This window comes from Haliotis cracherodii, unplaced genomic scaffold (assembly GCF_022045235.1).
Source record: "Haliotis cracherodii isolate W230 unplaced genomic scaffold, xgHalCrac1.p SCAF_8, whole genome shotgun sequence".
Taxonomy (NCBI): Eukaryota; Metazoa; Mollusca; class Gastropoda; order Lepetellida; family Haliotidae; genus Haliotis; species Haliotis cracherodii.
In genome coordinates this window covers 17,767,173-17,826,006 of record NW_027266341.1, presented here as the reverse complement: position 1 = coordinate 17,826,006, position 58,834 = coordinate 17,767,173, and the positions used below count along the sequence as shown (strand labels likewise).

Genomic DNA, 58,834 nt, shown 5'->3' with positions numbered 1-58,834 from the left:
CTAATAAGTGGAGACTTAATGAGCACTTGCAGCTGAACGACCAACTATATCAATGTCTATCTAATTTAGGGGGTAAATCCAGGAAGTAAAAGAATATTTTTATTTACCAAATAAACATACTCTTTGGAAATCCTTTCAACAAAAACGCTACACCACGGATGTAGTGCTTTACTACCAGAAGAAACCACATTGCCACAGGCATGCTGCTGACAGTCCAAGGTTGATAATGGTGTGGGATTCCAACCCGCAATCTGCGGATCCTGGTACATTTAAGGGAAGAAAATCTGCATAGCAAATTGCGGCGCCTGAGGCAACTTATCCTAAACGTACGTAAAGATGCAAAGTATTTTAAATTAAACAATGGATGTGAGTTACATGTTTAATTTCTGCCGTTATTCGACAGCATTTTCTTAGTTATCTATGAAATACACCGACAATTTCTGGTTCATGAACGTTTGTGTTTGCCTCGTGTGTCGAGTTGCTCGATATAAATCGGTTTCTCCAGCCAAATAAGTTTCATTTGAGGGATTTCTTAGCCCAGACTGCAGGTGAAAATGCGTTTGATTTGAGGTCAGTCACAAAGAGTCAGTGAAATCTGAATCACAATGTCCTGTCATTTCTTCGATGATTGCGAAAGGCGTGCACATGATCGACGGCTTTTGTATTGTCTAAATGTATGTATTGTTAATGTATAATTTGTTCTAGTCACTTTATGGCTGAAATATTGCCCAGGTGACTATAAATATACTCACTCACAATATACGCCCGTGCATAAACGGACCTGCCCCACTTCGGGCCGTCCGCCATAAGGAAGGCTATACAGACTGAAGTTGTGTTCAAAGCGGCGAGAAACCCTACAAACCCACACATCTTTCAGAGTAGGCTTATTCGTTAACCAGTGAAAAATTGGCACTGCCGTAGCTTAGACAAAAATATATGTTGACTCGCTTATTTTGTGGCTAAGAATGTGTGTCACATCGCGCAATTATTTGGATGCCTTGTTTTAGTCCCACAACATATATATAATTGTTTCTCATTTATCATCGTGTGTATGACTATGTGACACTAGTCGATAGGAAAGTATAATTCACAAACATCGACGTTTTTCGACTCAAATGTTATTTGGCTTAATTGTCATTGGGTTTGCGGCAAATTATTTGTACAATTATTGAAAAGCCAAACAAGTACATTCACGTTCATAAGAACAACTGTTTGTTGTTTACTTCAGTGCGCACCTGTTAATTTGCATATGTCCCAGAGTTCCGGGCAGAATCAAAGATGGCGCGGGTATTTTGAATCATTGTAAACAATCTTGCATCTGTAGACGATGGCTTTATGACATCTTCCCGATTATTTGAACAAATATATCCAGAAATGCTATAATTGAAATCAGATGCATTTTTTATGTGATGATGTGGTTATGGACCATAATATCCTGGACACATCAACAATCTCAGGATTTTCCGGTTTCGCAGCACAGCAGTCATGATACTGTGTGACCGAGTAGTCATAATACATGTCATTTTGACATGACATTGTCATTAATGGAATTAGGGCTTAATGCAATCCTCTTTCCCGAAGATATTGGAAAATGTGGTATGTTGCACCACGTGAATGGGAAATCCAGGATATTTACAACAGTCACAGAGTGATGGGCGATTTTCCGGTTGGGCCTACATATGTGTGGCGTTTTTGTTGCAACACATAACCTTTTGTCTATAAAAAACATTGTGTGCGAAAATCTTAAGACAGGGTTTGTGTTGTCAAATGCTTATGTTCTGGTTCTCCAGTCTCCACTGGCTCTTCTGTTGCCCAGTCAAGTTGTGATGTGCAGAGTTGCATCCCTTGGACATGACAGGATCATACGATGTGAGACCTCCATGACCATGATGACATTGGGCACCCCCTCCCACATGTGCTGAGGATATAACTGAAATACTGTTTATAGCAGTGTTAATGGGAGACTAGATAGGATTGTAGGAAATATGTTTTAAGTTAAAAGCACTTTGTGTATCTGATAGCTCAAACAAAAGGACAAACAAAACAGATTTTATGATGAACATCAATCAAGCAGTTGCTGAATATCTCCGTTACACAGAGACAATGTCTTGAACTTGACTGGAACCATAGTCCCTCTTTAACCTCACTCACACATTAAGAAAGGGCCACTGTAGGGTTGGTAGGTCAGTATAGGTCCCCAGTGCTATTTTTCTTTTAACAGATTCAATAAACCTTAAACATGTTAAATAAAACAAAAAGACTGAAAATATATTTTGTCTGACTGTTCTATTTTTCAAACAAAGTAAATATTGACCATATAAGTGATTCTTATATATTGTAATTAGCCACTGACTACTGCAAACACCTTATCAAGAAATTAAGCCTTCACAGTTCTCACAGAAGTGAATACATATATGTAGGTGCTCATTCTAGAATGAAGTATCGTGGCATATTTTTGTTATAACCAAAGAATTTTCACCCATGACAGGTAGTGTGTGTGTGTGTGTGGGAGCGCTTGGTTTCAAGTAATTGACGTCAATGAAGTAGTTACTTTTACAAGCTTCAAATTCATAAGCTTTAGATTTGTTGATAGCAGAATCTGAAACAGATGGATTAACCTGTCACTTAGAAGTGTTACTGTTGATTTTAATTAATAGGACATGGGCAATACTCTATTCCATTCACAGAAAATTAACAGGGTGGCAAGGCATTTTTTTCTTAAACAAACTTTTGGTGCTAAACCGACTAACCCAAACAACTTTAAAGAAAAAAACCAATTGAGCTGCTAAAAGATTATGTTAGTTTATTAACCTTCCCAAGTTACCGGGGTTAGGTGTTATTCCATGACTATGCAGGCTCTTCTATGGATTTGAGATAAGATATGAAATGTATTGCCCGGGCATATTGTTTTGAACTGAATTAGCTGCATCTTTAATTATTCTACTAGCAACATATGATTCTACATATCTTCACTTAACATATTTAATCACAAATGGAGCGAGGATCCACATACCTAGTCCCCATTTCTATGTTGTCTATTCCATGTTTGTATGTTGTCTATTCCATGCAGTCTATGAAGATTTGTCTTTTTTCCAGTGTTAGAGCTATTCAAGACAGAAGATGGCAGAAGGCATGTGTACACCGTCAAAGGGCAGGAATCAAGATGTGGAGCTACTCTTCCAAAAGATGGGAGAAAAACTGGGCTGGTTCCAGCACAAAGATATTGATACTGCCCTGAAGAGTGTAAGGACAATAATCAATAACAGCAACAGTATCATTCTCTCTCACAGCGACAGGTGCTTGTTCACTGCAGTCCATTGTGTTTCTGGTACAGACTTGGTCTGTCAGGTTTCTGTATTAACTGTTGCTTGTCATGAAAGGATTATAACAGAACTGAGTACTGTGTGTATTTACGACACACATCTCAGCTTTTTGTTTGTTTGTTTGTTTTTTAACGCCGCACTCAGCAATATTCTAGCTATATGACAGTGGCCTGTAAATAATGGAGTCTGGACCAGACAATCCAGTCATTGCAATCATGAGCATCAATCAATGCAATTGGGATATGATGACATGCATCAACCAAGTCACCAACTCGATCACCCGAGTAGGTCACCTCTTACGACAAGCATAGTCAGCTTTTATGGCAAGCATTGTCACCTTTTATGGCAAGCATTGGTTGCTGAAGCCCTATTCTACCCCGGAGATTCACGGTTCGCATACGTCAGCTGGCTTGCAAGTGACCTGCAATGTGTAAAGGCCAGTAAAGCAGACCAGCATTGTGTAGAATGGGTACTGATCAGTGATACGGACAGCAAAGACATGATTAGAAGTAAGTGAGTGTGTATTCCAGCTATATCATGGTTGGGGACACTAGAAATGTGCTTCACACATTGTACCCATGTAGGGACTCACACCCTGGGTCACCGCCTCTGGTCTAGTGGCCTATTGGTTTGATCCCGGCAGTGTCATACCAAAAGATGTTTAAAGATACCCTGTCTGGCGCTCAGCATTAACTTAAGGGGCTAAAACAAGAACTGGTCGTTTTGGAGTCAGTATATAGTGTCTGAGTGGGGTATTCATGTTAAACTGCGGCATGGTATCTCAGTTGGCGAGCACTATAAATCGGCATCAATCCTGACAAGTACAAGCAGCCAAACATGTGCATGCATGCCACTAATATAAGTGCAATAATCTTAGACGCAATGTTAAACCCCGTTTCACCTCACTTCACCTCACAACCCTGGGTGTTTAGGATGACAAGTGAACACTTCAACCACTACCCCACTGCCCAGACACAATTTTGCTATCAGTTAGTGGTCAATGCTCAGGGAAATACAGTGCCCCGTCATATATTTAGGATGAGATTGCTACATTTTGTGATCTGTCTGATTGTTCCCGCCATATATTTAGGATGAGATGGCTACATTTTGTGATCTACCTGATTGTACCCCACCATATATTTAGGATGAGATGGCTACATTTTGTGATCTACCCGATTGTGCTCCGCCATATATCTAGGATGAGATGGCTACATTTTGTGATCTACCTGATTGTGCCCCGCCATATATTTCGGATGAGATGGCTACATTTTGTGATCTACCTGATTGTGCCCTGCCATATATTTCGGATGGCATGGCTACATTTTGTGATCTACCTGATTGTGCCCCGCCATATATTTAGGATGGGATGGCTACATTTTGTGATCTACCTGATTGTGCCCCGCCATATATTTCGGATGAGATGGCTACATTTTGTGATCTACCTGATTGTGCCCCGCCATATATTTAGGATGGGATGGCTACATTTTGTGATCTACCTGATTGTGCCCCGCCATATATTTCGGATGAGATGGCTACATTTTGTGATCTGCCTGATTGTGCCCCGCCATATATTTAGGATGAGATGGCTACATTTTGTGATCTACCTGATTGTGCCCCGCCATATATTTAGGATGAGATGGCTACATTTTGTGATCTACCTGATTGTGCCCCGCCATATATTTAGGATGAGATGGCTACATTTTGTGATCTACCTGATTGTGCCCCGCCATATATTTAGGATGAGATGGCTACATTTTGTGATCTCACTCACTCACTCACTCACTCACTCACTCACTCACTCACTCACTCACTCACTCACTCACTCACTCACTCACTCACTCACTCACTCACTCACTCACTCACTCACTCACTCACTCACTCACTCACTCACTCACTCACTCACTCACTCACTCACTCACTCACTCACTCACTCACTCACTCACTCACTCACTCACTCACTCACTCACTCACTCACTCACTCACTCACTCACTCACTCACTCACTCACTCACTCACTCACTCACTCACTCACTCACTCACTCACTCACTCACTCACTCACTCACTCACTCACTCACTCACTCACTCACTCACTCACTCACTCACTCACTCACTCACTCACTCACTCACTCACTCACTCACTCACTCACTCACTCACTCACTCACTCACTCACTCACTCACTCACTCACTCACTCACTCACTCAAAGAGAGACTCAAGTGGACAAGCTTCATGATCAACAAAAGCAACTTGCCATCAGATTCCTATCCAACTTCATCATGCCACAGTCACTGAAAGAACTCACACCAGAAAAACTTGTGAACGTTGTGGTGTCAGACCCAGCTAATCACTTGCCAATAAAGGATGTATTTATTGGAAGTCGGACAAAAAGGGTTTTGTCAAGGTATGGCCATGATAAGTTTGCATCCCAATTCATGGATAATGTCAAAGAAGCCTATGTGAATTGTAGCATCTCTCTCCTGTCCCAGATGCCTATCAATAATTCCCTTTTGAAGCCTATGTGAATTGTAGCATCTCTCTCCTGTCCCAGATGCCTATCAATAGTTCCCTTTTGAAGCCTATGTGAATTGTATCATCTCTCTCCTGTCCCAGATGCCTATCAATAATTCCCTTTTGAAGGCAATGTCAGCCCCGGGTTCCAGTTGTGAGGCCAAATGCTACAACCGAGCGCTACCTCAATCAACTCCCATCTCTAGCTACAAATGTTCTCAGGGAAGAGCTTACACAGTTGATGACCACTTGCCTGGTGCTCTGGCATGTCGTGATGAGAAACTTGATCTGTGGTGGGCAAAAGTTGGCAAGTCGGGAAGGTACCGTCTTCTGTCAACTTTTGTTTAGAGTGTCATCACATGCCTTCATAGTCCCATTGTTGAAAGCAGTTTTAGTATCAAAGGGGACATACTTGATGACAATTCATCCAACATGAAGATTGAAACGTACAGTGCCATACAGACAGTCAAGCATGAGCTTATGGCTAGAAGTCAAACATCAGTAGAAGTATATTTTCACCAGGACCCAAAACACGCAATAATTGACCAACATTACTGCCAGAACTAAGCAATGTTTTATAGACATTATCAAGGAGGCCAGACAGCAAGGAGGCCAGACAGCAGGAAAGGAAGGAACGGCAGAAATCTTTTGGAGTGGTTCCATCACCAAGAGGAAACACAGAGAAAAATTATCCTATGAAGCAGAGTCAGATATGTTGTTCCATGACAGATGCCTCATGAAAAAACACAAAGTTGTAGTTGTGCCTCACAGATATGAATAGACAATGAATAACAGTATTCATATTAAGTGATGTGTGACATAATGAAGTACATAATATGTGTTGTTCTGTGATATGTTTCATAATAAACTAGGAAGTGAAATATTTCAGTACATATTTACTAAACAAATTTGATTGGTTAATGAATATTGAAATATTCCACATGCTAAACAAATTTGATTAGACAATGAATGACAGTATTCATATTAAATGACGTGTGACATAATGTGAATGTCTTAAAATAGTTCTGTGATATGTTTCAGCATAAGCTAGGAAGTTGAATATTTCAATATTTAATAAAAAGTTTTATGACCTTTTTGTTATTGATTCGTTGGTTATCATACTGCTAAAATGCTAGGTAATTATTGAACATTGTGATTGTGTGAATGTTGTCCAAACTGCACGAAACTGCCTAAAATGCAATCAAATGTTCACAATATTTCCGGGGAGGCATGCCTCCCGACCCCCCCTAGAGTTTTCCCCTTTTGTTTTTTCCAATCTGCTCAGATCCCTGAATCTTGCAACCTCTAAAGTTTAACACAATACTACTGTTATGGGATGTGTGACTGATATCAAAATACTTTTAATAGCATAGTCCGGAGTGGAAGTCGCCAGTTTAAACAAGTCCCGTAAAGCTCAAGAAAGCTGCTTTCTTAGTGGCTAATGTTGTCTTCCTTTTAGTCATTTCATTGGTCGGTCAAAGTTTGCAAAAGGTCTTTCTGATGTGACCTGTAATGGGATGTCCTCAGCGGTAGCAAGAACTTGTGTTCGATTTTAATGAGATTGAGGTAATCTAAGCATTTGATTAATCCTGTTTTGTTTATTTGAAGCATGAATTGTTTATCGTCTTGGATTAATGAAACTTGACTGTATGTCATAGGGTATTGTGACATATTTTGTGGTACTGTATTGTAAATGTCGGCCGATGGTTTCAGATAACCAAGAGCAGCAAGAAGAAGGGCAGCAGGAGCAGGGTGAGGTCGGGGGACGGAGGCGACAAGGAGAACCGGGGGGAAAAGGGGGTCGCAAACAAACATGGAGATGCCAAAAATGGTATGTTGGAGATACTTTTGTATTTTCCTTCTATTTGTTGCTGATTTTATTCACATCTTTTCAATCTTCCTTTCTGGATTTTTGTACAGAAAATATGAGATGTTTTACTCCCATATGCTCTCTCTATTATTCATATGATCTGAGGACACCTCCTACCCGGGGTAGAATAGGTCTTCAGCAACCCATGCTTGTTGTAAAAGGCTACTATCGGTATGCTTGTTGTATTATAATATTACTATTATATTGCTGAATGTGTCGTCAGATATGCTCGTTTGAATGATTCTCTCATTTGTACAGAGAAGTTAGAAGTCCTGATGTTCATCTTTCTGTGATTCAGCCTCTTATGGAGGATCCTGAATCATGTCCGTAACTAATAAATCCTGACTGTTTTTTTCAATATTTGGGAACAACTCGTGCCACAATTAACCTGCATTTTCTTTGTTGTTAGTTAGTGACATGGTTGCACAAAAAGACATATGCCCTTCAATCGATGCTCGTTATGGCCTGTCATGTTTGTTACTCAAAGTTCCAAGGATTGCCAGAATTCACAGAATGTATCCTGCACAGCTATGCCAACTGTCAAGAGGAGCATGTATTTATTGACTGGTCGTATGATGACATCACAGTATTTAATCTCGTCAAATTGCCATAATATATTCAGGGTATATTGAGAATTGTAGTGTATACACTCTTCAGCTTGCCAGTAATTATTATTTTTCGGTTTGAATTGTTCACAGAATCTACCAAGGAAAGAACAAAGAGGACTAAAAAGAAGGCATGTAAAACTGGTACTGAGAACAGTGCTTCACAGGAGAGTTGTGAGGGATATCCTCTCAAGGCATCCAAGGCCAGGACTGACCTCACAAAAGAAATCAAGAAGAAGAAAAAATGTTCAAAAGCCTCACAAAGTCCACCGGAATGTAGTGAATCTAAGAATGAAAGCAACCCAAGACTCTCAGGTGGCAATTCTGAGAATTCAGATGTGTTTCCAGAGATGCCGTCATTGTTAGAGGATATTGGTGCACCACTTGTGGAATCAACTCGAATTCACAGCCGTGAGAGTCTCTGTCTGTATAAACTTCAGGACAGTTTTATGTCCGGTGAGAGCTGTGATTCTAGTGCTGTTCATGACCAAAGCTCATTCAATAAGCTGGAAGGAGGGCCTTCTGATGGAGCAAGGTATTTCAGGACTGACAAAACACTGATCCGAATTCGCAACAGTCTCACTGCAAATGAGCTGAAAAAGAAGCAGCTGGATTCCTCCTCGGAGAACTATTACTCTGTTATTGGGGAAAGCATTGCTGAGGAAGACAAGGACGAGTACTTTAGTGTCCTGGAAGAGAGCCCTGTAGGCAGTGAATCTGTTAAATGTAAATCTGAACATGGGGACAAGGCTGGTCCGATAAAGGAGTCTGAAGATGAAGAGGAGTCGAAAGGTTTACTCCAGACACAGAAGAGGATGGAGCTTGAAGATGAAGAGGAGTCGAGAGGCTTACTCCAGACACAGAAGAGGTTGGAGCTTGAAGATGAAGAGGAGTCGAGAGGCTTACTCCAGACACAGAAGAGGTTGGGGCTATGTCTGGAACCTGTAAAGGGAGACATGGGCGTGGAACCTCTACATGGGGACACAGGCATGGAGCCTGTACCTGGAGATGCAGGTATGGAACCTGTCCTGCAACGTTGCCATGGCAACTCAGGAATGAGGTGTAGGGAAGTGTGTGAGCCTGGTGTAGGGAGTGATGAGAGTGATGGGTCGTATTATGAAGTTGAGGATGCCTGTGCCCAGACCGACCTTGATGATAGACAGCTGGATGCTGTGGGGCATGGTGTCAAGGTCATTGCTTCGGGGAGTTCAGATGAAGGTGGCAATAGTGAAAGTGATTTTGAAGATGGTGATGCTGCTACTGTTATAGAGAACAAACTTGGAGTCACAGATCTGTGTGACAGACTCAAGGGGCTCCAGCATGAATCGAATGATGATGATGATGATGATGATGATGATGATGATGATGATGATGATGATGATGATGGTGGTGGGGGAGGCAGTAGCATTGAGAAGGTATCAGAAGAAGGGTCGGAGAAGGAAGAGGATATAACAGGTGAATCATCACCTTGTGATTCAGAGGGAAAGGTGCTAACCAGAAAACATGTGAGACACATACAAGACAGTCCTGGAGAATCTGAAGGGTCGTTTTATGAAGTTGTTGACCAGTGTGTTCAGACTGATGTTAACGTGTCTCAGACTGAAGATGAAGCTGATGTTGTTACACCGTGTACACAGAAAGGGGCAGGGGCTGATGGAGCATGTACGAGCCCATACTTCCCTCCAAGTAACCAAGTGAAGAGTCAGCCAAGTTTGTTAAAGAATTCCAACAGTGGAACTCCAACTCTGGCTGAGCTGAAGTCCGCAACTTATGAAAAGTTACGAATGTCTGTGAAACGGTTCAATAATACACCTCAAGGCTCGTCAGGACGATTGATGGACAATGTATTGAAGAAAATTAACCTTTTTGGATCCAACACAAGTCATAGTTTCAAAGTCTCCAGCGGGAAGGATGGAAGAAAGGTTGAGGGTGGGGAAAATGTCAAGCCATCAACTGATAAACTAGATGAGAAAATGTCAGAAAGTGACAGAACAGAAGTGAAAAAAGCTGATGATGATAGCAGAGATGCTAAGACTGCAGAGGGTGTTGTTCAGGCGAGGAAGAGTTGCACTGACAGGCATTTCTCCGATATTATTATGAGTGGACAGGAAGACAGTACATCATCAGGGAGGGATGTCAGAAAATCCAGCAGCAGTGAGTCCTTCCATGAAACCCACCAAGTATCGGATGCTGAGAACAAGGCTGTAAAACCTGCCCACAAAGACAGGAAAGCTGTAGAAAATATTGTAGAAAATTTACAAAAAATGTCCTTTGGGAGTAAGGTTGGTTGTAAGGAAGATAACAGCGTGAGAGGCATGCCGATTGAAACACCGAGCAGAAGGCTGAAGCTGTCGTTGAGGAAGAACAGACCTGTGAAGAAGGTGTCGTCTGCTTCATCAGGCAGCACGGATGAACATCCCGGAAGGAAGGAGCTGTACAAGACAGGCTATTCATCACCTGACTACAGTGCAGAGTCTCCCAAAGGATTAGACGATCATACAGGATTGACGTCTAAGTGTGGCACGTCGAAGGAAAAATGTAAACCAACTTTTACTGTTCCAGATTCACCACCCCAAGGGAGTGCACTGAGTGAACAGGCTAATGAGGATGAGTTAGTGTCTGATGGGGAGACCGGTGTGCCTGACTCTCAACCCCCATTGAATGAAAATAGACTAGTTCTCCAGGCAAATGAAGAGAATCTATTTTCAGATGAAGGGGAGGCAGCTGTGCCAGATTCTCCAACCCCAGAAAAGAAGGACAGACCAACCCATGAAAAGATTCCTCATTCAGATGAAAGGGTGGCAGGCGTGTCGGATAGTTCTTCTGATGAATTCCATAGCATTCATGTACCTGAAACATCCAAAATACCTACGTCGAGCAGATCTGGTACGGATAGGAAGACTCACCCCAAAGAAAAATATATGGTTTCGGACAGTTCCTCTGAGGACTACGAGAATATGGTGAAGAAGGCTGAGGCGAAGAAAGGGAAGAGAGTGATGGAGAAGAAGTCAGTGAGCAGGAGTCGGAACGACTCACTGCCAGACCGCGATGCCAGTCCTGACCTGGATGATAGGTACTGTGTCACTGTGGGGAATGCAACAACATGGAGGTAAGGTCCTATTCTCAATCACCTTTACTGACCAGGAGCGTCGGAGAGCCTAGTGGTTAAAGCGTTCGCTCGTCACGCCGAAGACCCAGGTTGATTCCAGGCATGGGTACAATGTGTGAAGCCCATTTCTGGTGTCCCCCGCTGTGATATTGCTGGAATATAGCTAAAACCTCACTCACTCACTCCTTTAATGACAAAGACATCATTATTCCAGGTCTAACATTGGCAATATTAGACTAAAATTTTCTAAATATGCTAAAGCATATTAAAGTTGCTCTGATTATTTGACTGGCCCTTAACTCTTACAAATTTCATTTATGTGGTCAAAAGAATAAAAAGATAATATTAGCATGAACAAGTTTCCCTGCACAAAACACAAAGGGAAGTAACTCTATCAGCAAAACACAGACTCATTTACCTTGGTGGCAGAATCAGACTGTTGTATTCTTGGAGTAAGTTTACTGAGGGACAATTATTTGATATTTTGGGTGGTGTGGTGGGGTTATCAAAAAATATATCTTATCCCCGAAAATCTTGAAAAAAATAATTATGCTTGTATTGCAACAAAAAAGAAAATGCCTGCCACAAAACTTATTTTGTTGCAAGGTGTTTTCTTTAAAAATATAAATGGCTCACAGATGTAAATGAAAAAATATCTGGTTTTGTAGCTCTAGATGAAATAATCTTGATACAAAATCCCATCATGATAACAAGTTGGTAATATTTATCATTTTTATAACTATTAGAAAATCTGTATACATGATATTACATGACACACTCAGCATGTGGCATCATTCTGTCCACAGAGACAGCACAGCTGCTGGGGACTCTAGTGATGAGGAAGATGTCGAGGCCTGTGAGTTGTCAGATACCAGGGTTTCCTGTATTTGGGAAAACTGGGGTCCGTTCCACAAAGCAATCGTAGCACTAAGGTGATTGTATCTCCAGAGTCCCATACTTTAACATAGACATATGCTACCATCACTTTGTGGAACAGACCCCAGGAGCAGTTCTGTGTTTTGTTTTAACTTGGAAAATACAACCTGGCACACAGAAACTGTCTACATAACCTTACACCAACACATGAGACCCATGAAGATTATGGGGTAGAATAGGTCTTCAGCAACCCATGCTTGCCGTAAAAGGTGACTATGCTTGTCGTAAAAGGCGACTAACGGGATTGGGTGGTCAGGCTCGCTGACTTGGGTGATGCATGTCATTGATCCCAATTGCGTGGATCAATGCTCATGATATTAATCACTGGATTGTCTGGTCCAGACTCGACTATTCACAGACTGCCGTCATATAGCTGGAATATTGCTGAGTGCGGCGTTAAACAACCAACCAACCAACCAACACCCATACATGAAGAAGTTACCTTTAAATTAGACACAATCGGAAAGTGGGGTCTTTTTGTATGAAAATGTTATGATTGAAATTATAACTTTTTCGGGATTGGGTATTTGTGCTTTTAAAATTTGTACTTTTAGATTCAAGATGTATTTAAATGAGGCATATTTTCCTTTGTGATTTATAATAATTTAAGAATGATTCCATTTCTGGCGAAAAATGATGAGAATACAGGCAAATGTTAAATGTAAGGAAGTATTGTTTTATGACTATGGAACAAGTACACAAGTATTTCTAAAATGAAAACAATGGAAGATTTGAGAAAGTCTTCTGATAAAGTTTTCACCATATGTTTTTACTTGCTCACTGACCTACAATACTCAGACAATCAGTTTGGGTAGAACACCTCATGTTCAAATATTAGAAAAAAAATCTTCTTCAAAACCTTAACAATTCTTAAATCAGCATTTTTGACGCATTTTAATGACATATTTGGTACCATGACATGCAAGTGGGGAAGAAAATATATCTGATTACTGTTAAAACGATTTCTAAATGTTTTGTTCATTACAAGTTACAGATTTTGTGGGACAGAAATGGTGCTTATCATACCTTGTTCTACGTACGTGAATCAAGGATAGAACTGTTGAAGGCAAATGGGTTTTAAAACAACTCATGTCATGTAAGAAATAACAGGCATATTCTGATTACAGTTTTCAAGAAAATGAAAAGCCAAAAGAAGACCCAAAAACCAAAGTTGTCCTCCGAATCCTCAGATTCAGACAGGTAAGAAATGGTTCTTTCCATGCATGGCGCCACTCACTCGCTGAGATTGATTTGCAGGAATGTTTTTTCAACTACAACCGCAGTTGTGTAGTCAATAAAGTGTGTGCCCAGAAAGCGGAAGGTTGTCGGAGTGAAACGATACATTGGTATCGTGAGTTTTCATGTGACGATACAATACTAGTTCACTACTGAAAATGACCATTACGAACATGTGTCTACAGCCAGCTTTGCCTTTTGAACCTGCTCTGAAATATTTGTTGTCAAGAAGTTTCGATGTGATTTGACGTAAATATGCGTTTTGCGATATGTATCGTATCGTGACCTATGTATTGTGATACATATCGTATCGTGACCTTTGTGTATTGTTTCAACCCTATCGATAGAGCATGTGCCCAGAAACCGGAAGGTTTGTGGTTTGATCTGTTGTAAAGTGGGTATTTGGATCAGTGGCAAATGACATTGTCATGTACAATCATGTACAATTATGTACACCAACATGCATATTCTGATGAAAACGAATAAGGGAACAATGAACAATATAAGGAAATAATCTCTACTGGCAGTACTTTTGAAATAGCTCGCATACAAATTCAACACATGTCAGAATCAAATGTTGAGATGTGTTTGTGTGCGTTGTTTCCAAGGTGTATTTGGTAGACAAGGCTGGGAACCTATGGTAGCATATCATTTTACTGTGTCTCAAGCTTGGTGTTCTTTAATTCATTTTCATCAGTATATTTTCTTTCATGGTAAGGTTTAATATGTTTAAGCAAAATACATTCATTCTCAACACATGGACAGTCATATGTAGTCAACCCGTGAAGATTTGGGTTAGAATAGGTCTTCAGCAACCGATACTTGAGTAAAACTCGACTGTGCTTGTCATAAGAGGCGACTAATGGGATCGGGTTGTCAGGCTTGCTGACTTGGTTGATGCATGTCATCAAATTCCAATTGCGTCAATTCATCCTCATGATATCAATCACTGGATTGTCTAATCCAGACTTGATTATTTACAGACCGTTCTCATATAGCTGGAATACTGCTGAATGCGGCGTTAAACAACAGACAAACAATATCAGACATTGATCAGTGATGTTAGTTATCTTGATAATGTGATTGAAGCACCCCACAAATCATTACTGCGCCATCTACAAGTAAGTATAAGATATACTGTATGGATGAACTTCTTTACTACAGTTAGGAGAGATGTTTCGGTGTATGTTCTAACAACGTTATCAAGCAAGTGAGGTACAAAGTATTGTTGACAAGTATTTATCATCCCAAACTGGCTCCTACAGGAGATATCGCTTGTAGATATCGCTGCAATGAAATTACATCACAGTGCTTTACCATGACGTCACAATCAAATGACATCACTAATGGCTCTACTACTGAAGCTGTTAGCAGTACTTTTTACACTGAAGACACTGCTAATTACTGTCTACAAATTGAAAAAGTTGGAAGAATGATGTTGGATGATAAATAAAATCTCACCCTGGTGTCTTTTGATATCAAATATATCAACACTCGTTGATATAAGTGGAAAAAATCCTCAGCAAGCCTCGGAATTTTTCCACTTTTATCAACTGGTGTTGATATATTTCATATCAAAAGACACTCGGGTGAGATTCTCTATATATACAGGCAGGAGACAGTGCTTATACAGTTGAGTAGGTTTGGATGTAGTTACAATGGAGTTAGGAAGCCTGTTATGTGCACAAAAGGGGTGGTATAAGGTACACATCTGAACAGTTGGAGCCAGTAGTAAAAACAAAAGGATCATGACTGATTGGGGTCTTGGATGAGTTGATGGTATGCCGGGGGTATGTAATATCCTTGATTATGGTTGATTGGGGTCTTGGATGAGTTGATGGTATGCCGGGGGTATGTAATATCCTTGATTATGGTTGATTGGGGTCTTGGATGAGTTGATGGTATGCCGGGGGTATGTAATATCCTTGATTATGGTTGATTGGGGTCTTGGATGAGTTGATGGTATGCCGGGGGTATGTAATATCCTTGATTATGGCTGATTGGGGTCTTGGATGAGTTGATGGTATGCCGGGGGTATGTAATATCCTTGATTATGGCTGATTGGGGTCTTGGATGAGTTGATGGCGTCTTGTAGTTTTCTGAATTAGAAGTCTTTGAGGTTGGTGGTAAGGGGCTTTAAATTGGTCCCATTGGATGCTGTGGCTTGGGTTGTTACGGATGTGGTCTGATAGAGCTGATTTCGAGTCAACTTTGGAGGCGGCTGAGCTTTGATGTTCTTTCATTTGGGTTTTGAGGGGCAGCCTGTAATGGATTGAAACCGGACAAGACAATCCACTGATTGCTATTATTAGTCACCGAGCCTGACAGCCCGTTCCATTAAGTCGCCTTTTTAACCAGCATTGTTGCTGGGGACGAGTTCTAACCTGGAGTCCCCACAGGGTTCATTTACATGACTGTGAATGTAAAATATAGTGATCTGAGATGTTCTCTTTTTCCTTGTGCATGTTGTAGAGTCTCCTCATGTAATTCTATGTGAAACCATGTACACTGCTACTGTTGTTCCAGACTGCCTCCGTGTTGTCGTGGTAGAGTGTCCACCCAGAGAGTGGAAGGTCCGGGGCTTGATCCCCGGGCGCGTCATACCACAAGACGTTAAAAGATGGTACTTGTTGTTACATTCAGGGGCTAAATGGCGGCTCAGAGTCAGTACAGTTGTGCCTTGTTTATACTGACACTTGCGTCACTTCACAATTCGTCCGTATAAACGAATTTCCGTATAACTGAAACCAGCTTCTTACTGGAAGTCTGTCATGGAAGTTTGAACTTTACCACATTTTGAGGTTTGAATTTTAAACAATAAATCCAAATTGTCCAGATCGCCTGTGTTCTCGTAATAGGTAATCAAGGTCTCTATACAAGCCACGAACTTGTGCTTGGGGATTACATGTACAATAAACAAGCTCGTCTCAAACGTAACTCAGTGTCACTTGGTTAATTGACTTCTCACGAGTCAAAGGATTACCATCAGCGGAAGGATTACCACCAGCGGAAGTGTATTGTCCGGATAAGTGAGACAATTTTGTGTGCATTTCAGTGTTTTGTGTATGAAAATGACCGTCCGGTTCCGGAAACTGAATTTCTGTATATACGGGTAAATTTATATAGTCATTATTTCGTTTTGAATCAAAATCGTCCAGGAACCGAGGTTTCCGGATATCTGAGGTCCGTATAAGCGGGGCACGACTGTATACTGTGTAGTGGGGTATTCATGTTAAACTGTGGCATGGTATCTCAGAGTGCTAGCACTATTAATCGGCATTTGTCCGGACTAGTAAAAGCAGCCACACACGCTATAAAAGTGCAATAATCTTGGACGTGACATTAAACCCACCTCACCTTCTGTTGTTCCAGTATGAAGGAGTTTATAGATGATGACTCCATTGTGAGCAGTGACTCGGAGGATGACGTCTTCTACCTGAAGGTGGACAACAGTAAGAAGGATAAGCAGCCACCAAGGTAAGCTGCGGGGCCTGCAGGAAGGTTAGCACCCTGCGTAAATTCTCTTGTGTGTTCTTGTTCAGGTGCCGGTTCTCCTCGATTATGTTTCTAGGTTTGTCAGCACCATACCCGTGCTCGTGGGTTTCACCGAAGTGGTAAACGTCTAAGACCTGCATCACTTTGGGTTTTCCTCCCACATTAAGCTGACACGCAGCGATATAACTGGAATATTGTTAAAAGCGGCGTTAAACCCAACTCACTCACTCACTCACTGCTTCGCTTTTAGTGTCCCAAACAATGTTAAACCAAACTCACTGACTCTTCCAATTAGGAGGCCAGTGGTCCTTTCTTCCCAGCTGTCAGAACTGTTGTATTCCATAGCTGTGCTGGGATCTTATGTTCCTATGAACTTAGGGGTTTATATCCAACATTTTGGAATGTGAGTTTGTAACATGATTCCTTCCTTTTGATGTTAATGACATATGGTATATGAGTCAAAGTGACCATAATTAACGTGTTATCATTATTTCTTTGTGTAATGCCATTATATTGTCATTGTTTCCTTTCTTGGGTCATGTTGAATATTCACTGTTCCCAGAAATGAATTATTCCAAGCTTATTAACACAAGACACAAGACTAAAAATATATGTCAGTTTCTAAGTGCCTTTGCCAGGCAATGTTTTTGAAAAAAATCATTATATTGCTCAACTTTGTCATTGAAATATATGGCACTTCTACAAAGCTATACCATAATTTGTTACCATATAACATGAATTGGTATTTCTGTTAGGGAAATTTAACTGATTTTGGGCTGAATATCGACCTCAACTTTGTCATTGAAATATATGGCACTTCTACAAAGCTATACCATAATTTGTTACCATATAACATGAATTGGTATTTCTGTTTGGGAAATTTAACCGATTTTGGGCTGAATATCAACCTCTGAGCAGGTCCAGATAAATCTCTCAGATGTATCTATTAGTCAAGCCATCTAGGACTGCAATACAACTGGCAGCAATGTTTCCCCCTTGTAGGATCCCTGAATATCTGACCAGTGATGAGGAGAATGACGAGACCGATGATGATAGTGACAGGACTTATGATGAAAGCAGTGAGGAAGAGGAATATCAACCAAAGACGTCACGGAAACATATGACTAAGGAAACAACAAGTATGTACAAACAAGTTAGAGATTTTCAAGAATTGTAAAATGTTACAACTGCTTTGAGGCCAGAATACCAAAATGTCCTATTTTATTGGAAAATTGACCCCCAGAGCATAGTTCCCCTTTAATGTGCTGTTTTGTCATCCTATTTCTACGACAGCTTGTTATTTCTCCAGAGACACCTCTACCAAAGATAGTCCACAGGAAGTACGAGACACCCAAAGCTCAGATTGTGTCCTCATCTCGGCTACCCAGCTCGGCCAAGTCCAGTGTTCCCAGCTCAGCCAGCCGTGTGAAAATATGTAGCTTCCTGCAGTCCCTGACTGCCGACCTGCCCGACCACAGGAGACATCCTGACGCCTCCACGTGAGTTGTGTCTGAAGAATATGTTGGACATGTTTGTCTCTCTGTCAGAGACTGAGCGAGCAGGGTTAAGTTGCCTACAGCAATATTCACATAGCGTGTGGGTATATGTGTAAAAAGTCCCAATGTGAAGTTTACCATTCCTCAGTCTTGCTTATGATGATTCCTAGGTTGACTTGTTTTACAGTGTGGGGTAGCCTAGTGGGTAAAGTGTTTGCCTGTCATGCCAAATGCTTCGTTTGGTTCCTAAGAAGCCCATTTCAAGAAGTCCCTATCTTGATGTTGCTGGAATATTGTTATGAGTGGCCTGATATAGGCCTAAAAGTGGAGTCACCCAGCTCGCTCACTGATACTTTATGGTGAATTTTCATTCATAGGAATCTCAAGGGTAAATTTAGAATTTAGTTGACCATAACTACTGATGAAATTTCCTCATTGTAATAGACAAAACCATCTTCATGGTGTAGTGGATTGAGCCCAGATAGAGGAAGGTTGGGGGTTGAATCTCCTGGCCCAATCAAACCAACTTCTTACGCCGAAACTGCATTATCAGTGTTTCTAGAAGGGAGCTAACTCTGCTTGCTTTCTCAAAAATTGGGGAAATCTTGAGCATGAATATTGTTCTCTGTCTAGGAATTTAACTCATGATCACCAGATTGGAGTAAAAGATGCAGTCTTATTCTCTTTTCTTTGAAATTGGAAATAATCCATCTTCTTCGATGAGGACAGTTAGATTTGTTTGCTTCTCAGTTCTGAAGGTGTTCAAACAGGTTTTTCTCCTGGCCAAATTTAAAAATTCATGATTGAGAAATTAAACAACCAAGAATTATTACATCCTTTGAAACACTGAATCATTCACCATGATAAATGTGTAGCAAAAGAAGTTATATTTCCATATGACTGTAGTTAAACTGTCATGGCTGGTGAACATTGCATTTGCAACATACAGCCTTCCAATTGTGGGCGTTATTTATATCAGGCTTGTAGGATGATCCTACATGTGCATCTGCCCCTTTTCATTTATAATTTATAGTTCAGGTTACACTGAGAATTTTGTGAAACACTACGGAAGATGATACCTGCCACATGGCCTTGTTTATTAGTTAACACACTTGTACTTCAGATATGTGAAGCAGTTCAAGAAATACAAGATGGAGCTGACTCAGCGTCTGTACAAGTTGTACAACCAGACCGTGTTTGATCAGAAGGTTTGTGCAAGGTTCATTACCTCACCTCATGCCCAGGAGGAGAGGGGTCCAGTGGTATCAGGTGCTGCCATTCATCGTGAAGAGGGGGCACAGGTGGCCCAGTCGTCTAAGGCGCCGCAATTCGCTGTGCAGAGTTGCGTCCCTTGGGCACGCCAGAAACCTATGATTGTGGGTTCGTATTCCGGTTCACCCCGATGATGTTTCTAGGTTTGTCAGCACCATACCCGTGCTCGTGGCTTTCACCGAAGTGGTAAACATCTGAGACCTGCATCACTTCGGGCTTTCCTCCCATGTTAAGGTGACACGCCGTGATATAACTGGAATACTGTTAAAAGCGGCGTTAAACCCAACTCACTCACTCACTCATCTTGAAGAGTTAGCTTTGCCAGAAACTTGCATCATTGAGATGGGCATGTTATTTTCAATACATTCATGAACCATGGACTTTAAGTATATTAAAATGCATGTCTTCATGTTTTAAGCATTTATTCTAAAGTAGGTCCTATACTGTTTTTTACCATGGTGTCTTTGATGGGTAACCCATGAAGATCCTGGCTAGAATAGTCTTCAGGAACGTTTGCTGTAAAAGGTGACTGTGCTTGTTGTTAAAGGTGACTAACGGGATAGGGTGGTCAGACTCGTTGACTTGGTTGATGCATGTCATTGTATCCCAATTGCGTGGATCAATGCTCATGTTGTCAATCACTGGATTGTCTGTTCCAGGCTTGATTATTTACAGATCGATGTCATACAGCTGGAATATTGCTGAGTGCGATGTTAAACAAAAAACAAACAAACATCACTGACATGTATCTATCTATCACAAGGGTGCCTAGTTGGCCCATTTTTCTAAGACACTACAATTCACTGTGCAGAAAGCTATGGTTGTGGGTTCAAATCCCGGGTTCACCCTGATTATGTTTCCAGGTTTGTCAGCACCATACATTTGCTTGTGGGTTTCACCAAAGTGGTTAATGTCCAAAACATGCATCACTGTGGGCTGTCATCCCACAATAACCTGACATACAGTGTTATAACTGAAATACTCAAAGCAGAGTAAAACCCAACTCACTCACACAGAGTATTTAACCTTTTGAAGTTAATGTTGATTATACAGATTATTTAATCTAAGGAAAGGAAAAGGTTTACTATTTCTTTCACTAAACATCACAATTTCATAAATAAAAAAAATTGTGCACATTTCTCTAAAATTTTAACAACTGGCATTAAACCCAGCTCTGACTTGTGAAGATCCGGGGTAGAATAGGTCTTCAGCAACCCATGCTTGCCGTAAAAGGCTACTATGCTTGTAAGAGGCGACTAAGGGGATAGGGTGGTCAGGCTCGCTGATTTTGTTGATGCATGTCATCGTCATGTATCGATGCTTATGAGGTCAATCACTGGATTTTCTGGTCCAGACTCGATTATTTACAGACCGCGGTGGTATAGCTGGAATAGTGCGGAGTGTGGCGTTAAACAACCCTTTAAGCATATCACATCATGATTTGTTGCTGCAGCTTCCGTCTTCCCTGGAGATCGGGTGGAACAATCGTCTGCTGAAGACGGCTGGGTACTGCAAGTACATGAGGGGACACACTGCCAAGGTGGAGCTGTCTGACAAAGTCTGTGATTCTGCCGGTAAAACATTCCTCCATCATGTTTGAGATGATTCCTACATCAATAATGGACGTCACACAGAAGTATGTGTAGTAACTGTTCATGAACAAGCAGTGAGATATGCTGGGTTAACTTATTGTTGTTTTACAGTGTGGGGTAGCCTAGTGGGTAAAGTGTTTGCCTGTCATGCCAAAGGCTTTGTTGGATTCCTAAGAAGCCCATTTCAGGAAGTCCCTATCTTGATGTTCTGGAATGTTGTTATGAGTGGCCTGATATAGGCCTAAAAGTGGAGTCCCCCAGCTCGCTCACTGATACACGGGAAAAATAACATTCTCACGTTATAATTTCTTTGGCAAGCACCATTTTAAAATTTCTGCATCTTAGGATGGAAAGATAAATATGTAGTGTATTCAAAGATTTAATTAAGAATACACAGACTTCAGTTAGTCATTTACCATGCTTAAATGTACCTGAAATTTCTCTCCAAGATCTTATGTATAACAATTAACATGTGAACCAGGCTGTTTGATTTAGAAGGCACTTGTTGTGTTGTCAGAGCGAGTGAGGGACACCCTCATCCATGAGTTGTGCCATGCAGCATCCTGGACTCTCAACCACAAGAACGACGGACACGGGCCGTACTGGAAATACTGGTAGGTGTCACGCCAAAGTATTCATACTGGAAATACTGGTAGGTGTCACGCCAAAGTATTCATACTGGAAATACTGGCAGGTGTCACGCCAAAGTATTCATACTGGAAATACTGGTAGGTGTCACGCCAAAGTATTCATACTGGAAATACTGGTAGGTGTCACTCCAAAGTATTCATACTTGAAATACTGGTAGGTGTCACGCCAAAGTATTCATACTGGAAATACTGGTAGGTGTCACGCCAAAGTATTCATACTGGAAATACTGGTAGGTGTCACGCCAAAGTATACTGGTGTGCCCTGTAAGAGCACTGAGGTTTTGTCAGCTGGAAACTGAGAGTTTTCGTTGTGGCAGGAGGAGGGTGTATTTTTCATGTCTCACGAATTCAGACAGAGATATCACTAAAGCAGTGTTAGCTTCACAGGGTGAGTGTTAGCCAAACAACCCTCTACTGATGATGGTTTGTGGGACAGTATAGTCCGGCAGAGAAATGAATATTTTCCCACAACCCAGAATTAGGAGATAAAGTTTTTTTTATTGCTGGATTTGTTTAATGATGTACTCTAGATTATGAAACTGACTGATGACACTCTGTCATCTTTGGGCATTTTGAAATATTCAAGATGGCCGACAAGATGGCCGCCAAAACATGAAAATATCGCTTCCTTGCTAACAGTATGGAATATGATACCACTTTTGGAGCAAATCACTAATATTTTGATTTCAACTAATTAGAATATGGTATTCTAAATGAACTGGTATCATTTAAAACATAATTTGATTCTTAAATAAGCAAGATAACTGGCAAAATGCCTGTCGAAACATTATAAAGTCAACAAGCACGGCATTCTTTTTAAGGATAATTCTGAACTTTCAAAAATGAATATTGGCTCAAGGTTTTCTTCACATACATACAATCATCATCAACAACACGGTTAGTGAGTTGGTTGAAGCAGACACTGGAGCTACAATGTAATAGGAGAAGGCCTCGTAAGTGTGTCACTTGTGCCTAATCCATTTGGTTTTCCGAAATTAAATATGTTTAAATCAATACCGCAGCTGGTAGTTTAATTTGTGAAAAATAGCAGGACATTCAGCTGTCGGGGCTATGGGTCAGTGGGTGATTGACGATTTGCGATGGCGCCAGCTGGGGTAGGAGACGACACACTTTCCAAATTATTTCTCAACCTGATGCTAATTCAACAAGAAACACAGAGACACATAGTTTTTGATAGAGGCTACTTGTTATACTATATTGTTGATTAAAATATGTAAAACTATGTATCTCTGGCTGTCTTGTCATCCCTTCATTCAGTAAAGTGGACTGTTCCAACTACCCACATTACCTAATTATAAATCTCATCCAGGCATGGCATACCCACATCACCTAATTGTATTTTGGTACCTTGTGGGGAGAAATTAGGCGATCTGGGAGGACACCGTTATATCATCTAACATGGCCAACTCTGCTCTTAAGTAAACAAGAACCTAATCAGTGAGGGGTCCTTTATCATCCATATTTGACTGCTTATAAAAATCTTATATCTCTCCTCACAGCTGGTTATCATATATTTTTGCTGCTGAATATTCGAAACAGAGTGATTGAGTTGGTACAACACATGTATACGGTTCCATTTTAAATGACTGCAGCGCTCCATTATGAAAACAAGTTGTTTTAACGCCGCTCTCAGCAGCATTCCAGTGATATATGACGGCGGCCTGTTGTATATGAAATAAATGCAAATTGAATCTTGAATCTTGAAAGTTGCAGCTTTTCCGCAAATCAGTATGACATGCAGTATACAGTATATCAACTGCAATTTACTGTATACAACATGCAGTATACAGTGTGTCGCGAGCTCCGCGCTGGGCTGGAGCACACATTTCCTGCCCCTCTCCCTTCGGCAAACACCTCATGGGGGGTGTAATGAGGTCACAGGTCAGGCGTGCACTCGTCAGTTGTCTGATACGGTCAAGAGTAAGATCTTCCGGACTATCACAGCACTAGAGGAATGTGGATTGTTGATGAGGTACAACGTGTTTGAAACTGGGAGTTGAACACAAACACTTATAGAGAAGAGCTCACCATAAAACGTTATGGACTCGCGGACGGACTTGTGTTTTCAGTTCAAGACGTACATGTATCAAGTTGAACTTCTACGACAGCTATAACTTGGTTACCGCTTCCTAACTGTAACATTAACTGAACATTACGCCTTTTATACATATTTGTGATGGGGCGACAATGCGACAGCGAGACATATTTTGACATTGAAAAATGTCGCGTTACGGCATTGTCGCCCTTTTGTAAAATATAGAAAAAGATTATTCAAAGAGCGACAATGCGACAACGCGACAATGCGACAAATTGCCAAAATATCGCGTTGTCGAATTGTCGTGCTTTGGTTAATTTCGACACATTTTGCTTGTTTTTGTAAAGGCGTCAATGCGGCAATACGACAACGCGACAATGTCCCTTCCAAGATTCCATAGTGATCCGTGCAAATAAAACTGAGTTATGAAATAGAAGTTTAACATGCCAGTTAAAAGATAAAGTGTAAAAATGCGCTGATGAGTTCATCTGCATGCCGAGTCTATACGCTGTGATGAACAATAATGCTCTGAGCCAATACATTTTGTCAAATGTATGACATGTATTACCTGTAGGAACATATTGCTTATACTCGTCCATGTTTTTGACGGACAATATAATTTACATGCTCGGTAATAGTGAGGACGGGCATCATTGTGTGTTTCCGTGCTCACCTTTCGCGAACACCCGTTGGATGGCCTGAACCACTTCGGATTTTTATCCCACATCAGTCTGATACACCGTGATATAACTAAAATACTGTTCAAAGTGGTGTTTAATGCGATCACCGTAGTGTGTTACTGCAACTGTCCAAATTTTGTGTAGTGATGTTATGTAAAATAAAGCATATTCAATTATCCAATTGATTTGATTAGAATATACTTGCGTCAGTGTATTTTATTAACGCCTAAAACCTTATTTGTTAAACACATATAATAACAGATCATATACACGCATTGTGCCTTGACTTACTATTAGCTTTAATAGGCCATTCCGGAATAAAATAGTTCCCCCCAAAGCGAGGAACATCTGTTTTAGTTTGTTTACAAGAAATGTATTCCAAAAAATACCCTCATTAGATGAGAAGGTCCATTAAGAACTACCTCAGTAAGTCAATCACAATGACAGAGCGTTGTAATACATTTACATCAAGTACAAAATGGCCGACACGATAAACGTGACGGGAGATATTTCCGAAGTTGTTAATTAACCTGTGACGATTTCAAGCCTTTGTCATCACTGATCAATTGGCCGATCATTGAAAGGTGATTGTAAAGATGTGTCAAATAGATACTAAGGTAAATTCATAGATTGCTGTAGATTGTCACTACGATAGTTTGGATTTTTGGGGTTTTTTTTTTCTCTAGGATGGGTATCCTTGAACGGGCATGCAACCAAACTCTATGACTTATCCCAGAGTATGCTAAGACGCTACGTTCAAAATTAAATTGTCTAAATGATGAAAAACAACGCTTCTGTATGAATTCTTACTTGGGAATTCCCAGGGTTTTCCCCAGGAATGTGGAAGTAGTCAGTGTTTACGTAATTTCAAGAATACATTCACCTGATAAACGTCATGTGACCCACCTCTCGTCCTATGGAAAAGCCGTATATCGTGTAAACTTCACATTACAAAATTAGTTACTGTTATAACCAAATGAAACACAACCCATTATCCGATAGAGGTAACTGTTCATAGCGGAGGGATATGTTATCTCAATAAACTTGGTAGCATGGTTTGGTTTGACTTCTTGGCACGTGTCTGAATTCCATTAACATGTTACATATCCTAAAACTGACTTATCAGCAAATCTCGCTGCACTGCGCGCGACAGATACTAGAGCAAGGCATGCCAGAAATACGAAACCTAATGCTTCCGAAAAGAAGCCTTGGGTATCACGTGCGTCGGTGTACCAGCGCCATCTGATTGGCCGTTAACAGTTTTACAAGGCGGAGCAAAAAGCATCGTTTTTCCGTCCATTTTACGCATGAAAAACTCGACGCTTTTTCGGACTTTCTAGACGCTAACCAAATAATCAGTTTTAATGAATTTTTAGTCGTTTTTCCGTCCAATGACCATATATGGAAAAAAACGTCGTTTTCGTGTTTGCAGTGCATGCTGAGATGTCAAGTTCAAGCTTTGAGGCAGCCATTGAAAGGGACCAGTCATTAATTGTTCCATTCTTTTTTTCCAAAAAAGTTGGCCCAATCTTTTTTGGCCCAGTTTGTTTTGGCATGAATTTCTTAAAAGTATTTAACACAATTTAACATAACCATGTGTATAACAGACATAATAGGTTTTGCTTTATTTGCACCTCTTTTGAGGTTACTATTATTTTTATTTATCTTTATTGTTTTTTATAATTTCATTTAAAAATGCAGTGGGAATTTATCTTATTTTGTAACTATAGAACATTAACAATCGTTAGAAAATCCACAAGCATCCCAGTTGACACTGAATAATATAATAACAAATGTATATATAATGATATATACTGATTTGGGGGTTTTCATAGACAATATTGCCTATTATTTTGATTAATTACATTTCCAAATGAAACTATTTCATTAAGAATAACATATTCTAATATGTTGATGGCAAAACAATAGTGATATGCACCAAAAGTAGTCCCATATTCCATACAATTAGCACGGAAGAGATATTTTCATGTTTTAGCGGCCATCTTGGCGGCCATCTTGAATATTTTAAAATGCCCAAAGATGACAGAGTGTCATCAGTCAATTTCATAACCTAGAATGTGTACTTAAACAAATCCAGCAATAAAAAAAACTTTATCCCCCAATTCTTGGATTTTGTCCTCTCTGCCGGACTAGTATGGTTGTAGGTATTAGGAAGTAAGGATCCATTCCAGTGGATTATGGTGATCTTGGCTTTGTTGGCTTTCCTGGTCGTATTTACTGGGTTCCTAATAATAATGGTGTTTCTTCCCATGAACAGAACTTGAGGTCAAGGAATCAGGGTTGGCAGCGTTAGAAATTGGCACTGGTTCTGTAGTCCTTGCCATACTGCCCAAATGTTACCGCTGATCAGGAGTATAAACTACATCAAGGATGGTCGCAGTTCTTGTTCATTGTAATCCTGCAAGGTGATGTCATGCGAGGTGATGTCATGCAAGGTGATTCATGCGAGGTGATGTCATGCAAGGTGATGTCATGCAAAGTGATATCATGCAAGGTGATGTCATACAAAGTGATGTCATGCGAGGTGATGTCATGTAAAGTGATGTCATGCAAGGTGCATGACTCATTGGGTTAAAGTGTTTTCTGTTCATTCATGTTGATTGTGACTATGGATGTCTTCTGGAGTGGAACAGAGCAGAATTTTCCTAATCCATCATCAATACTTATAACATAACAATGCCTATGATTGAATTATTACAGCTATGGTGTTTGGAAATACTGCTCACAGAATTCCAAACCATTCTTAAATATAGCCACCATTTTTTGTTTTACAAGGCCTTCTAAGCTTTATTGTAGGCAGTTTTGCAAGAATAATGGTGTTTTTCTGATCTCTCTTCCTTTATTTAATGTGGTTCTATGTGAAGTTTTGGTTTTGAAATTGATCTTGTTTCCTTTTGAAAGATCTTGGTGAATTAATTCCAATTCTAATTCTATATTCAGTACTTGTATAGGCCTACGGCCCATGGTACAATTGTGGATAGACAGACAACAGTATGACCAAACGGCGATTCATTGTGTGATGTACAAACATCTGCATTTAGAACATTTTGCCGAATTTCTATTCATTTCAACTAAACTATAGAAAAAAGGAAAAACATATTGTTTTAAAAGGCAATAATATATTTGTTTTATCCTTGTCAGCATGTAAATTAAGATAAAATACATATTTGTCCTTGTGCTGTAAAGGCATCAAAGTTACAAGTTGGTGTAGTTATCTCCCTTTATCAATGCATCACTGTTTGTTGATTCAGTTTGATTACAATGAAATAAATATTTGGTTTGTGCAGGGCACGTAAAGCCAATCAGACCTACCCTGACATCCCCGTCATCAGCCGATGCCACGACTACGCCATTGCCACCAAGTACACCTACCAGTGTGTTAAGTGTGGATACAGGTGTGTAGCACAGTACCCAAGAAGTTGGTTGGTTGGTTGTTTAACGCCGCACTCAGCAATATTCCAGCTATATGACGGTGGTCTGTAAATAATGGAGGCTGGACCAGACCTATTTAACCCGAATCTTCCTTGGTCTCCATCAAGTAAAGAACACAGTGTTAATCCTGACAGTAACATTTATTCTCTGGGACACATTAACAGATTTTCAGATCAAGGAAGTAGCAGTAGTAATCAGATTAAGGGGGCTGTACTACACACTCTAATGGGGGAGGAGGTGTAGCCTTGTGGTTAAAGCATTTGCTCGTCACGCCCAGGCCCAGGTTCAATTTCCCACATGGGTACAATGTGTGAAGCCCATTTCTGGTGTCCCACCTGCTGTGATATAGCTGGAATATTGCTAATAGTGGTGTAAAATCATACTCACTCACTCACTCACACTGTATTATGCCACGTTTCTGAAAGTTGATTGTTTGCACTGAGGCAAATAACACTTTGTGCAATTACTATTTTCTGTTTGCTTTGATCTTTTTTTTAACTTAGTTTAAGAATATGTGAAACAACTAAAACATTTCTACTGTCACTGCACAGAAGCACAACACAATACATGGCTGTCATAAGGTTGGGAGAGTGCAGAAATTCTGTTGTTTATTATGTGCTGGTTGAATCTTATTGTAGCGACATCATTTTGCAGATCTTTCCAAATTTTGTAAATTCTGAATTGTCAGACAACATTTTCTCAAGACAAGAGTGTCCAACTATACTTTAGGACTTAACTGTATATTCGATGCTAAATCAATACTGGTTATTTGGAACTGACAGGTTTTCTTTCGGTAGTGATATTTCGTGTTTGGTTAAACTGTTGCTCATGCTGTCAACCACGGGTTTGCCTGTCCGACACTGGATAAGGTGGCCCAACGGTGTAAGGTGCTGTCATTCTCTATGCAGTTTTGTGTGTCATTGTGGTGCAAGGATGATGATCAAATGATGGGTTCAAATCCCATATTGTCCCTGATTGTGACCCTTTGTTTGTCAGCACCGTACATGTGCTTGTTGATGGAACCAAAGCTGATTCATCTGCAGCTTGTGTCAGTGAGACGTTCCTCCCTGGGAAGCCATCATGTAACTGATATAATGCTCACAACCAACTCACCAACACTAGAGGGCATGGTTGGCCCAGTCGTCAATGGCTCTCAAATTCTTGTTGCATCACTTGGGCACACCAGACACCAATGATTGTGGGTCAAATCCCGGCTTGTCCTGATAGGGGCGGTTGGGAAGCCTAGTGGTTAAAGCGTTCAGTCGTCATGCCGAAGACCCAGGTTTGATTCCCGACATGGGTACAATGCGTGATGCTCATTTCTGGTGTCCCCCTGCTGTGATATTGCTGGAATATTGCTAAAAGCGGCGTAAACCCATACTCACTCCGCCCTGATAATTTTTGTAGGTTTGTCTGCACTATACCCATGCTTGTGGGTTTCACTTAAGTGGTAAGCTTCTGAGACCTGCATCACTTAATACTTTCCTCTCACATTAAGCTGACATGTTGTAATATACTGTAAATCCGATCACACCGATCACACCGATCACACCTGCAATGCAGACAGACACTACCCAACACGGTGTCTTTGCTCTTTGCGACTGCATCAAAGGCCGACCCGAGCCAGCGTGCATGTATTGTTTTAGCTGAGGTACTCTACTCAGTGCTAATAAGGGGTGCTATTTGGTGTGTGATTGGATTAATGTAAGGTTTGATTAAGGTGAGGATTCTCCTGTAAACCTGACAGAGGACATTTTGTTTAGATATAAAACCACTGATGCTTGAGATGAGAGGGTGTCGCATTCATATTGAGTCGCATTTTTGGCTAGGGGCCAGCGGTCGCATTCTTTTGGAGACCCATTAATTTCACGTTTTACAGTAACTGGAATACTGTTCAAGGCGCCATCACTCACTCACCCTGACAAAGTTATGTATGGATCAGCGTGATTTTGCCGGATTATTGCTGACTGCAGTTAAATGTGTAATTCATGGGTAGCCCAGTCATCTTGTTTACTATGCAGAGTTGTGTCCCCTAGGCAGGCCAGGGACCTATGATTGTGGGTTTGAATCCCGGTTTGCCCTGATTACTGTATACCGGTGGGTATAAGGCGAGTTTTTTATACCTAGAATGAGGGGGTTAAGAAGGGGTATGTTTCTGATTATGGTAAATAACTAAAGTGGTCAAGCTGACATGCTGTGATGTAAACCAAACTCATGGTCTCTTTTCTGTTCCCAGCATTGGACGACACTCCAAATCTCTGGATACTGACAGGAAGGTGTGTGGGAAGTGCCATGGAAGGTTTGAGGTTCGTCTCTCCAAAAACTCAGCGACCTCATCGATATCCAGCACACCCAAGACACCTCGAACACCCAATAAGTTTGCCCTATTTGTGAAAGAGAAGTACGGCACTTACAAAAAGAACAAAGATTTGAAGCATAAAGACATCATGCAGCTCTTAAGCCAGGAATTTGCAGCAAAAAACAAACTGACGGCTTGATAAATTTAACTTTTTGATAAGAAATGATGTATAACCTTTTTAAGAAGTTGCAAATTTTGCAGTGAATTTTATGAAGATTTTGTATGTAGATTTTGTCAATCTCATTAAAACCAGATCTTAGTTCTCGCTACTGCTAAATAAAGATCTGAGGACATCCTATTACAGGTCACGTCAGACCGACCTTTTGCGAACTTTGAATTGAATGACAATAGCCAATCAGAAGGCAGCTTTATCAAGCTTTACGGCAAAAGATTAATAACTGAACTAAAGAACATTCTGGAATGGCTAACAGATCGCCTAGATTGATTGTATGAATACAGACATAAAGCCAATTACTGTCGTTCAGAATACCATGTGTTTCGAGGTTGCACGGTCAAAAATTGATTGGTCAGATGAAAGGTCATTCTGACATGACCCACAGTGGTATGTCCTCAGATCTTTGTTTAGCAGCAACAAGAACTAAGATATGATTTTCACGAGATTGAAATTTTGTGAATCGGCCACAAACTGATAGGTTGAAAACCACTAAGTTATGTATTCTGGACTAATTATGGGTAAATGAATACTTTCTTTGCCAAGGATAATTGTTCCTCGACTCTAAACATGCACAAGTATGATATATGGCAGACTGATCTGGATACTGGAGTGGTTCATGGGTGTGGATACTGTATTAAGATTTGATAAGTATTTTACAGTTACGCCTTCGCTGAACCAGGTGGTTTGTTGGTTGGGCCAGCACATGACCCCATCACAACCACTGGTCGATGATATCTGCATTCCCTGGGGGACGTCATTTCTAGCTGTTTGCGTATCTATACACATGAAAGTGCTGCTGAAAATTAACCAGTAACAGTAACCATGGTTGCCCAGGTGATGCAGTCCACCATGGAGAATGGAATTAAAATCCACTGGTCATTGTTCAAGCCTATTTACTTGTGTTCTAGGTATGTCAGCACCATACCCATGCTGGTGGGTTTCACCAAAGTGGTAAAAGTCTAAGACCTGCATCAATTCAGGCTTTCCTCTCCCCTCCTACTGATACACTGATATATCTGGAACACTGCTCAAGGCAGTGTTAACCTCCATTCACTCACTATAATAATCTGTAGTTGATAGTGTGAGGGGGCTAAAGATAGCTTTTTATTTCACAACATTCAAAACAGGGAAACAAAGAATGCATCAATTCAGCCTGACATACACAGTGACGGGTCAACTGCCGTCAATAGCTCGAATATTGCTGAGTGTGGTGTCAAACAAACAGTGACGGGTCAACCAACACATAACTTTCCTCCAACAGCTGCCACTGTAATCTATTATCCAAAACTGGCTCTGACAGGAGATATCGCTTGGGTGAGATCAAGCGACATCTGCACTATAGTTTTCACTGCAATGAAATTGCATCACAATGCTTTGCAGACCATTGTGACGTCATTGTTACCATGACGTCACAATCAAATGACATCACTAATGGCTCTGCTACTGAAGGTGTTACCAGTACTTTTTACACTTAAGACACTGCTTATTACTGTCTACAAACTGAAAAAGTTGGACAAATGATGTTGGATGATAAATTGAATCTAACGCTTGTGTCTTTTGATATCAAATATATCAACACTCGTTGATTAAAGTGGAAAAAATCCTCGGCAAGCCTCAGAGTTTTCCCACTTTAATCAACTCGTGTTGATATATTTGATATCAGAAGACACTCGGGCGAGATTCTCTATATAAAACACCCCAGATTTTCACGATTGTGTGATCATTGATTTGTCAGCACAATACCCGTAGGTTTTCATCAAAGTAATAATGTCCATGATATGCATCAATCTGTGATTGCTCTGTAAATGATGTCAGTTTTCTGTCATTCATCCGACAGAACCAAATGCAGAATATTAGTCTGAGTTTCAAGGCAGTACCATTTTGCTGTAAGTATTAAATCATTATCAATCATGCCTTTCATAGTTCCTTTTCATCAATCATGGTTCATTTGTCAGTGGTATTATGACTTAATGATGCAAATAAACTACCTCCTACACAGCACCTGATTCTCCTGCTTGTAACTTAGTGGAGTAAGGCCATGGGCCCATTCCACAAACCTAAGACCAGGTGGTGTCTCCCATACTTTATAAAGTTTGACATACCTTTCACATATGGTCACTTTGTGGAAGGGGCCCTGAATGGGTTGAGGGAATTGTTTTGGAGGCTTCAGTCAACAGAGTCTGGACAATACAAACCAGTGGTTGATAGTATGACCAATTTCGGTTGCTGTCAGGATACGATAAAACTCAATCAACCAGAGCCTGAACACTTAGTCGCCTCTCAAGCCAAGTCATCTCCAGTGCTGGGGATCTACCATAACAGGGTCCACGAGCAGAAGATTCAATACTGTTCCAAGATATGTGAAACATCAATAAAAACCTACATTCATTAGGGGCTCAGATGTCCCAGGGGGCACGGGTGGCTCAGTCGTCTAAGGCGCCGCAATTCGCTGTGCAGAGTTGCGTCCCTTGGGCATGCCAGAAACCTATGATTGTGGGTTCGAATCCCGGTTCGCCCCGATTATGTTTCTAGGTTTGTCAGCACCATACCCGTGCTCGTGGGTTTCACCGAAGTGGTAAACGTCTGAGACCTGCACCACTTCGGGCTTTCCTCCCACATTAAGCTGACACGCTGTGATATAACTGGAATACTGTTAAAAGCAGCGTAAAACCCAACTCACTCACTCACTCAGATGTCCCAGGTGTCTAACAGTTGTTAGCTCTTGCTGTGCAGGTGTGGTAAACCTCTATGACCCTCCACTCTTAGCTTTTTTCCCACATTCCACTCTGAGTGATTCGAGCCTCTGCAGGGATAGAAGGTAGTTTGAGCCCCTGGCTGCCTCATACCAAAAGACCTTAAACTATGGTACTTGTTACCCTGCTTGGTACTTTGCATGTTTATAGAGGATTAAATAATGAGTGATGGAGTCCATTGGCTGTGTCTTTGTAGGATAATCATGTAAAACTGCAGCATACTAATAAGGTCCACCCATAAACAAACGTGCTCATCCATATCAATACATACTAATAAGGTCCACCCATAAACAAACGTGCTCATCCATATCAATACATACTAATAAGGTCCACCCATAAACAAACGTGCTCACCCATATCAATACATACTAATAAGGTCCACCCATAAACAAACGTGCTCACCCATATCAATACATACTAATAAGGTCAACCCATAAACAAACTTGCTCACCCATATCAATACATACTAATAAGGTCAACCCATAAACAAACTTGCTCACCACTATCAATACATACTAATTAGGCTAAGTCATAAACAAACTCACTCACCCATATCAATACATACTAATAAGGTCAACCAATAAACAAACTTGCTCACACATATCAATACATACTAATCAGGTGAGCTATATAAGAACCAGTCTGAATGAAACGGAGCTGGAGGAAATAAATCTATTCGATTGCATGTGTATACTTGTAATACTCGATTTTTCAGCCTCACTTAGCTTTAACAATTTTAAGCACGATGTCGGAGTATTGTATTGCACTCGGGTATCATTTGTATTCCATCACATCACATCACAATGTAACTTTCCCGAGCCTTTCATGACCAACCAACCTTGATAAACGAGAGCACGCTGACAGATGAGGATTCAGAGAGATGTTGTTCATTTTAAAAACTAAATATAGATATGAGTAGGCCTATTTATCCTTTACGTTTTCAGGCTGTTGTCCCAGGTCTCTGAAGGGGAAATGATGACACGGTTGTGTGCACCTAGACGGCTTTCCTAGCATGGCCCTTAACCTAATGGACCTTACGTTCCCTTTTTAATCCCATCTGCTATACATTCATCTCCAGCCACACTGAATATGACTTTGTGCTTTCCTTCTATCAGATACACCCTGTTTCTTGAACTTCAAAATATACTTAGTCATCGAGTCACACACAGAGGCTGGAGGACCTTAAGTAACACGTGACCTGAATACGTTACATTGGAATTCCTTCTCTGCACTTCAGCCATAACTATACATGTTCAATGGCCCATTCTCAACCTTTGCCTTTTCATATTTTTCAATGTATATTTTTTTAATTTCTTGTGTTTCCAGAGAAACAATTTGAAACAAGTAGTGTTTGTTTCCCTTCAGCTAATGAATATTTCTGAATGAAACCATTATCTTTCCAGGCTGTGATTGGCTGCTATTGTTTTTTTAGATTTGCAAACACATTTACTGGGACAACTTCAACTGATGTATCTAAAAAGCAGGGGGAGACATAAAATTTACATTGGTTCTCAGTCATTGCGAGATATGCATTGCCGTACAGACATAATTTGATATGTAATAGATTTTTTTTTCACAACCTTATCACTCAAACTTTTATTTTGCCAAATAAAAAACATTTGGGCGCAACCGAATTATCTTTTCCAAAAGTTGCATTGCACTTTGATAAAGGGGTAGCGGAATATTATTCCACATTCTGTTTGTCGAAAGAAAGAAATACTAGTATTCATCAGTATCCTTTAACCTGTTAACAGAAGTTGAATGTGATCAGCATTTCGTAGAGAAACCGTGTTCTTTCATTAAACATTTCTGTATATCATGTCCTTTAGAAAAAAGGGTATGGTGTCGACAAACCTGGAAACATAATCGAGGAGAACCGGATTTAAACCCACGATCATAAGTTACTGGCTTGCCCAAGGGACGCAACTCGAGGAGCCCCTGGGTTTATAATAGTAAATGACTGACACTCATCGAGTGAGTTTCTTGGGTTTTACGCCACCCTGATGGGTATTTCATCTCTTACTCTCACTTGGTTTATGAATGTCATCGATCCCAATTGTGTGGATCGATGCTCATGATATCAATCACTGGATTGTCTGGTGTAGCCTATATTATTTACAGACCGCCGTCAGATAACCAGAAGACTGCTAAGTGCGGCGCTAAACAGCAAACAAACAAACAAAAGAACAAACAATCATGTGGGAAGAACACTTTCGGACATTTCCTGAAAGTGTCATGTCCCGGCCATTCTCGTAGAGTCAGTATCGCGGCTCCCACTGTTTGTGCATTGCCTTATGTTGTATGTTTGTTGAATAGAAACAGCTGTATACTGTAACTGGATGTAAATTGTTTTAGTTCCCCTCACTTGATGTTACAGCACGATATGAAAAATATGGACAAAGTCTTAACATTACATTTTATTCATTCTTGAGATATTTTATTGCACCTATATTCACTTGAGATAAAAGTGGAATAGCACATTGTGTATCACACCGAATCATACAGTATATAAGGGACTGACCATTTCATATAAGGGGCCTGGGAACAAATGTCCCCGAAAATTCTTGAAAAAAATAATTCATGCTTCAGACAGTCGAAGAAAAGGACATTGTCCCACACAAAAAGGTACATTTTTACAAGGTGTTATTCATAAAAACATTCATTCTGATAGTTTAAAAATAAATAAATATATATTTGGTTTTGTAGCTGTAGCTCAATAAATTTCGAATTTCGATACATACAAAAATCACTTCCATGGACCAAAATACTTTCACGAGGTTGTCATTGGGGTTTCAAAATCACCTCCATGTACCAAAATACTTCCACGAGGTTGTCATTGGGGTTTCAAAACCACCTCCATGGACCAAAATACTTTCACGAGGTTGTCATTGGGGTTTCAAAATCACCTCCATGGACCAAAAAACGTTCACGAGGTTGTCATGGGGTTTCAAAATCACCTCCATGGACCAAAATACGTTCACGAGGTTGTCATTGGGGTTTCAAGGCTTTATATTCCAGATATGTAATTGTTTTGTCAACACTGATATTTGCCAACTAGATACAATGGTTGTCATAGGGTATCACTTTCGTGTCCAACATGGAACGTAATACACCTCCACTAGCCGAAACACTTCTAGGATGTTGCTTATTCATGTTCCGTATTTGGGCAATACTGCACCTTCCATATTTGATTGGTGCCATGCGTAAAGTTCTCTCAACCACCGTTGTTCGTCGACTAGAAACCAAAACGCCAATGAGTCATGTTCCTCAAGGCTTGTGGCACTCGGTAGTCAAACATGAGGAAATCGGAATAATACACCTCCATGAGCTGATCCAGCAGGCCAGGGGGGATGTCACGATAATACTGGTGCAGCAGCTTCTTGGTCCCACTATGTTTATACGTCACAGAACGGTCGGGAAAACTCAGATGAGTGGCTCCAATCTTCGCCAACACAAACTTGGAATCCGCAGCAATGTTACTATACGAACCAATGAAATCATACTGAACTTTGCAGGGGTGACACAACTCTGAGATCGTCTCCCAGTGTTCATTAAACGGCTCCGACCTTGAAGAATCTATAAGATATTGCACAAATTCATAGAACGTCAAGTTAACGCCTTCTTGGCCTTTAGTCCTGAATCGTTTTATGATGTTCTTGCCGTAATGATTCTGGAAGAAATCATTGACGTTCTTGCCCTGGAACTTGTTCCTGAAGGCAGATAGGACACGTTCAAAAGGTTCACGGGTGAACATGAACTTATAATAATGTTTCAACCTATGTATGATCTGGTCTGGTGTCATGTCCTTTAGGTGAGTTAAATGACGGTCGTACAACCCGTGAACAAGAGGAGACCTCAACTTGAGTGGATCCGTTGCGTTCATCTTCCCCGTCAGCATCAACATCATCCTCCGCCAGTTGGTGCACGCAGCCTTGGGTACCTGGCAGTATATGATCTTGTACTTGTCGTCAACCAAAAACTGTTTGAACATTGCTGGGTTTATGCTATCATCGTCTGGTTGATCTGCGCAGTATTCACTCTTTGTCCGGGGATGTTGTCCCGACGCCTGCAATGTAATATGGACATGTTTTACCGGCTGACTGATTTATTGAAAGGCAATGACACATTTAATGACATTTAGATGTGTGTGACAATGATAAATTAATTGTACTTTTCAAACACTATGTGTCCCAAAACTGCTTTTTGATTCTGCAGTGCAGAAAACATATTGTTTATAGTTAATGATATTTTATCATCCAAAACTGGCTCCCACAGGAGATATCGCCTGGGTGAGATGTAGATATTGCGGCAAGGAAATTGCATCACAAAGCTTTGCAGACCATTGTGACGCCATTGGTTACCATGGCCTCACAATCAAATGACATCACTAATGGCTCTGCTACTGAAGCTGTTAGCAGAGCTTTTTACACTTAAGACACTGCTTATTCCTGTCTACAAACTGAAAAAATTGGAAGAATGATGTTGGATGATAAATAGAACCTCGCCCTTGTGTATTTTGATATCAAATATATCAACACTCGTCGATAAAAGTTTAAAACTTCCCGGCAAGCCTCGGAACTTTAAACTTTTTTCGACTCATGCAGATGAATTAGATATCAAAATACACTCGGGTGAGATTCTCTATTCATATGGCATGTATTTAAATTTACCTACTTTTACCTATTTTCTCTCATTACTCATGGCCATAAGAATGGCTCTATGAACTGTATATATTATATGTTATTATTTTGTTAATCGGTAGCAAAATGGATATCGTCACGCCGAAGACCCGGGTTCGATTCCCAACATGGGTACAATATGTGAAGCCAGCTTCTGGTATCCCCCGCCGTGATATTGCCGGAATATGACTAAAAGCGGCATAAAACCATACTCTCTCACTCACGCATAATGGATATTTCTTGAAAAGTGCACTTCACAATTTATCATATGTAATATTCCTGATCGCCGGAATGGCTTGTTTTCACTTAAGGTATAAGCACACATGCAGCTGTCTTTGTTAATTTTCATCGTGAAAGTTTGTGCTCCTATGTTAAGTGGCGATGACGATAATGATGTAACAGTTGAGATGACTTCTGTGATAGAGTAGATACAACCTGTGTCTCTTTTCATAAAAAAACAATAGTCATTAGGGATGTACATCTTGGTCCTTTTCCAACTGAGTGTTGTGGTGAATTTGTGACGTGCTGATGCACACAGTCTGTTGGACTCCTTTATGGGTGCAATTATCTAGGCTTGTACTTACCGGACCAGTTTTAGAAGGAGACTTAGACGTCACGTGACCTGAAAACATAAGGACAGGTTAACCTTTGATGAAGAAAATATCCGACAATACATGTTACATGTATTCCTGACCCGTGTGGACCCGGGTTACAGTAGGTCTTCAACAACCCACACTTGTCGTAGGCGGCTGTCGGGATCAATTACTGGATTGTCTGGTCCAGACTCCAGTCTTCGTCATATAGCTAGATTATTGCTGAGTGCGGCATTAAACAAGAAACAAACAAACATGTATTCCTTTTTAAAAAGCAACTTCTTCATGTACTAATATACTACCGGGCCCCATATACACCCTTGTTGAATGGTGGCTAATAATGAAACAAACAAAAAATGGTTATTGGATGGTCATGCTAATGTACTTGCATCTTCACACAAATTTTCACCATTTCATCTCTGATTAAAAAATATATAACATCGATGAGTCTTTGCGCAGGGGGTGAATACGCCGACTTTCAGATCGATTCGACTCAATCCGTTTAATAATTAAAAAATGAAATGTTGTAAATGATGAAATATAATGACGAAGTATCTAATGACCTTATTATATCCAAAACAAAATCTCAAATTAAAATCTAGAGTTGTTATATATGGTCGTGGTGTTACATCTGAACAGAAGTAGTTCATCACGTCCCGACGAATCTTATGGTTGGAGTCGACAAAAATGGATCGAGTAATGAATTGGCCCTGAGTCCATCACCCACCGGACGCCGTGACAGAGTCTAACAAAGCCTAAAAACACAACAACACACCAGCAAACTAAGCATAAAATATCAAATTACAGGCATACACAACAGCACTCGATATGCGGAAATTAAATTTATCTGCTTGAAAGAGATGAGACATTTCATGGGCGTAAACTGAGACACACCTGTGATGGCAGTTTCCCTCAAATAATTTGTTTTGAGTAGAAAAGGAAGGGTTTCGCTTCTCCTTTCAGATATGGAAAAGCAGCGCTGACAGAAAACTACACCAGTCTTTAACACCCCGTCCCAGGTGAGCGAATGCTTAACCTCTCGGTTACTCCCCACCACTCTGTAATATATGTAGAGAATGTTATGGCAATTTGTGCCGTTCTCACCTTTCTTGTCTCTGTGCATGGCCGCCACGCTGTCGTCGGGGAACGATATGATGGCGATGCTCAGGATGAACGCCAAGCCTATCAACGTCCCTACGACAGCACGACGGGGATGGAACCTCATCATCAGAGCAGTACAGTTCCAGCGTCGGTCATCACATAGCTTCCATCTGGAACAAACGTGTATCATGTTCAAGTTTTCTGCCCATGTCTTGCCCCGTCAGGAGGTGGAGTACATCCTTCCACGTAGATTGTTTGTTTTCGTTTTGCAACAGGGATGTATGTTTCATTGGATTTCACCGAGAACAGCAGGTATGGTGGCGCGTGACTGTATATAGTTAATCTCAGCAACGCTTGACGCTTTCTGTTTCGGGTCGATGCTCTTACCTTCACCACGGATGGGAGCACTTGGGCCCTAGCGTGGCCTTCGTTTGTAGGTTCTAATGAGATTTATTAAAGAGAGGAGGAATGCATATTTTGGTTCTAAGACGTGAATGTATAAAATGTTATTTATTTAAGTTAATTTCGTCTGCAAATGTTTACTTTTGATTTATTCAGTTTGTAATTTGTAAATGTAGCATTTGTTCTCGTTGACATCATTGTGTTTCCCTTCTGGATAGGGAACACGCCCAGGCCCAGTGTCCTTTTAATCTTTGGCTCTTGTATCTTTGGATACAAAAGAATACTAATACCAAATATGCGAATACTAATAATGTGACTACTACTACTACTACTACTACTACTACTACTACTACTACTATTAATAATAATGCCGTTAATATTGCACGATATTTCCATAACAAAGAAAAATCCTCAAAGTGCAACAATATTATTACCTCTATCAATGGATCAGTGCGTGGATCGGTATAGAAACCAAGCTGTTTGCGTGACGGTAAACAGTCACATTACCATCTCATCCTCACCCACTGCTGGGTGAACAGACACCACATATAACAGGTATTCAGTAAAGTGCAGGACTGCCGAACGAGGTCACTCATCCAACCACTTTTTGTGTGTTGTACTCAGGATCACGTGACACCGTACACGGGACCACGTGACACCGTACACGGGACCAAGTATCCCAACATTACCCCAAGTAAGTGCACTGAGAAACGAATACCAGAAAGTAAATAAACAGCTTGTCCTAGTCCTTGCGTGACGCTGTTGTTCTCTGTAGTGATATCCAATTTCCAAACTGCCGTCATTAAACCTTCCCATGAAAAAAGAAGCTAAAGTTGGCAGTTGCTTCCCTATTAAGACCCTTATATAACACATACCTTAACCCAGGTACGACCTCGACTCGCTGCAATGCTGGCTCATGTCCAATTGAGTGTTTCAGTAATCATCACACAATGATCTTACCGCAGGGAGTCGCTGAGTATATACTCCGATTATCCAGAGGAAATCGGGGTTAGGTATCGTCAAGTCTATTGTGCTATTTTCCACTGACGTATGTGACCCCATTAGGACAAGAAAAGAATATTTCACAGGCCATTTGCGAGTACCTGTAACTTAGAACTGCGTGCGTGCTCAATCTCATTAAAATCAGATCTTAGTTCTCGCTACCGCTAAACAAAGATCTGAAGATATCACATTACAGGTCACGGCAGACCGATCTTTCGCGAACTTTGACCAATGGAATGATTAACAAGAAGACGACAATAGCCAATCAGAAGGCATAGTCCGGCAGAGAAATGAATATTTTCCCACAACCCAGAATTAGGAGATAAAGTTTTTTTTATTGCTGGATTTGTTTAATGATGTACTCTAGATTATGAAACTGACTGATGACACTCTGTCATCTTTGGGCATTTTGAAATATTCAAGATGGCCGACAAGATGGCCGCCAAAACATGAAAATATCGCTTCCTTGCTAACAGTATGGAATATGATACCACTTTTGGAGCGAATCACTAATATTTTGATTTCAACTAATTAGAATATGGTATTCTAAATGAACTGGTATCATTTAAAACATAATTTGATTCTTAAATAAGCAAGATAACTGGCAAAATGCCTGTCGAAACATTATAAAGTCAACAAGCACGGCATTCTTTTTAAGGATAATTCTGAACTTTCAAAAATGAATATTGGCTCAAGGTTTTCTTCACATACATACAATCATCATCAACAACACGGTTAGTGAGTTGGTTGAAGCAGACACTGGAGCTACAATGTAATAAGAGAAGGCCTCGTAAGTGTGTCACTTGTGCCTAATCCATTTGGTTTTCCGAAATTAAATATGTTTAAATCCATACCGCAGCTGGTAGTTTAATTTGTGAAAAATAGCAGGACATTCAGCTGTCGGGGCTATGGGTCAGTGGGTGATTGACGATTTGCGATGGCGCCAGCTGGGGTAGGAGACGACACACTTTCCAAATTATTTCTCAACCTTATATGATGCTAATTCAACAAGAAACACAGAGACACATAGTGTTTGATAGAGGCTACTTGTTATACTATATTGTTGATTAAAATATGTAAAACTATGTATCTCTGGCTGTCTTGTCATCCCTTCATTCAGTAAAGTGGACTGTTCCAACTACCCACATTACCTAATTATAAATCTCATCCAGGCATGGCATACCCACATCACCTAAATGTATTTTGGTACCTTGTGGGGAGAAATTAGGCGATCTGGGAGGACACCGTTATATCATCTAACATGGCCAACTCTGCTCTTAAGTAAACAAGAACCTAATCAGTGAGGGGTCCTTTATCATCCATATTTGACTGCTTATAAAAATCTTATATCTCTCCTCACAGCTGGTTATCATATATTTTTGCTGCTGAATATTCGAAACAGAGTGATTGAGTTGGTACAACACATGTATACGGTTCCATTTTAAATGACTGCAGCGCTCCATTATGAAAACAAGTTGTTTTAACGCCGCTCTCAGCAGCATTCCAGTGATATATGACGGCGGCCTGTTGTATATGAAATAAATGCAAATTGAATCTTGAATCTTGAAAGTTGCAGATTTTCCGCAAATCAGTATGACATGCAGTATACAGTATATCAACTGCAATTTACTGTATACAACATGCAGTATACAGTGTGTCGCGAGCTCCGCGCTGGGCTGGAGCACACATTTCCTGCCCCTCTCCCTTCGGCAAACACCTCATTTTGTCCTCTCTGCCGGACTAGCAGCTTAATCGAGCTTTACGGCACGGGTTTCAAACTGGCGTCTACGCTTCGAAACATCCACTCGATTAAAAAATTAAAGAATGAACAAAATAACATTCAGAAATGGTTCATAGATGGTCTAGATTGTATGAATACAGACACAAAGCCCATAACTGTCGTTCGGAATACCCTGCGTATTTTGTCGAGGTTGCACGATCAAAAATCACATTCCAACTGTCACTTTCATGATCTGATGAGCGATGCTCTGATTGGTCAGATGAAAGGTCGTTCTGACATGACTCGCAATGGGATGTCCTCAGATCTGTGTTTGGCGGTAGCGAGAACTAAGATCTGATTTGAATGAGATTGGTGCGTGCTTGTCATGAAGAGAATAGGTTGCAGGTATGCAACCGTGTCTGATATGAGCTGAACTTTGTGTTGAAGGAAGATTTCTGTGAATGAGATTTCAGGAGAGATAAGGATGATAGAATTGTACAGTGCCTGCGTTACTTATGTTCTCAAAAGCTGGTTTGCTTGGTCCAGATCAGTTACATTCGCCGGGATATATAATGTATATGTCGGTGACGTTAAACAACAGTAATTATTACAAGGTGACTATGCTTGTCGTATGAGGCGACTAACGGGATCGAGTGGTCAGGCTCGCTGACTTGGTTGATGTATGTCATCGTATCCCAATTGCGTCGATCGATGCTCACGATGTCAATCACTGGGTTGTCTGGTCCAGACTCGATTATTTACAGACCGCCGATATATAGCTGGAATATTGCTGAGTGTGGCGTTTAACAAACCAACAAAAGAAAAGAAAACATATATATAATATTAATGAGCATCATCAACGAATTGTGACGTCAGTTTCGACACGGGGGGTAGAAACCCCATCGAGTTATCACACACAAGGTAGCGAGGTGACCCAGGGGTAAATTTTCAGGACGAAAACCCCGGTTAGAGATTCCTGGATCCGATTTAGCTATCCCCACCCTCGATATTGCTTCTGTATTGTATAAGCGGCGTAGAATGAAAATCACTCAATCACACAGACAGTGTCGGCTTGGGAGCAAAGTTATCTGTTAGCGGACCGGTCATTCGGTAGGTCGGGTTCGAATCCATTCATTCTGTGTTTCCATGTTATGGTTGTTGCGATTAGAAAAGATATACAAATTATAAAGTGAGTGAGTGAGTTTGATTTTACGCCGCTTTTAGCAATATCACGGCGGGGGACACCGCAAATGTGCTTCACACATTGTACCCATGTCGGAATCAAACCCGGATCTTCGGCGTAACGAGCGAACGCTTTAACCACTAGGCTACCCTACCGCCCCAATTATAAAATGAGTGAGTTATGTCACGGCGTGTCAGGTTGATGAGGGAGGAAAGCCCGAAGTGATGTAGGTCATCGACGTTTACCCCTTCGGTGAAACCCACGAGCAAGGGCATGGTGCTGACAAACCTAGAAACACCACGGCAGGTCGGGAACAAACACACAATCACAGGTTTCTGGTGAGCGTAACCTACACTAATCAGCACGGAAACAGCAACTGGGCACCCGTCCCAAAACAGATTATCACCCCACATCTATATTTCTCAAAACACCGCAAACCACCCACCAGTCCACAAACACGAGCTGTCACGTCGCTGCACTTCTTGTTGACATTAAGACTACGACGTGCCAAGCTACGAATTCACTGGATAAAAATACCCGGAAAAATAATGGGCCGGTTTACTATGTAAATATCAACTTGATACCGACAGAGATCAGAACCCGGTTACCCCAGAGAGAGTGGCTCCAGGGACAATAAGTTGATGGGTGTGACAAGGACCGGTCCTACAGTAATTATAGAGGCAGGGCCTCATGGGCGTCCTTTTGAACAGCCTCACATGATAACATATACATCTCGTCGTCAGGCAATATCTCCAGACGGTGTGAACACAGCCGCCATGTTGCATAGCGTACATGTCAGTGTTGGGAAGGTGGATGGTTCACCCGCTGTTTTGGGGAGTAGGTTTTATTTTTGAGTGGTTGTTTAAAACGCAGTACTCGAGCAATATCGCTGACTTTTGATAAACAAATACGGGGTAGACAAAGTAGTAGTTGACAATGTCGTCGGCGTACCTGACCGGCAGGTCAGACATGTGACCCCGGAATCATGACAAGTATGCTCTTTTGTTTGTTGGTTCGTTGTCAAACGACACACACTGCAATATTCAAGCTCTATGACGGCGATCTGTATGTAATCGAGTCTGGACCAGACAATCCAGTGATTGATATCACGAGCATCGATTCGCACCTGGGATACGATGACATGCATCAACCAAGTCAGCGAGCCTAACCACCCGATCTCGCAAGTTGCCTCTTAAGACAAGCAGGAGTTCTAACCCGGATCTTCACATGGCGTCTGCTCTTATGACAAACATGGGGTACTGGGTCCAATCTATCTGTGTTGAAAATATATTAAGAGTGCTAGGTGTTTTTACATATTTTTTTAATTTTTAGTTTCATATTTAATTACCTTTTTAAAAGGTGTTTAGGTGGAGATAACGCTACATTATATGTATCACAAGTGACAAGGCGAGCACACAACAGCATTATCGCGCAGATTGTTCAACATGCCAATCCAAAATGGTCCCTTTTCTTCAGTAATTGAGTAACTGGGATTTAAACCCACAGTGAGTTGGTCCTGGTGTCTGTGGATATTACAATCAACGAACACACGTTCAGTGCCTACAAACTTTTTCTCGTGTCCAAGGTCCACCTGAGGCGGCGGTATCTCGCCACATACAAATCTTCTTATGGCTACATAATACAGATGGTACCGAATGGCACAAATCGCTGTTAGAACATCAATCGCGTTTCATGGTTGAAAAACGATCCTTCAGACAGTCAACCACTCGGCTAATGTAAATATCCATGTTTTAATTTGCAAGACTGAACATATTTCACCCTCCAAAGGCTTTTTATAAAACATGTGATGTTAGTGAAATATAAAGCACTATGTTGAGTACATCTGAGACCGATTCTGTTGCAGAGGCCGGGAGGTGTCCTCTGACCTTTCTGGTTGAATGGGTGTCTTTGGTCTACGTGAAATACCAGTGTCATTTTATATGTGTTTAATGAAAAATGTGATTTCAATGAAATAGTTATATACAGTATTATACAGAGAGTGGTGTTGTACAGGTTGTGTTGTGGAAGGGCCCTGAGCTGACCTCTGACCTAGGGATGCTGGGTTTGGTTACTGCCTTTGGGCTACGTGGAATGCCATTGCCTTTGTATAGTCCCAGTGAGCCTTGCTGGTGGTTTATGGTCTTAGATACGACGGTACATGATGCTGACATATTTGGCGTTAACAGAATGCCTTTGATTGATGCCTCACATTCTTCAAATGGTTGTCCATGGGGTTCCGAATGAAAAGCAAATAAGTGGCACCTGATTATTGCTTGTGAATAGAGCTGTGTCGTGTGGAAAATGTATTCTAGATGAAAGGAGTATAGTTGTTGTATTATTGTACTTATTGTAAACATAACACGTCGACACCAGATTATAACCTGTCTTGGTTATCCGATGAAACAGATTCTATTGGGCGCGAAAGGCAAAATAGCGTGATAATTTTATAAATAGATCACTGAAAATGAGTAGTGAAACCAGGTGTTCGCGAAAAGGGTAAGAGTGCCCCGCCCTATTTGTAGCACCCCCCATTCACATAATTTGATAAAAGATAATAAAAAATAAAAAAGTATATTGCCTGACATCACACAGCGAAGGCGGCATGTAAACAAACCAGACAATCAAGTGATACCCAGAAATCCAGTCACACCATAGCGCGTTTACTGTTTTATGTTGAAGGGAAAAGCGATGTGTTAATTTTAAATTACGTCTGCTTTGCACAAGTGCAGAAATTCTACAGCTTTTTTAGTAAAGAAATATTTCCGTTTTGCAATACATCGGCCGGTGTCCCGGTATAAACTCTCCCCCGTACAAATTCTCTCCCCGGAGATTTTATACCGGTACAGATTCTCCCCCGGAGAATCTGTTCTGAAATAAAATCTCCCCCGGGCGGATATGTTTCGCGCCCCCCTCAGTATAAAGTCTCCCCCCTGATTATTCGGTTTGTTGCAATGTCTATAAGTACTAAATTCTTTAAATAGTTATCTTTAATGTGAGGAGGGTTACTTTAAAAAATAGATTATGAAATATTGTCATAATGAATTGATATGTCAGCATATTTTATTTGGTAACTGTACCTTCCATCCTAAAATAATTATAAGACATAATCATACCAAACAAATTTGAATGAAATGACTTAATGTAACAAATACATGTACGGTTACTGTTGTAACAGAATTCAGAAATCTTATTAATCCTCGCAAACATTCGGTTTTAACACTAACTACGTAAAAACTGTCAATATATCCACGCGCGCCTCCAGCTCAGGCTGTCCGTTATGCTCTGATTTTAGATCTAAAATATATTCCTTAATACAGGCTACGATATGAAAATGGTATCAGTGTAATATCAGTGGCTAGAATATCATGGTGCAAGCAGGTTTCTGTTAAACATACAACATCATAACTATCTTATTCAGCACTGATAAAATCTACTTTGTCTTTAAGACTGCGTACGTTTAGATATATAATCTTTAAATCTGGACAATGCAAAGGTCCTGGATTCGGATGGATATCACCGCAGCAGAAAAGAAAAAGTAAAACTAAGAATGATAATCGGAAATTATATAAGCAAAGTAACCCAAAATATAGAGAAATGTGTATCATCTTCCCGAAATGATTAGCATGTAGAGTAGATTAAAAAACACCCACTATCAGCCTGTGTTGAACAACATCAACCGGCATCGACAATGCAAAGTGATCATGTAATTGTTATAATCGGGCTGGCGGTGAATCTCAGAAGGGATTCATACGTTATATACAACTTAAAAAAAATATGATTAGGAAAAACGAAAGGAAAAGTGCCCTCCATCCCCCTACCCCCACCCTCCCACACACGAAAAGAAAAAAACCCCGCCAAATCAATAAAAATAAAAATCAACAAATAAAAACAAACAACCACACACACACACAAGTAACTAAATGTATATTTAGATAAATATATAACCCAGAAAAAATAAAGGAGAGAAAAAAATAAATAAAAAATACACAAACAAATAAACATTAAAACCTAGAGGAATATGAAAATGTGTAATGCTAAAGCACGAAGACACGATAAACTGTACCAACATTACAATGTTCCCCGTTATGCATGCTTTACCTGGGTTACATACGGGTGATCTAAGTTAGAAATATATGACTGATATAAATTCTTTAAACACGGTAATATCGAATATGCTTGGATTATCTTTATTCCAAATGTGCTCCATTCAAGAAAAGTTATATAGAATTATATATTTACTCTCCCCCATGTATTTTGCTCTTTTATGTAAAAGCTTTTTCACCTTACACATTTTAATTACAGATTCCTTTGTTTTGATTTTAATGCAAACAAACCAGGCTTTCGAAATGCTATACAAAAACTATGCTTAAAAGTTTACAGAGTTTGTTGTTTCTAATACAGTTTTTGTTGTCTGTATACATTTTTTTAATATACCAGTTTGAGTCTACACGTGAACACAATCGATGGTTGAAATGTAAGTCTAAGAACAAAACATGAACTAATTCTCAAGAACTCTGATGTATAAAGTTACCTTCATCTTTGATTGACTGATGTATTTTCAATCTTTATTCAGCACTGAAGAGGCCCTTCACTTTCAAACCAATGCCCACACAGACACACACTCACCCAGCAGGCCAACAAACACATAAACATAGACACGGCCAAAATCCAAACCACTCATCCCTACACCACACCCAAACACCATCCCACAAACAAACACCACACCCATAACCGACAGCTCTGTCTGGGGCCCCTACCGAGAAACCGCACGCACCTCACACACACAAGCAGCCACTCAACCAACCACGAACCCTCCCACATCTCAACATAGCCAAAACATGCAAAACAAACCACAACACGACCGCCACAACACGACCCTCATCCAAGCACCCTACAGCCCACATGGCAACAACACTCCCCCACAGAAGCAAGCACAACAACAAAACGCAAACACTAAGAAATCCACAGCTACACCCATCCCGCAAACACCTACACAACCCTCCACATCACATGCCTCCCCTATGGAAACTCAAACAGCTAAACCTAATCTAACCGATGACGAAGATTCCCTCCACTACTGAGGAAACAATAGACACTACTCCAACTAAAACAAACCAAACTTCCCTCTCAGCCCCCAAAAAGAAGAAAAAACTAAACCGCAAAACTCCCCAACCAGCTAACACCCAAAACCTAAATAACCTCACCTTACTCCTAGTATACATGAATAGTCAAAACTCACCAAAAGCTAGCATGAAATCCTTCCACAAAGTAGCTTTCAATCTAAAATTAACCCATCTTCCCTTCTTCCTCTTTAACCTCCATCTAAAAGAAGTCACCGAATAAAATAAAAACTAAAAACTAAATCACCAATCACCCGAACCCAATAATGGAAGGACTAAATATTTTTCAGTGGAACGCCAACGGACTCACCTCCCACTGCCATGAACTAAAAACTAAATTTAAACTAAATAAAGGCCCTCACATTGCTTGTATCCAGGAAAGCAAATGCTAAAAAAAATCCAAATTCTCACTACCTAACTACAACTCAGTTAGAACTGACAGAGCTAAACCAAAAACAAGAAGAGCCGCAGGAGGACTAATCATATTTATCAGGGAAGATATAAATTACGAAGAAATAAAAATAGACACGCCAAACCTAGAAGCCAACGGCATTAAAATCACATTATATAACCGAAAAATAAACATCATAAATATATACCACTGGGCGGAACAAAAAGTCCAAATGGGGATCTAAACAAACTACTCAAAATAAACGATAAATCTACTATATTCCTAGGAGACTTAAACGCTCACCATCTTACATTGAGCATAGATGATAAAATAGATAATCATGGCAAATTAATTTCCGAATGGATAGAAACAAACGACCTAGTACTCCTAAATAACAACCAACCTACGAGGTACGATAAGATAAACCAAAAAATGTCGGCTATCGACCTAACCATAAGCACCGCAGATCTAGCTCAAAGTACTCAATGGGAAGTGCACGACGTCCCGCTAGGTAGTGACCACATCCCCATAAACATAACCATAGGAAATACAAACGTACCAATCCAAACAGAAAACCAAGAATCAAAATTCCATTACAATAAAGCTAACTGGGACCAATTCCAAGATATCTGCAACGAAGCCAACTTAAACGAAATAGAAAATAACGATCCAGAAACCTATTGTAGAAACCTAACAGACTATATAATAAACGCAGCCAAAACCTCCATCCCCTTCAAAACATCTAAGACAGGCTAGGCAAACCCACGGCACCATGGTGGAATGAGGAAATAGAACAGACTAGACGAAAAAGTAAATCAGCCTTCAATTAATGAAGCAAAACGCGACTACAAACATCTAAACATAGCCCACGAACTAAACCACCAGGTTCAAAAACTAGTCCAACTAGCCAAAAGTAGAGACTGGAAAAAATTCTGCGAAGGTATAAATAACCGTACAGATGCCAGAACGGTCTGGCGCAAAATCCACGCCATTAGATGCTTAAAACGACATAAAAAAACTAACATTAACAACTCAACCAACCCCGCCCAAAAAGCAAATAATCTCGCCAACCACTTTTCAGTCGTTAGCAGTAACACCAACTTCAGCAAAAAAATTCAAGATAAACTAAAAACAAAAAACAAACCCACAAAAGAACCAAACAATAACAATCCAGAAATAAACCAACCCTTCACAATGGAGGAGCTCCTCTACGTAATCCAAAACAGGAAAAAGGGCACAGCCCCAGGATTTGACCTAACTTCTTCCCAAATAATTAAAAATCTCCCGCTAAAACTTCTCCAGGCACTACTCAAACTATACAATCTCATCTTCCTAAACGGAAACAGGCCCTAGTCATACCAATCCCTAAACCTAATAAACCAGCTAATCAAGCTAACTCATATAGACCAATATCCCTTACTTCAAACTTATGCAAAGTAATGGAATCGATGGCTAAAAATAGATTACAACATTACCTTACCCAAAATAACATCAACTATTGAACTGCATGGCAAGTATTTATAAAACGACCGGGGGGAGGAAATATTATTTTTTTTGGGGGGGGGGGGGGGGGGGGGGGGGGGAGATTTTATTTCGTAGGGTGGGGGAGAGTTTATTTCGAGAGGGGCGGAACCGTACCGGTATAAATTCGCCGGGGGGAGATTTTATTCTGGGGGCGAATATATTTCGTGACACCGGCAGTTTCGGAAGCAATTGTTCATACATTACAAGGTTTTCGTTAGCACATAATTCGATAAGATTCTATCGATGATCAAAGCACTTCCTTTATGATTCACGCACCTAAAAAAACCAATAGCTTAAATTCTGGAAAATCTGTTAAGTACATCCAATCGCTTCTACTATTTATCCACGCAACTGCAAAACGGGAAAACATTGATAAATGGGGGATAGAAAAAACGGCCCCAGACAATCTTGTGGCGAAAATGGCCCCAAATTTTGGAAAATATTGGTGCCATGCTCTGGAGAAAATGACTCCAAATATAAGTTAGTTGATACAATTGTTATCTGATACTCTTATCTTCCCTTTGACATTATTAATGGTTATATTGTATCGGGTAAAAAATAACAAAATTAGGAAAACTGGAGAGGTGAGGTGCAGTGCCATCCATGGACCACTACGATAGGGAGGGTTGGGTGAAACCATGTGACCTTCCAGCATATCCTATCAATAAGTAAACTAAATATTACATAAACTAAATCACTACAAATTTGTATTAGTTTTATTTCTCCAAGATTTAGGTCCATTCTCCATGATTTGGGTCCATTTTCCACAAGGTTTTTGGTCATTTTCACTACATTTTGGGACCATATTCTCCAAATTGTCCGGACCATATTTCGTGTGGCTATTTTCTCCTGCACCATATTTATGTAAGCCAGTAAGGCCTGTGTACCACTCCCTATCAAGTTACGTTGAATAAAATATATCTAAACTCAACTAATCATACGGGATATCTCTTACGAGTTCTCTCCTAGAAGTAAGACACTGTGTTCACACCCCGCGTATATATCAAGGTCGGGTAATGGATATCCGGCTTGAACTGTGGACCGGGTGATGCTTCATGTGAAACGAAACCAGTACAAGTTTCCGATTAATGCAAAATTCTCGGCGGACGCTTATACCCTTTGTACACACCTACCGCATCTTCTATACTTGTAGTGATCTGACCTAATGCATCTTCTATAGTTGCACTGTTAGGACCTACTGCATCTTCTATAGTTTTTGCATTCGTCTACGTCTAATTCCCGTAACCGCAAACATTAGGTTTGTTCCGTTCGTAATATTTGAATGAGTCTGTGTTTAGAAAGTGTTACATGAAAGTGAATACGTATATTTACCTTCAAACCACCCAAGTTTGCTGCAGCGACAGAACACAAATTCACGTAATAATCACGAGTAGCTTTGAAGCTCAACGTATGTCAGCTTACCTTATTGTCGGAGTATGAAGCCCAATTTCACAAAAATATCCAATTCGTGAAGAAATAAGATCACTGCGTCAGTTGACGAGGTACGTTTAGAATGTAAGAAAATCCGAGTTATTGATCCATAGCGACGTTGGCACGTATACCAGCTATATCTAATACTTTATGGACGGACACGGCAGTGTCACGTGACTTTAAAGGGTGCGTTGTTTTCACAGTGGTTTAACCCTGGGGTTAAATTGAACTCGAAAGAATTGCCGCTTGCTTGATGTCAGGATTTATAACTCACGTGTCAAGACGATTATTACGGGTTTTAAACAAGCGGCAGCATGTTTCAAAGGGATGTTAAATTAAGCTGTTAATTGCGATGCCTGTAGCCGCGTTAATTGTATGTTTGGCAGGTGTACTGTTCACTGTTTATCCAGCATCATGTTGACGTGTTGATTCAAGCACCCGGTGTCCTCTCATTTGTTGCAGATTCCATTTGTTACTCATGTAATGAAAATGAACATATTTTGTAAGGCTTTCTAACAATTGAAACTGGAAGGTTCCACGGTTTATACATATCTGACAGAAAATAAAAAGATATTTATATATTAAACCATGTTCCTTGCATCATTGCATCCTTGCTCCTACAACTATTAAACATAACCAATGTAAAACAAATATCTTATCTTGGTATGTTCGTTTAGAAATATGAAAATGAAACTGTGTAATCCTGTATTTAGTTATAATGATTTTTTGTATTCATAAGCTCTAAAGCTTAAAGTCAATCAAAAAGCGACAAAAATGTTTTCCATAGTCATAAGAAATCTGTACTAAAAGCTAGTGTTCATTGCACGATTCCGACCATATGATGAGCTTATTTATGATTCCTGGTGTTCGCAAAAAGGTGAGCATATCCTGCCCCGCCGTTGGCATCCTTCACAAACACATGCAAAGGCAGGACAGCCGTTCCGAACAAACATGGGAATGATTATAATGAATTCATAACTACAATTAATGATTTAATTCACTTGAAAGAAACAACAATAAAGAAACTGGCGTTGTAGAAAAGTTACAAAGATAAACAGACTAATTTTCATTTTGAGCATAAAAGAATGAAATTTTAATAAAAGATTGGGACCAGCGAATAAGAGTCAAATTCCACAAGAAGTTGTTGATGGCGACGATAACGTTTGTTATGACCATGATAACCTGTTATCAACATGGCAAAACACATATGATGCACTTTTTAAGAGAAAGCAGTGTTCCGGTTAAATAGAGGTAAATCTACATATGCAAGATGTTCGAAACCCATTAGAATATAGGGGTATCCCTCTAATCTCGGTACCTTGTAAAGTATATGGTGATGTTTTTAAATACAAGGTTAACAGATTGGCTGGAAAAGAACTAATTATTAGCAGATGGACAAAAAGGCTTTCAGGCCTCCCGAAACTACATTGATAATTTTTGTTTTAGTAACGTTAATACGAAACAGACAAATATAAAAAGTCAACTTTTGTGATATTTGCCAACCTGAAATAGGTATTTTATAGTGTAAAGAGAAACTGTTTGTAGTACAAGTTATGTAATACTGGCGTCCGTGGACAATTGTTAACTGCAATAAGTCTTTATGTTGATGTTAACTGTGCCGTTAGAGTTAACATCTCCCTTAAAGAGCGTTTGAATGTGAACCTTGGCGTAATGCATGGATGCAAATTATAACCTATGTTGTTTTCTGTATACCTCAATGATCTGTCTGAAGCTATTAATAATCTTAAGCGTGGTGTGCACGTTTTCATTGTTTAGCACCTGTCGCGGATAACGCACCTGTACTAGTATTTCATAAGAATACTGATACTAGAGATAATCATTGTTAAGACTGTGCTACCAAATATCTAAGTTTTTCACAATATATCCGAAAATGATTTTTCACAATATTCCCATATGAGAATTATTTGTGCTAAATCCTGCTTTTTAACTTAAGACGCATAAACCATTGAAGCATTTTAATCTGCTTTAATGTTTGAAGACTTTTTTGTCTCTCTCATAATGTCACATACTGAATGGTTCTGTACTATTATTGTTTGTTTGTTGTTTAACGCCACACACAGCTATATGACGGCGGTCTGTAAACAATCGAGTTTGGACCAGAAAATCCAGTGATTTATATCATGAGCATCGATCCACGGCATTGGGGTTCTATAACGTGCATGAGCCAAGTCAGCAAGCCCGACCACCAAATCCCGTTTGTCCTCCTATATCCACCCGCGATGGATGCTCACTGGGCCTTGAACATGGGATGAAGTTTATAGAGGTTTGAGGAATAGGAATGTAACATTATATATGCGTTACCGATATGGAGTTATCCATGTACAGTCGTCTATCCAGATGTTAACATTGTAGCAGAACTCTGCTTATCCGGTCAAACTGGTTTCCATGGGATGTTAATCAGAGCAACTGATACAACCACAGATCCTTTCCCACTTTAAACTGCATCATTAGTCAATACATACACGTTACCGTTATGTCCTAATGAAAAAAATACTAACGACAGAAGTAACCGTATTCATGTTCTTATTTCTCATGATGTGATTTGTAATAAAAGGTGCGTAAGTCTTTTTGTCTTTGAAGATTTAAAGGGAACCTGTATTTGATTGAGCTTACAAAAAGCTCTCCAAAGATTTAAATGTTTACAAATTATGATTGTAACAAAATTGAGATTCAAATTCTGAAGAGCAGTTTTTGTGTTTTCTTTCACAAGTAATAGAGAAAAAAGATTTGAGTAACTTTCATTTTTACACCAATACTTATTTAAACTGGATCAAGCTACTCTGGTCTGTCTTAAGTTGTTTTTTGTTTGCACACATATTGAAAGGCCTGTAATTATTATCAATGTTCGGTATTTAATAAGTTATGTTGTCACATATACTCTTTCGTTTCTCAAAATCTAATAAAACTCAAAATATATATCACAGAACGACATTTCTGATTTCTTTATAATCTAAATAATAACCCCTTATAAATCAAGAAAAAATGAAATGAATATACTGTATGCATGGCTAAGAGTGTATGAAGACTTCGTGGGGAAACGCCCTGTCGTAGTATTGATTCGGTAGCATTCCTTCACCTGTGGCACTTTCACTTAATACCACTGACTGGGCATGTTCGATATATATAGCATTTTGGATTTGGAAAGTAGGAGCGTGCGTTAGATAACGTTTTACCTGACTTATTATTTATAGTTGCGTTGCAAATATGCTCTGTGTATCTCAGGGGAGCCGAACAAGCAGGTGCGTTGTCAGAATCAAGAGGTATTTAAACGCACCTGTTATAGTTAACAGTTTTTATTGCCGCACCAACACGACCTTGGAACCTAAAAGTCGTAAATATAGGGTTTACGCTATCAAAATTTGCTTTCAAAGAAACAGCCTTCTGTTTTGCACCCCTCCCCCGACCTCTCACACCTCAACTCACCCACCTATCGCTCCTTAAAATGAGGTATCAGAAAATATGATCGTGGGATTGAATCCCGGATTTTTCCCGATTAGGTCATATTTCACCATATCCTTGTTTAGGAGTCCCACCAAAGTGACAGACGTCTAAGTCCTTTATCGGGGCGGTCGGGTAGCCTAGTGGTTAAAGCGTTCGCTCGTCACGCCGAAGACCCCGGTTCGATTCCCGGGATGGGTACAATGTGTGAAGCCCATTTCTGGTGTCCTCCGCCGTGATATTGCTTGAATATTGCTTTAAAAAACTCACCCACTCACTCACTAAGTCCTTTATCCTTTCAGGCTTTCTTTCACACCAAGCTGTGATATATCTCAAGTACAGTTCAAAGCAATGTCAAACTCTCTCGCTTACACTTCATCTCTGCGTGTGGCTTTCTCTCTACATCGAGACGTGAAGGTCACAGGGTGAAGGTCACGTTTTCACATCTTCAAAACACCATTTACCATCACAGCTATCTGACACGCCTGTCCGACTTTTTATTCAATGAGAAGCCTTCAATACCCTCATCAAGGTATTAACATCCCATCATGGTGGAGTCGCGACCCCCTTGTACCAAGGTATCTAGTTTCCCGGCCGGGACCTCCTTCTATCAAAAAAAATGTTTTGCTATGGGGTCAAACTGATTCATGGGTATATGAATTCCACGTTTTAACAGTAACAGGTGAAGCTCTCGTTGTACAATGTTCACCACGAACAAAAATTCACACACATATTCACGAATACACACATGCTCACACGTGACACCAATATCAGCGTCTGGACCTGTTGGATCGTCCCGCGTGGAATAGGTCCTCAGCAACCCATGCTTGCCGTAAAAGGCGACTATGCATGTCGTGAAAGGCGACTAACGGGATCGGGTGGTCAGGCTCGCTGACTTGGTTGATATATGACATCGATCCCAACTGGGTGGATCTTATGCTCATGATGTCAATCAATGGATTGTTTGGTCCAGACTCGATTATTTACAGACCGCCGTCATTTGGCTGGAATATTGCTTGGTGCTGCGTTAAATAACAAACAAAACAAATCATCGATGTCGTCCTACGCCAATCCACTCGTACCTCACTGCGGCTTCCAGCTTTTCATGGTTTCATGGTGGATGAGGAGGATCTGACGATCCCGCGAGTGTTTAATGGGGTTGAAGTCTGGTGGGCCAGCTGGTCATGGGGAAATGGCGACGTTGTGCGCAGCCAAGAAATCATGGACGACCTTTCTCGTGTGCGGCCTAGCGATGGCCTGCTCCTTGTTGCTGTTGGCGGGGGACGTAGCATTACATGTTGAAGAACGTCATCACTGTAGATGTGGCCGTTGGGGTCGCCACGGATAATGACAAGACTCGTCCTTTGGTTGCCATTCGTCAACGAAAAGACACTCCCCGACAGTCAGGGATCTGCAAGCGTTGCACATGTCCTTGTCCTGTGGTGCCTTCGACGTTGATGATCATGGAACAATGGAATCCACGGAAGGGGTTGTAGGTCGGCACCCATTTGCCTCATTCCTACGATCCCCTCTCTCTGTTGTGCAGTTAATCTTGGCATATTTTTAAAAACTTTTTCATTACCTGGGAAATTTTGGCATTTATGTTTCATACCATTTCTGGGCGTGGATTTTTTATGGGTACCCGAAGAAGGCGTTAAGCGATTATTCGCCGCTGCCCGTGCATCTTCCAAACAGCGTTTTAGTGTCACATCTGTTACAAAAACAGATGGATGCATGGTTTATTGAAAACTATTTTAATGCTATATCGGTAATAAACAGTTAGCAAATGAGCTGTTGTCAGTATATTATAAATACTGATGTACGGGCTTCGGAGGTGCTGTTTTATTAACAAGAACGAGATGCTCGAGGCGTCTGTCCGAGTGGGGCGGGACGGGGGGCGGGGGTGGGAGGGGAGGGGTTGTTGGGGGGGGGGGGGGGGGGGGGGGGGTTCCACAGGGTCACTCTAAGGATCACTCACAGGGTCACCCACAGTGTGCCCACCCATCCATGCACATCCATTGATATGTTTGTGTCAATGTTGACCTCTTCAGTTGACCTCGAACATGAGCGGCCACTCATCGGGTATCACCTCATCACCTTGCCTGGACCAGAATGTAGAAAGGAGACCCTCAGACGTGAGTGAGTGAGTGAGTGAGTGAGTGAGTGAGTGAGTGAGTGAGTGAGTTGTGGCGCCTTAGAATGGGGCACCTGTGTCATCCGTAATCCTAATTAATATCAAAACATCAAAGTTATCGTTGCCTTGTATTATGCTAGACGTGCAAGTGTAATCAAACATGAGACCTTTTGAGGCACATGTTTGTACTTGAAATCAAGATCTGTACAACCCCTAAATGATTTTGGAATTTAAATGAAAGGGACAGAAAAAGTAAACAGTCAAAAACATGTCTCCGAAACCGGTTTAAGGTCTGCCATTGTGGCTACGTTGTGTGTGAGGCTAGAGCCTCTATAGCTCTCGCATGAAAGTATAAACACTTTTCAGTCATCTTTTATCCCAGATGCCCTACATATTCCCCATGGACTGCATGGCGAGAGGGAGTTCTGATACACATACAGCTCTGTCAACCAACAACGCGTGACACCGGCAACAAGAGACGCCATCTTTTCGAAATCCATCCTGGATGAAACATGTTTGTTTGCGACA

The 58,834-nt window shown here is 40.6% G+C and overlaps 2 protein-coding genes across 4 annotated transcripts; one reads left to right on the top strand and one right to left on the bottom strand.

Annotated features, from left to right (window-relative positions):
* The first annotated feature begins 1,266 nt into the window (after positions 1-1,266).
* Positions 1,267-30,813, top strand: LOC139450101 (serine-rich adhesin for platelets-like). Its single transcript, XM_071231748.1, has 15 exons — positions 1,267-1,287; positions 3,097-3,243; positions 7,544-7,661; positions 8,399-9,173; positions 9,228-11,414; positions 12,221-12,270; positions 13,478-13,550; positions 16,959-17,063; positions 18,084-18,220; positions 18,391-18,580; positions 19,701-19,785; positions 21,303-21,423; positions 21,959-22,055; positions 28,136-28,243; positions 30,517-30,813. The coding sequence occupies exons 2-15, from the start codon at positions 3,121-3,123 to the stop codon at positions 30,776-30,778; spliced, it is 4,431 nt and encodes a 1,476-aa protein (XP_071087849.1). The 5' UTR covers positions 1,267-1,287; positions 3,097-3,120; the 3' UTR covers positions 30,779-30,813.
* A 5,939-nt stretch (positions 30,814-36,752) lies between these two features.
* LOC139450067 (carbohydrate sulfotransferase 11-like) lies at positions 36,753-52,844 on the bottom strand. Of its 3 annotated transcripts, none has more exons than XM_071231707.1 (4): positions 52,705-52,844; positions 39,944-40,110; positions 38,831-38,868; positions 36,753-37,633 (listed from the first exon to the last, which is right to left on the bottom strand). In XM_071231707.1, exons 2-4 carry the CDS (start codon positions 40,065-40,067, stop codon positions 36,803-36,805), a joined length of 993 nt encoding a protein of 330 aa, XP_071087808.1. In that variant the 5' UTR covers positions 40,068-40,110; positions 52,705-52,844; the 3' UTR covers positions 36,753-36,802. The 3 variants fall into 3 exon arrangements, with proteins under 3 accessions (XP_071087808.1, XP_071087809.1, XP_071087807.1); XM_071231708.1 differs by lacking the exon at positions 52,705-52,844 and adding an exon at positions 41,218-41,291; XM_071231706.1 differs by lacking the exon at positions 52,705-52,844 and having other exon boundaries at positions 39,944-40,225.
* Positions 52,845-58,834: the final 5,990 nt, after the last annotated feature.

Excerpts from the sequence above, each read along its gene's own strand:
- LOC139450101 (XM_071231748.1), top strand. The coding sequence starts at position 3,121 with ATGGCAGAAGGCATGTGTACACCGTCAAAGGGCAGGAATCAAGATGTG. Across the intron at positions 18,221-18,390 it reads TATGACTAAGGAAACAACAA|AGACACCTCTACCAAAGATA; the intron begins GTATGTACAAAC and ends TTATTTCTCCAG. Across the intron at positions 28,244-30,516 it reads TGTGTTAAGTGTGGATACAG|CATTGGACGACACTCCAAAT; the intron begins GTGTGTAGCACA and ends TTCTGTTCCCAG.
- LOC139450067 (XM_071231706.1), bottom strand. The coding sequence starts at position 40,130 with ATGATACACGTTTGTTCCAGATGGAAGCTATGTGATGACCGACGCTGG. Across the intron at positions 38,869-39,943 it reads CATGCACAGAGACAAGAAAG|GTCACGTGACGTCTAAGTCT; the intron begins GTGAGAACGGCA and ends TTATGTTTTCAG. Across the intron at positions 37,634-38,830 it reads CTCCTTCTAAAACTGGTCCG|GCGTCGGGACAACATCCCCG; the intron begins GTAAGTACAAGC and ends ATTACATTGCAG.